Consider the following 60,948-nt stretch of genomic DNA (forward strand, 5'->3'; position numbering starts at 1 on the left):
GAGTAGCCACCTGAGTTGGCCCCACCCAAACCAAGATCCATTCTTCCCACTTTTCAAGATTGTATTTCTCTTCACTATCTTGCAGTTTCCCTTGTGAATTTTCAATTATAGTGTAGAGTTCTTCACGAAGGACACCACCACATCGTCTAGAGTCTATGCTTTAATTTTTTTCTTTGATCCCATGGAGGCAAATAGTTCTTCTGTTTGAGGAAGTGCTTCCTGAATAGTCATGGGGGGGAGAGGTAATTCTTGAAATCACACTTCTATTGGGAGATTGTGTACATAACCTCTTGGTTTTTTGAAAGCTGACAATTATACTTCGAGTCCGCCAACTCTTGTTCCACACTATAGAAATTTTTGGATATTGACTTGCAAATATCCCTAGGTGCAAAAGTATCATTCTCATAATAGAAAAAAGGTGCTCCTTGCATGAACACATTGATTTCCTCCAAGCGTGGCCCAATAGGTTTCGCAGGAACTCCAAAACCAGTTAGACCCTCCGGACATAAATTAGAGATGTCACATCAGACACTCCAGACATTGTTTGTTTGTATTGCATACTATCTATCTATTTATCACCCTTAAACACTTTCCTCTGCCATTCTCCAATTGCTCTCTTCTAGGCAGCTGATGAGCTTGTTTCCATGTCATTCAAGATAATGCCTACTTGCTTTCTTTTAGGAAATTTGCTTGCACATGACTCTTGAACTTTTATGTTCTGCTTCCGTATAGATATAAATTTTAATTCACACTGAGATAATAATTAAATAAAATAAGAATTTGTAATGAAAAGATTTAGTCATTTGATGTTACATATTATCTGATAGAAAGGTCCTAGACAATTCTTGGAGAAAGGAAACATCATTGATAATCATTTTTTGCAAATAACACTAAATCAAATAAATTAAAAATGTTTCATGTAATTTTTAAAAGTAGAACTCGTTCAATGATTTCATGCACTGACGGCAAAGCCATCTGACCCACACCATTATGCATAATAGAACAAATCAATATAATAGGCTATTATAAAGAATATATACAAAAATATGAAAGAACATTAAATTACCATTACAAACCCATAAACCATTAAATAGTGAAAATAGATATAAATTTGTAAATGTCTCCCTATAAACACCACAACCATAACCAAAACAAAAAAAATTCTTACCTGCAAAAACTTAGCTGGTGAGTTGCAAGTCTACAACATCTCTCAGATGATCAAACCGTTTCTTAATTTTGTTCTTCTGGTTAGTCAATGGATTTAGTAGGAAATTGATTCAGGAGTTACGTGTGAAGAATTTGGCAAAGTAAATGATGACAATCAAACTCAAATTTTATCTGTCTTGATTAAAGACTTTTATCCTGATGGCATTAAATTAAAGTTCTTTCTCTATTTTTTGGTGATCTCTAGAGCAAAGGTTGCTTTGCATCGACTTGGGATACATTTAACTTGTGTTGTATCTGTGGAAATATGTATCCTAGGACAATGCAATGCAACCTCTGCTCCACCAATACCAGATAGAAGAGAAAGTACTTTAATTTAAAGCCATCACAATAAAATGCTTTCAAGACATATATTAGGTATAAAAGGAAGCCTACCCTGTCATTTGAAGGGGTTTACCTACAATTCAAGTGATCTCTTAATTATAAAATCAATTCAATTCCAAGTGAACGTGCAATCAAGCATTCATCAAGAATTGAAGGAGAAATCAAGTTAATAAAGATATTTAATAAAGATATCATCTTTTAAATTAAGAAATGGGCAGGAGATTAAGAATACAAACCTTCCATATCGCACACTTCAAGGTATGTTAAAATCAGTTTAAAGTGTATTCATTTAGGGACCTTTCATAAAATATTCTCAACTTACATATCATAAAATGATCTGCTCCACCAATACCAGATAGAAGATAAAGTACTTTAATTTAAAGCCATCGGGATAAAATGTTTTCAAGACATATAAAATCAAATGATCTCTTAGTTATAAAATTAATTCAATTCCAAGTGAACAGGCAATCAAGCATTGAAGGAGAATTCAAGTTGGCACAAGTGAATTTGGAAGACAAAAGGACTCAATGAAGCCATTAAAGACTTTTGAAGGTCTTAGGAGTGAAGAGCCAATCAATTATGTACACAATGAAGCCATTAAAGACAATCACCATTAGCATAGATTGCAGGATTTGCACAAGATGTGTTTGAAATGGATTTAGAAACTTCCAACCAAATGTGATTAGTGAGTATAGATGTTGTAGTGCAACTACCTAGGTACACATGCATGCAAAATATGTAAGCTTAGATAAGGCACATGAACTGTTTGACATAATGCCTCAAAGATCACCCAATATCCAATGACAGTTGGGAGAAAGAAAACATCAATTTTTTCATAATCTTAAATATTTCTTTATTCATCACTATAAATCTATTATGAATGCAATATTTAGGGATGTAATTTTTATATTTTTTTTAATTAGGAAAAGGTCCTAATACAATCCCCAACTAATTAATCTACAGAAAGATACCACTAAAGAAAGAAATTCAATCCTCACCACTATGGTCTTGAAGGCTTTTAAGACACTTGGATTCCTATTTTGGCCCGCTTTTCCTTGACCCTATGTTAAGATAGTAAACTAGTTTGAGAGAATCCATTGGGTGGGAAATTGTGTATGGTTGCAATTATTTTCATGCATGGAAAGTGATTTAAAGTTTGGACCAATAGAGGATAAGTATTTCTTGGACCTTCAAGGACATGTGTAGAGCACTGCATGGATGTTTCTCCATTATTGAACTCTTTGAATATGTAAGTAAATTAGTTTTGGTTGATGACACAGTAAGTGTGGTATTTGTCTTTTTGATATGTTGTGGATAATATTAATCAAATATGGAATTTTTTTGATGCTATATACACTATGTTTTGGATTGAATTTAGGTAAGCGAAGAGGTAATGGAAGAATAAAAGAGGTACACAAAGGAAGAAGAGTGAAATAGGTGGTTTGGGATGGAGGTTACAAGTATATATGATAATTCGTATGGATAATTTGTTGTCTATAAAGAGGCAAATAAGCTATCACAACTTCAACATGAATGAATGCCTCATCTACAGAAGTAAAAGGTACCTCTAATGGTTTCAAAATTTGTCAAAATAGTTATGATATACCAAATAATCAAGTGGAATATCCTTTAGGTAACTAATATTATCTTCAAACTATTTATTTTGATTTTCATCATAGCCTTTCCATGTGAATTTCCCTTGGTTTTAGTCCCATTTTTTCTTTATTTTATATATATTCAAAACAAAATTTATAGATGCCTCTACTTGTCTCACCACTCATTAATTGTTTGGGATTTTCATTCCATTCACCAAGGTTGGCATCTATTCTAAGACTTTGTGTCATGGCCAAGCTAAATTATTTGCCTCTAGTTTCTCTCCAATCTAGTCACCTAGTAGCATGTGAAATCTATCTCTTCCTAATTATTATTCTCTCCATCTTGTTAATGACCATTTCATTAATGAATCCTTCCTCATAATTTTGGATAAGTGAGACAACGTTAGCTCAAGGAATCTTTTCAATCCTCTTTCAAGATTCTTTCCCAAGTAATAATCTTGCATATTGGAAAATAAATTACGCTTCTATTTTTCCAAGCTACTCTTCCTTATAATGTTTAGATTTATTCTAAAGTGCTCATTGTGACTCATGTTTACTACTCTTCCTATTAGTCTCATTCCAACATCTCCCACAAAAATATGGAATGATTACAGTTATATTTTATTTGTGTCTCCTAAATATCCACAAAATTTGGAACAATAATACAATTTTTCAATAATACTATGAGCATCACTTTGATGAAATGAGTACTAAGTGATCCATTCTTATGAGGGGTTCATGTAAACTACTCATGAGAATGGGTCAGCTTGACTCTAAAACTATGCAAGTGAATCTTGATATAAATATCTTAGTATGAAAGTCTTGTGAAAACACTCATTCTTCTAGCATTGAAAGTTGTGAGAGAGTTATTAAGGGGATTCTTGTGTGTATAGATTCAATGTATAAGTTCAAGACAGATTTTGAGGTGATATTTCTTTCCTTTTCGTACATCTATCTTTAAATTGGATGTTCTTTTGCCTTCATGGTAGGGAGTAAGTAATTTTTATGTGGGTTCCTTTTTTCATTTTTGGATTATTAAGGAAAACATAGTTTGTGAAGAGGAGGTTTTGCTTGTTATCTTATAAAAAAATTGGGTATTAGCTATTATAATAAATGATAGACAAAACAATGTCCTTTAAGGTTGTTGAAAAGAAATATCTATATGATGGATTCTCTTCCCAATTTATCTTCAAAGTTATTTAGTAAATATTTGGGAAACCAAAATAGGGTATGTTGATTTGCAAAGGAAGAACTAAATCTCCCAAGCTTGTTCCAACAACCATAAAATTTTATGATTGGGATGCAAGGGAGAATAGTGGATTTGATGGGTTGGCTTTGGCTAGATTCACCTAAGACAATTGATGATTTATTAGGCATTGTTGCGTTGATGCATTGTTAAGGTTATTATGGTTTATTATCAAAGCTAGTGGGATTCAAATATAGAGGCATGTTTAAGATAATTCTTATCATTGGTTGGTTAATAAAAATATGGTTTCAAGATTGATGCACAAACATATTAGAAGGGCACTTTTATGATGTATGTGAAATAATCACATTATTAAGCAAAATAATAGGTAATCTATAGGCAAGAATACTCCATATATAGATATTCTATATGAGGGACATGACTAATTCCACAAATTATAAGATTGACTAGGCTTTTCTCATTAGTGGAATCATATAATAGCTAGTGTGTATTGTTGGCTAGATGCATGAATTTGTAGTTTCCATACAACTAAGAAATGATAATGTTTCTAAGTACAAACCAAGTGGGAACTATGGACCCACTAATCTTATTTGTAACCACACGCCACAACTATATTATGATAACTCTCTTATTGATAATAGAGAGTATCTAATACATTTATTAAGACCCTGATTATGGTCATGGTAGACCACACAAAGAATGACTTCCATAGGAGGCTAAGAAGGTGATCCATGAATAAGAGTTTGTTTCATTCTGTAGCGTCGTAAATTGTACGCACTTGCTATGGTGGTACAATTTCACACCTAGTTTAGCACCCGCCTTGGCGCATTTTGCATTTTGCATTGCATTTCCCCTTTAGCACTTAATTAATCAAATTAATTAGGTCTAAGGTTCTATTTTATCATCTCCCATATCATAAAGTTGGGCCCTTTTCATTAAAGTGTGCCTGTTTCATTTTATTCTTCCAATACATCATTTAATCAAAAACCCTAATTAAGCCCTATTTTGAACTTGGGGGCTTGATTTCGGGGGTCAAAACATCTCAAAATCACCTGTAACTTTGGGATTCTCTTTAAAATCATCATATCCGACGGCCCTGAAAATTTGGTGAAAAGTTGTCGAGACCATGGCGCCCGGAGAGGACGATGGCGCCCGGAGTGCACATGGTCCCGGACATTTTTCCCAAAATTTTAGGAGCGCGATCCAATCATAAAATAAAGCTTAACCCCAAGAAATTGGTGGGATATTCAATCTCTAGGTCGGCCAAAAGTTGAAATTAAGACCTAGGGTTTCATACATAAGAGCTCTCTTTCTTCATTTGAAAGGATTCGAACTTTGGCTTTCGAGGACCTTCTATGCAGCGAAAGAGCAAATCTTTGAAGACTTCAACAGCATTCAACATCCTTCTATCAAGCATTTATCAATTTCATTCATCCATTTAGGGCTTGGAAGACATTGAAGAACAATAGGAGATTACCGACTGAAGATTGTCTTGTACCCCTCCCTTGGGGGTTGGGTATGATTTCATGTTGTTTTCATGTCTTTGCATAAGCTTCAATATATCACTTATTCATGCTTTAGATCATTTTGCATCTTGATTTGGAGCATTTACATTATCATTTACAAGCAATTAGGGTTTATTTTCTAGGTTGCTCTAGTTTGCTTTCTTGCATTTTAGGACCTTGCACACACACTAGGTCTGCACACACAATACATTTTACAATACAACTTGGCTATTCGTGGAGGTGGAAATCACCGAAGCGGGGGTTTGACTAAGGAAAAACCCTATATAGCCGCCCAAACACCTTTTCAGATATAAGTGCAGGTTTCAGGACTCGGACGACGCCGCAGGTTGTAGATCCGGGAGAAGCAGACTGAGACCGACCTTCCCACCAAATTTTAGAGCAAAAGACCAGGACAGGGGCGTGGAGCGCCCTGGTCCTGCCAGGACAGGGGCGCTGGGCGCCCTAGTCCTCCTGACAGACAGCATTTTCAGCATTTTTGACAGCTTTTTTCCAGAGTGCAAAACAGCAGTTTCCGGAGTAGTTTCAGGGGTAGAATCAGGACAGTGGCACCCGTGCCCCCGTCCCGAACATTTTCAGTCAGATTTTAACCCTGGGTACGCATTTGCATTCTTGTCTTGTCCTTGTGTTTACAGCTTTCCATTGTTTAAGTTCAATTTTGTAATCTCGTTATTGGTTCATACTTGCACTTTGGGGTTAGGGATTGAACTTGCATCATTTTATCTTTCAATTACAAAAAAGGAATAGAAATCCTAATAGGTATCCTGTGGCTCTCTCTTCCACAAAAAGAAGTAGCCAATTGTGTGATACCTCTAGGCTCTTTTGTATTCCGCAAGTGTGTGGTTGAAAGTGAGATTTGGGCATGTTTGCTTAGTGTCACTTTTTCTCCCACACACATTCAATCCTTAACAAGCATGACAAATAACCGAAGAGTACTCATACTCAAACTTCTGCACCCATTTTCCAAATTTAGAGATAGGTTAATATGGGTAGGGAGAGCTTGATCGCCATTGAGTGAGGATGCCAAGAATATCTTTGATATAGATTAAAAAATGGGATTAAACCAGGGCTCAAGGACCCATCTACACAATAGCAATCATATGACAAGAGTAACCACTGCCATGAGATATGAAACTTAAAACAATGTGACAAAGTTATTACTATGTATAACTTGAGAGCATTCAGAATTATACCCTTATTTGATCCAAGGGGTTATATGGAGGGGAAGATAGTGAGAAAGTATGTTTATGTAACTAATTTAGAGATTTTTTTGGAAAATTTTGCCAAAAAATCTCAATTTAGAGAAAGTGATTATTGTACTACCTTACATTGTTTTGTCTTAGCTTGAAAAAAAAAGTCTAGTTTAGATTATTTTCCTATAAAGAAAAATACTCTAACAATATTGTTATCAAATGCAAATATTTAGAAGCTATTCCATATGATATTCTTGATAAAACCATTTCTTTTATAGAATCTAGAAAGGTAAATATTTTAAGATTTGACTATGGAGATAGCCACCCAAGATCTAGAGGTCTGATGGAAAGCACAACAAAATGAGAAGATCAATAAGACACAAATAAACTATATTCCTATCAATGAATACAAGTTTACAATATGAATGAATGAGATTATAAATAGAACCCCTTGATTATATAGGTCAAGATGAGACATGTAGGATACCATAAGATTATGAAAGTATCTTAATCTTATGATATGAGACATAAAGTGATAAGTATCCTATGTATACCTTAAGTAAACTTAAATGATAAGGCATAAAAATGACCTAATAGTGGAAGTAGCTAGGTAATATCCCTAGTACACCAACAATTATTGCTACTTGTTCTTTGATTCATCTCATTGATATGGCTCAAATTGAAATAATTCATTTCATCAATCAGAACAAATATATTCAAAATTTTACTAAGAAATAAAACAAGTCTCGTGATCCTTACTTTCCTTAAACTGGCCCCTTTGGTTGCTAGCCCTTTACTCACAAGCATTACTCTCACAAAAAATACAAACTCATTTTTTTGTAAGTGATCCTTTAATCATCATCATTTTCATGCTCTGAACACACTTACGTTTGCAAGTGCAAGTATCCCAAGCCTCGATCCAAAACTATAATCTACTATATTTGCAACAAGCTTTGCCACGTGACTTCAAATTGCTCTTGTAAGAACACAATTGTTAAATTAGTCTACATGACTAATGCAATATCATGGAGGGGTGTAGTAGAAGAAGACATATATCTCTATAAACAATATGACTTTTTTGAATATGTTCTCAAAGATCAATGATGAAAATAATGAAGATGGGGTTTTTAGTATGATATATGAATTAACTGAACTACATACTATAAGAATGAATATGTCTCAAGAAGATCAAGGAAGTAGAGGACAGAGGATCTCCCTATACTAGTAACACATTTAGAGGAAGGTAAATCACAATCTTCTTTTAAAACTTTTATAGTGACTCTACAAGCTGGTACTAGACCTTTCCTAATTCTTTCAAATTAGTAAACTAATGAAGATATGACTGTTCTTTAGGGAACATCTAAGAACCAGTAGGAAACACCAACACATATATATCCATATAAATTGAGAAACAACAGCTCATCTAGGCTTTCGTAGTTATTTCTCAGTTATGGACAACAATATTATATGTACAGGTTTAAAGTTTAAACCCTTGGCCATGGAAGTATTTTGATTTAAAGTTTAAGCAGTGAGTTGTCCCATATGCATCCCATAGTTGTGGTCTAAAAGGTTGCAGTGGAATGGTAATGGGAGACACTCACGATAGTATGACCCAATTGCCAAATCCGTCCAGCAAAATAAGGTCATCTATTACTCCACTAGATATGTGATTAAGTTGTAGCATAACAATTATAGGCGACATTCAAGTGTGACTCGATTTATAAATATTCAAGAATGTGATCAAAGCATTGTTTTTACTGCATTAAAGTTGGCCTCACCAAGCAAAACCAAATAAGTGCATACAAAATTATCAGATAAACTGTGCATCACAATGACACACCATCCATGCCATGCCAATATTTTTCAGTTTATGATCACTATTTTCATACAAACTCAAAACAAGGGAACAATATGATTCGCGTGAATAAAATAATGGAAGGGATTGAAATGAGGGCAACCTTGTAATTTGACAGGGTGGTAAATCTCCAGAGCTTCCAGCAATCTTAGTTCCAGCTCTACTTGGGGCAGTTCCTTGGGAAGTGACCAATGATCTTCCCCCCACGATTAAAGCCACAAGTTCGCTACAGAGCAGTAACACCAGAAGCATATCCATAACTAGTAGCATCATAGGCGGCATCATATAGAATATATCCAGAAGCAGAAGAAGCAAGCACAGTAGCTAAGGCAGAAGCACCAGCATATATAAAAGCTCGGTCAACTTCAGTTGCTGGTGTCATCTCACTCCAGCCAAAGGAGGCAGATATAGGGCTATAGATAGCATTATAGACCATACACTCCAAACACCATACTAAAAAACCAACCAAATAGACGGGGACTTACTAGACGCAAAGCGGACGGACCAGAGCTTAGATACAGGCACGAGACTAAGGCACTTCCCCTCCACACCGACCACTAGCCCTTGACTCCACCTTTGCCTTTGCTGGCTCAGATGCTTCTTCCTTCGCGGAAAGGCACCGATCAATGATATTGGGATGAATGAGAGGCGGGATTTTGTAAAGAGGCGGGATTTATGAAATGACTTGGTCTTTTCTTTTTTTTTAAGTAATGCACGTGGTCGTCGGAATTTCGACGAATGCAGACACTTTTTCTTAAAAAACCCTAATGTCATTACCAATTCCTTCTACGTCGAAACCAAATGTTGAATTATCGTCGTAATTCCGACGAAATCGGGCATTTTTTCAAAAAAAAATCAAGTTTGATCACAATATACCTTCTCCGTCGGAAACCTCCGTCGGAATTTTAAGCTAAATGTATTAGTGACATATGATGATAGTATGATCTTGGGCATTCCATATTCCTTGAATCACGTTTGATTTCATGGCCTAAAGTTGTTTTCATATAGAACAACTATTTTGAATGCAAAGAATCCTCATACAGATATTATTGAAAGAATAAATGGAATGTCAAATAATTTGATTTTGTTTCAAGAGTTTAGCAACCAAGCCCATGTTAGAGGCACAGGTTACTAGACAGGAGGGTTTGTTTGTTGACTTTTGAGTGTCATTGCAAACTTAACTTCAGGTTGTCAAATCCAGCTCTGTTGTTATATATAATAAAGTTGTTAAACAATTTGTAACTCTAATTACAAAGAGTGGCCTAAATTTTAATGGTGGTATGTTGAGACACATGCATTTTGTTGTTGTTGTTATAGGTTTACCAGCAACAATTATCATAGTTTTTAGTTTCTTAATGACTGTTATCTTCATAGCAGATTGATGTTTCTCCTTTATTAGTGATATCACAGTTTTTTTAATGATTGTTTTGATGTGTGTTAATGACTATTATCTATCACATTTTTCAGTTTCTTAATGACTATTATCTTCATAGAAGATTGATGCTTCTCCTTTGTTAGTGATTTAAGGTGCGTGTTAAGATGTTTTGAAGTGCCTTTTAAAGTGTATGCAGTTTGTGTGGGCTTACACCTTTTCAATGTTCCTGAGCATTTCAAGCAGCTATGCAGACCTATATTGATAGTATACCAGCAAAGGTAAAGTGTATCAGACCCACTTCAACAACACTCATAATCTATTAAAGCTATTTACCCTCAGGTTCTCAAATTCAATTCTACTATGCTCTATTGTAAGGAAATTATTTGTAATCACCATTGCAAACATAGCCCCAAATTTTCCATGCAATTTCCTTACTGAAACACAATAGATGTTGCACTGAAATCCTCTAACTATAGAATCATTCAATTCATTCATACTATGTCACACAACTGAAACAACTTGCATGGGGTAGCTATTAGTTTCCAGAAATTTATCTATGTCATTGTAATCTAAATATTTGATCTAGATATTTATTTGGTTGGAGGAGCATGGTAAAATGACCTATTGAACTATTCATTTCAATGAAGTTCATGTAAATCTAACCTTGGAGTTAAAGACTAGATGTAGCTATTTGCAAAGGATTCAGAGTCTATCTTCTCTCTAGCTTTACAAAAGCAACACCTATGTCGCTATGGTCATGTTTTCAATCGAACATATGGTGAATGAAATGTACATATCATTGTTTCAATTTGACAAAGTTCCAATTGCAACCACACTTGTGTATTTGCCTGTTGTTGGTTATCTCAGTATTTTTTGCACATTACTTGTAAATTTATATATAATTTTCTTAATTTTAAAACTCTTTAGCAATTAATGGTTTTTGATTTCAGAATAAAATGCACGTTGATTCCTCTGCTACCAACCTCCCTATTTTTGAATTGAACCCAATTCACTTCATACCACTACAAATCAACATTGTCAATTCCCTGCTATTTTTTTTTGCAATAGGCAGGGACTCCAGCTCTAACAGAGCTCTTGTTTATTATTATTATTTTTATAATAATATTTTTCATTCAATTATGAGGTAGGTTAAATGTATATGAATGGAGTGATTATGTGAATCAATTGGATCTCAATCAATTTAGAATTTTCAATAAAAAAACCATGTAAATTAAAGTCATAACACATAAATCTTTGATTAATCAAAACAATCAAAAAAAATTTCATTATTTTGATTAATTAAAATAATCATGTTCAATTTGTCAACTTAAATAACTCTAAATTAAAATTATGATATAAACTTTTGATTAATCGAAACAACTAAAAGAATCTCCATCCAGTAACATGGATTTCATAACTCCAAAATTAAAATAATCATGTCCACTTGTGAACTTAAATAACTCCAAACTAAAGTCATGGTATATATCTTCAATTAATTAAAACAATCAAAGGAATTTTTATCAATTTAAATTTGTTAATAATTTCAAATTAAAATAATAATGTCCACTTGTGAATTTAAATAACTCCAAATTAAAATAATTATGTCCACTTGTGAATTTAAATAACTCCAAATTAAAATCATGACATAAACCTTTGATTAATTAAAATAATCAAAGAATCACCTCATTTACTTACCTACTGTTTAAATTTAAAATTAATGAAAATAAGAAAATATTTCATCAAATTCTACGTATCTACCATTTAGACTTTAAACTAGCAAAATAAAATATTAAAAAGGAATACACATATTTTGGTAGTTTTATTTTTTTAAACATTAATATTATATAAAATATGTTTTTAACAACAATTAATTTAAAATTTAAATTTTACACAATTAATTTTAACCAAATAAAATTATTCTAGAATTGTTTCCTTAACATAAAAAAAATGCAATATAATTAGATATTTTTCTTTTATTTTTTATATATTTCTTTTTAAATTTTATTAAAAAATGTGTCATATATATGTACATAAAAAAATATATTTGTGATTTTTAATTCCAATTCAAGTTAATACCCCTTTTTGTCTTGTGGATTTAAAAATATTTTTATAAGTAGAGCATCCTTTATTTGTGGTTTCTCTTTATTGTCTTTTGCCATGTTTGGTCATGATTCCCTCGTCATTTCTTTTATGTGTATTTTATTTTGATGAGGAACCACCACTTTTTGCTAATCATTTTTTCATCCTAGTACTAAAATTTAATATTAGATATATAATACCATCTCAATAAATTTGAATCAATTTTCACAAACATATAATTACTTGTCACAAAGTTGATAATTGAAATTATATTTACATGATGATAGAAGTATTTTTGGTTGTATTAATTGTGTATAACCATATTTAGTTTAAGTTTTTTTTTCTAGAAAATGATAAATTAAGTAGAATTATTAGACAAGAATTAAAAATAGTGTTAGGACAATGTACATACAATTCAAATTCTATCAAATCCACTCCAAAGTTTTTGGTTTGAATCTACACCTTACAACATGTTTGAAAATTTGTGCAACTTTAGTTGATCTCCAATAAACATGACTTAGACTAGTTCTTATGTAGTGTAAACCATACACACAATTTAAACACCATGTAATGAAGGTAATGGTCATTTAAATTTATGATGAATGATGGAAAAAAGATATGGAAGAAGAACTTGATCAAATTGAAAATAATCAGACATGACAAATTGTTCCCAAACCTATTGACAAAATTGTTATTGGAACCAAGTGAGTGTTCCAGAACAAATTGAATGAAGAAGGGAAAGTAATAAGGAACAAGGTCAAATTGATGAGTAAGCGATATTCTCAAATTAAATGCATTTATTTTGAGGAGATTTTTCCTCCAATGGCTTGAATGGAGGCAATAAAAATATTCTTATCTTTTGTTGCTCACAAAAACTTCAAGGTATATCAAATGGATGTCGAGTTAGCCTTTCTGAATGGAGATCTAGAAGAGGAAGTCTACATAGAACAACTTGATAGATTTTAGTTGGCAAAATATTTGGACATGGTATGCAAATTGAAAAGGGCACTATATTTTATCAAACAAGCCCTAGGGCTTGGTATGCTAGGTTGGATAGGTATCTACTATAGCAAGGCTTCAAGAAAGGTACAATTGGTAGAAATCTTTATTTCAAAATTGAGAATGAAATATTATTGATAGTAATTGTGTGTGTGTGTGATCTTTAGAGGAGAAGATAAGACATGTAAAAGATTTGCAAACAAAATGTAGAAGGAATTTGAGATGTCAATGATTGGTGAGTTATCCTTCTTTATTGGCCTTCAAGTTGCTTAATTGGATAATAAAATCCTTATTTCTCAAGAAAAGTATGCTAAGAGGTTGCTAAAGAAGTTTGGTATGAAGAATGCTAAACTAGTTAGTACCCCATGGCTACTATTTGTCACTTGAGCAAGGATGATTGATATTTGGAAGCTAATTAGACTTGGTACAAATCTACGATTGGTGGCCTGTTGCACTTGACTGCTTCTAGACCATATATTATTCATGTACTATGTATGACCTTGCTAGATATCTAACTAATCCTAATTAATCTCATGATGTGGTGGGCAAAAGGATATTTAGATATTTGAAAGGGACTTGAATGGTATATGGTATAAGAAGGATAGTGATTTCTCTCTCATGGCTTACATAACTATATTGATTGTGTTGGTTGTGTTGATGCTAAAAGTACCAATGGTAGTGCATTTTTCTTGGGAGGTAGATTAGTCTACTGACATAGCAAGAAGAAAGTTTCAATCTCCTTATCCACTCCAAAAGAATATTACATGTCTACAATTTCTTGTTGCAATCAGGTGATGTGGATGAAGTAGACTTTGAAAGATGTCAATGTGATCTATGATGAGCCTATTCCTATTATGAGTGATAATACTAGTGCAATAAAAACTTCAAAGAATCCTATGATGCATTCAGGAACCAAACACATTGCTATCAAACATCACTTTTAAGAGAAAAAGTTATAGATAAGGAAGTCAGATTGGAGTATGTTCTTGGACTAAAGATCAAATTGCAGACATATTCACTAAGGAAATCCCAAAGAATAACTTTAATTAACTCCGATAGAAGCTAGGGGTTATTTCTCCTCCTTCAGACTAAGATGCATATTATGGTGCATCCATCCAGGGGGAGAATTTCAAGATAAATCCTTAGTCCTAGATTAATTTGAAGTCTTGCTCTTAGGGGAGTAGGTGGTTGGTTTGTTTTTTATTAAGGTAAACGGGTTTTACAGGGACCCAAAACCCAAAAGTTTTACAATATCCAGAAAATAAGCATTAAAGTCCATAACTAGGAGCAAAAGCTAAACGAACTTGGGCCAAGCCCACAAAATAGCCTAAAAAAAAAATGACTAAGACCAAAAGAAACAGAGACCTACTAATAAGAATGCACCAAATCTCCATTCTTCTGAATAACTTTCATGTTGATAGCGTCCAACTCATCCATGATAGCTGGATTTGCCTTGATCCTGGTTCTTGCTCTTGGTACAGGTACACAAACCTGTAACAAAAACACTTATCCCCCTTTGATTCATTTGTTGTGCCTGAGTATAATCCATATGATTGTGTACACCTCTATGTTGCCTACATGCTAGATGAACCATTATTACAATATAAAAGAAGTACAAATGTTGCTTGATGCTCTGCAAAAAGGATTAGAAAATCTATTTGATGGCAACACACACAAGAACACAAGAAGAAAACATTAGTGTTAGAAACCAGATATTATTCTAAATAGGCATATCAAGAGAGATATTGAGCATGAAATAAAAAGCATACAAACATAGAATAGATAAACTATGCTCCTCCAAATGCTAACCAAGATGCTCATAGTTTCTCCTCCCTTGTTCCTCTCCTCTCCAAGTTCCACATGTGTGTAGCTCTCATCTGTGCACTACTATGGAAGTCTTATGGAGATTCAAGATTGTGATATGATTATGAAAGTATGCAAATGTGAACAAGCTAAAAATGAAACTATTATCTAATCTAGTATTAATTTTAGTCCAAAAGAGTAAATGTAAATGCTTATGCTAAATGTTCTCTAAATTTCACTATAGGTTAAATGCATACAAGTTTTTAGGATTTGGATTATGAAGAAATCAAGTCTATTTATAGAAAAAATGGAGCAATGGAAGGCTGAGATTGAGCAATCTCAACAAGGGTCGGGATTGAAGGGCTTATGATCCATGTGAGGACTTTCAATCCAATCCCAGGATGACAAATGTCAACAAGAGATGGGTTGAGAGAGAGGGAAGAAGCATTAAATGCTTGACATGACTTGAAGGTTAACTTGGGAGGTAAGGTTAATTTTGAGTTGAGTGAATAAAGCCATTATCCAATAAATAATATCTTTATCCAATGGATAAACTCTTGTGCAAGAGTTAGTGAGGATAACCATGGTCAAAGCAATAAATGCTTGAAGAGACCCGTGGGTTAAATGAGGGTTGAGCTAGAGGTAAAGTCTCTAACCACGGGAGCAAGTGGATTTAACCATAAATGGTTATGTAAGAGCCATTAATGGTCATGTAAGAGCCATTAGTGGTTTGGAAGACTTTAGGGGTTAGCTTGTTGAACACATAAAGCATTAAATGATTTTCAAATACTTTGGAGGCTTTGAGAAATGACTTCAAGTTGCTTAGGAATGTGACAATATTTAGGGGATGGATTAGGCTAATTAGGAATGATTAGAAAGTGGTTAGAAGGGTCTAGAAGGGGATTTAGGATTACAAGTGGATTTGGTGGGTGAGGGAAAATAGGATTTTAATTTAAAATAAAATCAATTTATTTCAAATTGTGGTTGCAACTTGCATTTGTAGGAGAATGCAAGTGGGGGGAGTTTAATGATTTAAATAAATGTTTTATTTATTTATTTAAAAGAGGAAAGGGGATTAAATTAAAAAAATAGGATTTATTCATTTAATTGATTGTGAATTTGGTGTAATGAATTAATTAAAATAAATTGAATAATTTATTTAATTAATAGGAGAATGTTTGAGAATGAATTAATTAAATGTTAATTTAATTACTTGTTGGCTAGTGGGTTTATTAATGAAATAAATAGTAAATATTCATTTAATTAAAATGGACAGATTTATGTGACTACATTTGCCCCTCTTTGAGATGGTGCAGTTTATCGCGTCGTTTCAAAGAAAGAAAAATAGGCATGAAGAAATATGTCCCATAAATGTTAATTTAATGGGTGGTATGCCCCCTCGAGAGATGGGTCAAAAAATTTCAAAAAATCGATCAATCTCTCGAAAAAGAATGAGAATTGGCAGGGAGGTAGAAGAGAAGAATTCAGCAATACTGGTGAAAGAATAGAAGAAATCGGAGATAAAACAGAGAAATGGGAGGCGCTAGAAGTTCACGGGGACCACGACGATGAGCGAGGTAAAATTAGGGTTAGGGAAAAGGGTATATATGGGGGTGAAGGGGTAAAAAAAGGGTCATTTGCATCCATCTCCACAGTGATTCAGAGCTCTGATATTGACTTTGGTGAAAGAGTAAGCAGCAGTCAGGATGCCAGTACCTATAGCAGATCATCAGCTAGAGCGGTTCTGGCGATTCTAGCGGCCAGATGACTATGGACCAGTGGTACACAAATTCAATTTTTTTCTTTTTGTGCATTTTTTGATGTTGTTTTTCAAGCGTCCAAGTTGAGTCAAGACAATAGCGGTAAGCGCGTTTGTGCTGCTATAGTGCTATTGTGTAGTGGTTTTAGCACTTTTACAAGGTTTAGCACATTCGTACAGTTATTTTAGCACGATTGTAGTTTTAGCGCAATCGAGTCAATCTTCTAGCACTATTGCTCGGAAATGGTGCTTTTGTGTAGTGGTTTTAGTGTTAGTGGTTTTGTAGCGCTAGTGTGTTGTTGTTTTAGCGCGATTGTTTGAAAAATAGATGCCCCAGTGTTTAGGAAAAATGATCTCCTAATGCCGATAGTGGATGGATGGATAGGTTAGTTGTTTTGAACCATAGCAGCCCTATTGAGACTAGGTCATTATAAGAAATGTTTGTTGTAGTCTAGGTATGCCATGATTGCTTACCTATTGAGACCCAAAGATACTTGATCAGAGTATCGGTTGATGGTCTAGGTTTAAACTTAAGAAAGATTGAAACAAAACAACTGATGATGATGTGGATGTGTGATGATGTGTAGGAGAATCTTCCCGTCTTACAAATGCGAGAGAGGTATCCAGCTACGCAATAGTTGAGAGATCGATTGATGGAGGCCGAGATTGATTGTATTGCAATGACATGCCTTTATGATGTGATGTACATGCCCATGATTTGGATGAATCACAGCCTGATGACAGCATTAGCGGAGCAGTGGCACAACGAGACTTGTACGTTCTATCTGGCTATGGGGGAGATGACTGTGACATTAGAAGATGTGTGGCAGATCTTACACATCCCTATCTGAGGGGATCTAGTGACATATGATCGAGCATGGGGGACAGTGGTTATGCAGCGGATATTTGATGAGGATGTTTTTATTCACGATGGCTCAGTAGCCTAAGAAGAGATAGCTGCATTATATGAGCCACTGCCAGCTGTATTATCAGGGATTGTTGGGGGCTTGCTATGCCCGGATCGACGATCACATGGACTGGTCGTGGGTTGGGGCCAAGTTATAGAGAAGATGATGACTGAGGGGATCCACTTTGCATGGGGACCGTATGTTCTGGCACACTTATATCGGGAGCTGCAGGAGGTGGTGTATCGAGAGACGAGTTCTGTAGGAGTTGGGATCACTCTGCTGCATATTTGGGCATGGGAGCACCTACCCGTGACATGACCTATTAGTCTAAGATTTAGGGTAGTGGATCAGCCCTATGTGTATATGTATGGAGCCATGATGAGTCAGCCCCACCTGGAGAATTTAGAGTGGTGGCGATGAGCATTAGATGATCTAGATATAGTGATATCGAGGCCCTATATTGAGTGTGAGCTTGGGGATGATGATGCAAAGGCCTTGCCGTGTGTATTTATGACACGGTACTTGATTGGTAGGACAACCTACAATGTGGAGAGACAAGTACCTGGAAGAGTGATGAGACAGTTTGGTCGGAGGTAGGGATTACCAAGTAGATCAGGGGAGTATGCATGGGCGGTATGGGAGAGATTTCAGTGGGGGCCAGTGTTACCATATGATAAGGCCTTAGTAGTGTTTCAGACTTTATAGGTGAGACCATGGCATATAAGGTTGGGGATTGTAGATGCAAGGGTGACAGATGAGTATACACAGTACATTACTGCACATCTTATTCCACATATATTGGATCCGACAGAGCTGATTCCAACTTTTTAGGATGATAGGAGATAGAGACAGAGAGGAGGTCAAGGATTTGTAGTAGATGGATGAGGTAGAGGTGACGGAGGAGGAGGGGATGGAGGAGGAGGTGATGGAGGAGGAGGAGGTGGGGGTGGTGGATTTGGAGGTAGTTGTGGGTTTGGAGGTGGAGGTGGTGGAGAAGGAGTGTTACAGCAGAGAGGGAGAGGCGGGCAGCCATTGTGACTATCACAGGGGCCTTTGATGCAAGGAGGAATCAGATTAGGTGGTAGGGATATGGGGGAGGGAGAGGCACCTATAGATACGGGAGAGGGCGCCACTGGAGGATGAGAGGGAGATACAGGTGGAGGAGAGGATCTGATGGGGATGGGAGGAGGAGATCTTTGGGATCATATGATAGTATTTTTTCACACTCAGCTCGAGGATATGGAGGTAGAGGTTGCAATTAGAGATGTTTAGTTGTTTATACGAGAGTCAAAGTTGACTGTAGTGTTGTGGGAGAGAGATGATGCAGTGGAGAGATTGATGGAGCTATAGGAGAGAGTACGAGTTGGGGTAGGAGCACAAGGTCCTACTAGGGAGGTGATGAGGCAGTTCGGACGGGCTCAGGTGAAGATAGAGTGTTGGCCGGGTTTATATTAGTAGGCAGTGCCAGCTAGTCAACGGGCACTGAGCTATTCACAAATGTGTCAGGCGAGATCAGAGCAGTCTCAGAGGATGCAGAGCAATGGTGGTGTGATGGGTCCTCCATAGCAAGATAGTGCGGGTGGTGCAGAGGGTAGTGGTGGAGCAGGTGGTGATGGTGGTGCAGCATCGGGCCAGAGTGCCATTTGAGAGAGCTGTATGTATTTTATTACATTGTCGTTTTGGACTGTGACTTGGATGGCTCTTGGTAGCCAATATTTTTGACATCATTGTACTTTGATATATGTATGTTTTTCCGAGATGATATATGATGTGATATATGAGGAGATCCCATATTTTGTGATGATATGCATGTTGATGATATGTATGGATTTACGTAGGATGATGATTTATGATTTATGCTTAGATGGATGTGTTTACTTGTTAGATGTAAATGATGATGAGATGATTTCTATATGTATGTGGTGATGATGATTTTATGATGTTTATGAATGTGATGCTAACGTGTGGATGCAGGTTATATATGTATGATGCGTTGGTTGTAATGCTTTATGTATGTAATGCCATGATGATGATGTATGGATAATGAAATGATGCTAACTATGAAAGAGATAGCACTTGTGTTTATTTTGATGAAATGATGATATGCAGTTGTGTTTGATATGATGAAATGCAATGAATCGAATAGTTTGTGTAAATATGTATAGATGGTTAAAAATAAATGTAAGATAGATAAACAAATGTAAAGTACAAATGTTCATGTGATGATTTCTAAATGAATGCACATATAAAATGTATAAACAAATGTTATGATTCTAAATGATTTAAAATATGACTAAGTGAAATGATAATGCAACTAAGGGATAATGAATAACTACACCTCAATGCAATTAAAAGGATAATGAATGTATCTTAATGAATCCTAAAGGAAATCTGTTTAAGATGAAATGAATGAGTATAAGAATATACTGGATGGATAGATGAATGCACTTAACTAATGGATAGATAAATAAATGCATGCAAATAAAGGAATCTAGACAAATGTATTGTAGACAAACTTAAATGATGATGAATGATTTAGAATGATTTAAGGATACTAATCTAAGTACATGATAATGAATGCAACTAAATGATATTAAATGCACTTTAAGGAATATTTGAAAATGAATGTAATGAATCTACATGTAAGTAAATGATAATGAACTAGATGCATTTAAATGCAACTAAATGTAATGAAATGATGATGCCATGTGTTCATGATAGATGAATGCAAGGTTGGTGAGAATTTGCATGATGCACTGATGATGTATCAGAGAACTCTGTCATGATTATATCCAAGATCAATTTGTTTTAAAATAATTTCTCATATTTAAACTTGTTCACACTTCCATAAAAAACCATAAATATGAATAATGAATGATTAAATGGATGGGTGATATGCAATGGAATGCAATATAAATAGATGAGATGGAATGACAATCCATAGTGCTTTTGTTTTTCATCATTGAGCATGGTAGTATCCATCTTGGACGAGGCAGTAGGAACCAAGTTTGGAGCATTGTACCTGCAAGTAAATAGCATAAATAAAAAAAGAATATGGACCCTCCATAATGGTTCATGCTCATATGGCCAAGGTATACGCTGTAGTCAGCAAGCCATAGTGATCCATGACTGTATTTTGCATAAGATCACATAGCTTAGTGAACTTCCCACGTGGACACCATTAGTACATGCCCCAGAATTTCATTGGAATAATTCGCAAAAGATAAACAAACAATGCTAAGGAACCATCCCGGCTACTCTAATCACTTGTGGATATCCCGGAGTAGCGTAGGAACTTGATATAAATGAATAGATAAATTTATCAAATTGACCAAGTACTTGATAGCTTAAACATAATTTTCTTGTCAAAGAAAATGTTATCATGTCTTTATTTTGGTAAGGAAGGATGCATCCTTGTTAAGACAGTTTGTGTGTCGATGTTGATTGTTTGGTCGATGTGATAAGTGGTCATCGTTTGAGTTTTTCAAAATGTGTTTTTGGTATCTGCTTGGATGTGTATGTACAAAGGATTTTTATTCGTTGTCATGTTTTTTATCGAGTTTTGATGTTTTATGATGTTTTTGGATTTTTGAGTTGTTTTCGAATGTTTTGGATTTTGTGAGACATTTTTGAATGTTTTGGATTTTGTGAGATAGTTTTGAATGTTTTGGATTTTGTGAGACAATTTTGAATTAAGAACTCAATGAATCACAAGCAATGCAGAATCCACTTCCATCAATAGGTTAAGAGCATTGCCCCTAGTTTAGACATGACTATGAAAAAGTGGGATGCAAGATGCATGAAGTACTATCCTTGATTGTAGGTCAATAACAAGCCATGGTTTGAATGATGGATGAGTGAATGCAATGAATGTGATTGCAACAAGTCTGAAAGACAATGGAGCCATAGCCTTTACGAGTGGCACCTGTTTGCCAGTTTTTCACCATCGTACTTACCCAAGGTGCCACCAGAGTGTTTGTTCACCGTTTGGATGCATGATTTTCCTTACTATTCTGATTTTTTTGCATTTTCTTCAGGACATTTATCTTAATATTTTTTTTGTTCTTTCTGATATGTATTGGAGCTTGATTCTCTGTACATCTTATGTATAAAACCGTTTGAGGTGCATGTTGTTGATCAGATATGCATCTTTTGTAAGTCTTGCACAAGCATAACAAATATATGATCCCTATGATGGGGGAGTCACCACTTTTATCAAGCTACAAGTAGCCTTTCAAAAAGCTATGTTTCTACTCAAGGAAATATGTATGGTGAGTATCTTGGGAGAAAAACCATCTATTCTCTTGCACTAAATTTATCACAAATATTCTTGATCAATAGAACGGGTGGGTTTCTATATTAAAAGGTGTCTAGTAATTTTTGATGTTTTTGGACATAAGTTCACTCTACAGTGACTCACTTAAGAGCCTTGTAACTTGTGGTGGGGCCCATTTTTCCTTTCGACAAGTTACACTGTAGGAACAACTATACCCAAGGCTACAATTTTTGCTCACACTTGATTTCTATAGTGGCTGGAAGGATTTACCGTGCAAGGTTGTTACCAAGAGTGATGTGTCTCTTGGCAGGCCTCTCTTAAAAAGATAAAATTTTGAGTCTTACTAACACTTTTCTCTTGCACCTAGGACCACAAAAGCCAAGGGAGAGGATAGTGTGTGATAGAAGTAGAACCACTCGACAAACTTTTTGCACAAGTGTGCCAATCACCAAAAACACTTGTTCTTTTTAACTGAAACTGATTTTCATTGCAATGTGATCTAACTATTTGGAGATGTTGCTCCAACAAATATGGTGTTCTTTTTAACTTCAATGGAAAAATGTTTTGTAATCTAGTAATTGGAAATCCTGGTCAACTGAATTAAGAACACGTTTTTCTTAAAGTAAATCGATTTGAGAACAACTTTGACAAATTGGGGATTCTTTTTAACTTGCACAAAATGAAGTGTTGATTGTGAATTTTAGTTTGATGCAAGAAAAAAAATTTGCCTTTCTAATTTTAAGCACCAAAAGAATTTATTCCTAACTTTGCAAAAAAGAATTGTGTGTTTATTTTTGTGATTCTTTTTAACTTTGAACAAGTGTGATTCTTTTTTAGAGCTCCAAACGAAAGATGTGGTTCTTTTAAAAACTCCAAATGAAAGTGTAGTTGATTTTAACCCAAAAGAAAAATTTATTTATTTTATTGTAACTTGAAAGACAAAGTTAGCAATATGAACAAATTTATATCCTAAGCTAAAATTGCTAAATAAATCTTATTGTAGGGGTTAGTCAAAACTAGCAAAAAAGATAATTAGTTAGAAAAATCTGCATGTTTTGGTGGGCTTTTACAAGCCTAAAAATTTTGATTTTCAGTTACAAGGAATTTTTTTACAACTCTTTGTTACAATAGCGCTACAATGTGTGAAAATAAAAGCGCTATTTAACACGAAAGCCCAACAGTATAGAAAATAGTGCTAAAAGAAATGCGAGTGCGTTGAACAAAGAGACAATAGTGCTAAAAGAACTATTATCAAACAAAGTTAGCTCTATCAAACATCGAGTCAAACGCGCTAATACTAGGAATGATAGCGCTATTTTAGGGTCAATAGCGCTAGAAGATAAACGATAGCGCTATTAGTGGGAACAATAGTGCTAGAAGATAAACGATAGCGCTATTAGTGGGAAGAATAGAGCTAAAGTATGAATTTATGAAGGCACTAAAGTGAGAACAAAAGCGCAAGAGTGTGACCTATGTGTCAATTAAAACATTCAAAAAGTTAGTAGTTTTCAAAATGGTTGCTCTTGGATTCACGTCAGGTTCACCAAATGATGCTCTGCAAAAAGGATTAAAAAAACCATTTGATGGCAACACACACAAGAACACAAGAAGCAAACTTAGTGTTAGCAACCAAAGATTATTCTAAACAGGCATATCAAGAGAGATATTGAGCATGAAATAAAAAGCATACAAACATAGAATAGATAAACTATGCTCTTCCAAATGCTAACCAAGATGATCATAGTTGCTCCTCCCTTGTTCCTCTCCTCTCCAAGTTCCACATGAGAGTAGCTCTCAGTTGTGCACTACTATGGAAGTCTTATGGAGATTCAAGATTATGATATGATTATGAAAGTACGCAAATGTGAACAAGCTAAAAATGAAACTATTACTTAATCTAGTATTAATTTTAGTCCAAAAGAGAATGTAAATGCTTATGCTAAATGTTCTCTAAATTTCACTATAGATTAAATGCATACAAGTTTTCAAGATCTGGATTATGAAGAAATGAGCTCTATTTATAGAAAAAATGGACTAATAGATGGCAGAGATTGAGTAATCTCAACAAGGGTCAGGATTGAAGGGCTTATGATCCATGTGAGGACTTTTAATCCAATCCCAGGATGACAAATGTCAACAAGAGATTGGTTGAGAGGAGAGGGAAGAAGCATTAAATGCTTGACATGACTTGAAGGTTAACTTGGGAGGTAGGGTTAATGTTGAGTTGAATGAACAAAGCCATTATCCAATAAATAATATCTTTATCCAATGGATAAACTCTTGTTCAAGAGTTAGTGAGGATAACCATGGTCAAAGCAATAAATGCTTGAAGAGACCCATGGGTTAAATGAGGGTTGAGTTAGAGGTAAAGTCTCTAACCATGGGTGCAAGTGGATTTAACCATAAATGGTTATGTAAGAGCCATTAATGGTCATGTAATAGCCATTAGTGGTTTGGAAGACTTTAGGGGTTAGCTTGTTGAACACATAAAACATTAAATGCTTTTCAAAGACTTTGGAGGCTTTGAGAAGTGACTTCAAGTTGCTTAGGAATGTGACAATATTTAGGGGATGGATTAGGCTAATTAGGAATGATTAGAAAGTGGTTAGAAGGGTCTAGAAGGGGATTTAGGATTACAAGTGGATTTGGTGGGTTAGGTAAAATAGGATTTTAATTTAAAATAAAATTATTTTATTTCAACTTGTGGTTGCAACTTGCATTTGTAGGAGAATGCAAGTTGGGGAGTTTAATGATTTAAATAAATGTTTTATTTATTTATTTAAAAGAGGAAAGGGGATTAAATTAAATAAATAGGATTTATTCATTTAATTGATTGTGAATTTGGTGTAGTGAATTAATTAAAATAAATTGAATAATTTATTTAATAATAGGAGAATGTTTGAGAATGAATTAATTAAATGTTAATTTAATTAAATGTTGGCTAGTGGGTTTATTAATCAAATAAATAGTTAATTTTCATTTAATTAAAATGGACAGATTTATGTGACTACATTGCTTATAATAATTTCTTATCTCCCCCCGAGAACTACAAATAGCATGTTGGATGATCCTAAGAGAGTGACATGTATGTCCTTTAGCTTCTCCTAAATCAGAGAGCACCAAATTCTTACCAGTGCATACATATACCACTTAAAATTCCTCATTAGTACTGCCATTGAACCAAATACTCACTCATATATCCACTCTCCCTCCACTTCATCATCTTCAACTATAAAAACTACCATCTCATCTTCTTCCCCTGTGCCTGTGCATCTACAACACCTACTATCAATGTGCTAACCCCTTGTGACTGGATCATCTCCCCTTATTATTTTCTCATTTTCTGCACATGCAATTCTTTTTGTTGTCCACTTGAGCAATGGTCAGCCCCTAAGACCAATAACCTCTATGGTCCATCACCCTAGGAGCACACACCGATATGTTCCATTTGCCCATCTATTTAATTTCGTCTCCAATCTTAGCAGGCAAACATATATCTTCTACAAACTACATATCAAGTTATATACATATAAACAATCACCATCCTCATCAGAGTCCTCTCTGTCACTTGATGTCCTTATTCTTTTCAAAAATTTGGGGGTAAAAGATATGATCATAGTTAGCTCCCCCTAAGGTCATGTATCTACTTAATCTTGAAGAGATATCACATGTGCATGGAATATATCATGCTGGCTCATAGAAACATTTTGGCCTTTCTCACCTCCTTGGCTGCATTTTCTCCTCCACATTTGCTTGATCTTTCTCTGTCTCGGGGTAAAAGTACAAACCCGTGTCACACTTTTACAAAGGAAAAGGTTAACACAACAATAAGTGTTCAATTTCATCGCCATAAAAGTGGCATTTGTATTTTGAATTTGAAGATGATGTAAACTGATGAAATGTGTAAAATTTGATGAAGTTTTTAAGTCTACTATTTTTTGAAATTTTTTTGTCAATAATTGATATGTTTTTTCTATCTTTAAAGTCAAATTTTTATTGTTAAAAAATGCTGAAAAATTAGGAGGTTTAGTTCCCACCAAATAATAAAATGTAAACTTTTTCTTTTTCCGATTTTGATATCCCTTATAAATGACATCCATATACAATGTATCAAAAGAAAAAATTAATTTTCGATGTATATTTTTTTTGTTATAGCATCTGGAAGTTGAATATACTAGAATTTGATAGTTTTTTTCTCCCACCATAATTTATCTATTCAATTTATTATAATCAAAAAGCAAAAAAATACCCTTTTGGAAAAGACTCTCCTCTAGTGAACCATATTTTTTTCAATTTTTTTTGAGGTTATTCAAATTTTATTTTATTTTGAAACCAGCCTCTTACCGAACATTAGAATACCTACTTGTAGTATTTTTTATTTTATAAATACTAAATGTAATCAAAACATTATAAAAATTATGAGTAGATTTTTGACTTTGATCTCTATAAAAGGCTATTTTTTGTTTTTTTTAATAATTTGAATATATCTATTGAATTTTGTTGCAAAAGTCAGAAGTTTCAGAAAGTGACCAAATTTGGTGATGTGCCTGCCACTTAGACAGTTCCGGTCAGAACCCTGAAGGCCAACATGCCCAATCATTTGCATGACCAGTCTCTTGAATTTCATATAAGTAAAACATAATTTTTCATTTTAAACAATCAATTTCAACTCAGTGCAAATTAATAAAAGTGATCTTACAAAAAAATACATATTTTTTCAAACAAGGTGGTATTTTGGTATTTTATATGTCTAATTTACATACATTTTCATCATTTTAAACATATAAATAAACATATATAAATAGATATAAAAATAAATTTACACATAAACATACATTTTCATCATTTTAAGTTCATATGAATGTATAAAGATATAAAAAGATATTTAATCATAAAAAGAAATATAAGCATGTGTGACCCCTTAGGGCCACATATGATCCCTTAGGACACTATTGGGTCCTATGGGGTCAAATTGGGTCTGAAGGGGTACATTATATATACTAGGATTCTATAAGGGGTCATATGTCATCATAAGGGGTCACGCATGCATTAGAACACATGTGACCCCTTAGCACCACATATGAACCCTTATAGCATACTAGTGTGTACATTATGCATATTATTGGGTCCTCTGAGATCAATTGGGTCCTAAAGGGTACATTATACACACTAGGATGCTATAAGGAGTCATATGTTCTCCAAAGGAGTCACACATGTGTTCTAACACATGTGTGACCCCTTAGGACACTATTGGGTCCTATGGGGTCAAATTGGGTCCTAAGAGGTACATTATACACACTATGATGTTATAAGAGTCATGTGTGGTCCTAAGGGATCAGGAATGTGTTAGAACACATGTGTGACCCCTTAGGACCACATATGACCCCTTATAGCATTCTAGTGTGTACATTACATTATATTGGGTCATAAGGGGTATGTTATATAAATTAGGATGTTACAAGGAGTCATATGTGGTCCTAAGGGGTCACACATGTGTTAGAAGACATGTGTGATCCCTTAGGACCCTATATGACCCCTTAGGACACTATTGGGTCCTATGGGATTAAATTGGGTCTTAAGGGGTAAATTATACACACTAGGATGCTTTAAGGGGTCATATGTGGTCCTAAGGTGTCACACATGTGTCTAGGATGCTATAAGGGGTCATATGTGGTCCTAAGGGGTCACGCATGTGTTAAAACACATGTGTGACCCCTTAGCACAACATATGACCGCTTATAGCATCCTAGTGTGTATGGTGTGCATGCTATTGGTTCATAAGGGGTATGTTATAAAAACTAGGATGCTATAAGGGATCATATGTGCTCATAAGGGAGAACACATGTGTGACCCCTTAGGACCACATATGAGCCCTTAGGACACTATTGGATCCTATGGGGTCAAAGTGGGTCCAAAGGGCTACATTATACACACTATGATGCTATAAGGGGTCATATGTGGTCCTAAGGGGTCACACATGTGTTAGAACATATGCATGACCCCTTAGGTCCACATATGACCCATTAGGACACTATTGGGTCCTACAGGGTCAAATTGGGTCCTAAGGGGTACATTTACACACTAGGATGCTATAAGGGGTCATATAAGGTCCTAAGGGGTCACAGATGTGTTCTAACACACATGTGACCCCTTTGGAGCACATATGACCCATTGTAGCATCCGAGTTTATATGACATACCCCTTAGGACCCAATAACATGCACAACCTACATAGTAGGATGCTATAAGAGGTCATATGTGGTCCTAAGTGGTCACGCATGTGTTATAACACATGTGTGACCTCTTAGCACCACAAATGACCCCTTATAGCATCCGAGTGTGTATAATGTACCCCTTAGGACCCAATTTGACTCCTTAGGACCCAATAGTGTCCTAAGGGCTCATATGTGGTCCTAAGTGGTCACGCATCTGTTCTTACACATGCATGACCCCTTAGTACCGCATATGACCCCTTATAGCATCCTAGTGTGTATAATGTAACCCTCAGGACCCAATTTGACCCCATAGGACCAAATAGTGTCCTAAGGGGTCATATGTGGTCCTAAGTGGTCACGCATGTTCTGACATATGCGTGACCCCTTAGGACCACATATGACCCCTTATATCATCCTAGTGTGTATAATGTACCCCTTAGGACCCAATTTGACCCTGTAGAACCCAATAGCGTCCTAAGGGGTCACGCATGTGTTCTAACACATGCATGATCCCTTAGGAGCACATATGACCCCTTATAGCATCCTAGTTTATATAACATACCACTTATGACCCAATAGCATGCACAACATACACATTAGGATGCTATAAGGGGTCATATGTGGTGCTAAGGGGTTGAACAAATGTGTTCTAACACATGTGTGACCCCTTAGGACCACATATGACCCCTTATAGCATCCTAGTGTGTATAATGTACCCCTTAAAACCCAATTTGACCCCATAGGACCCAATAGTATCTTAAGGGGTAATGTAGAACACATGCGTGACCCCTTAGGACCACATATGACCCCTTGTAACATCCTAATTTATATAACATACCCCTTATGACCCAATAGAATGTAATGTACACACTAAGATTCTATAAGGGGTCATATGTGGTCCTAAGGGATCATGGATGTGTTCTAAAACATGCGTGACCCCTTAGCACCAAATATGATCCCTTATAGCATTGTAGTGTGTATAAGGTACCCCTTAGAACCCAGTTTGACCCCATATGATCCAATAGTGTCCTAAGGGGTCATATCTGGTCCTAAGGGGTCACACATTTGTTCTAACACATGTGTGACCCCTTAGGACCACATATGACCCTTATAGAATCCTAGTGTGTATAATGTACCCCTTAGGACCCAATTTGACGCCGTAAGACCCAATAGTGTCATAAGGGGTCATGCATGTATTAGAACACATGTCTGACCCCTTAGGAGTACATATGACCCCTTATAGCATCCTAGTGTGTATATTGTACCCCTTAGGACCCAATTTCACAGCAAAGGACCCAATAGTATGCATAATATGCATTCTATTGGGTCATATGTGGTCCTAAGGGGTAACACGTGTATATGTGGTCCTAAGAGGTCACACATGTGTTAGAACACATGCATGACCCCTTAACACCACATGTGACTCCTTATAACATCCTAGTGTGTACGTTGTGCATGCTATTGGGTCATAAGGGGTATGTTATATAAACTAGGATGCTACAATGGGTCATATGTGCTCCTTAGGAGCACATATGACTCCTTCGGACACTACTGGGTCCTACGGGGTCAAATTGGGTCTTAAGGGGTACATTATACACACTAGTATGCTATAAGGGGTCATATGTGCTCCTAAGGGGTCAGGCATGTGTTCTATCATGTGTGACCCCTTAGGACACTATTGGGTCCTATGGTGTCAAATTGGGTCCTAAGGGGTACAATATACACACTAGGATGTTATAAGGGGTCATATGTGGTGCTAAGGAGTCACGCATGTGTTAGAACACATGTGTGACTACTTAGGACCACATATGACCCCTTATACCATGCTAGTGTGCATGTTGTGCATGTGATTGTGTTATAAGGGGTATGTTATATAAACTAGGATGTTACAAGGGGTCATATGTGCCCCTAAGGGGTCACACATGTGTGGACCCTAAGAATCCCATATGAACCCTAACAACACCATATGATCCTTTCTGACACTATATGATCCTATGGGGTCAATGGGGTTAGTAGGGGTCATTAGCAGTCATAAGTGGTCTTAAGGGGTCATTAGAGGTCATAAGGGGTCATTACAGTTGTAAGGGGTCTTATGGTTTTGTTAGGGGTCATAAGGGGTCATTACAATCCTAAGGGGTCATTACACTATATGACCCTATGGGGTCATATGGTCTCCTAAGAGGTATGTTGTACCTACTAGGACTTTAAAAGTGGTCACATGGGGTCCTAAGGGGTCACACATGTGTTAGAACACATGTGTGTACCCTTAGGACCCCATATGACCCCTTAGGACACCATGTGACCCTATGGTGTCCTAACGGGTCATATGGGGTCCTAAGGGGTCACACGTGTTAAAACACATGTGTGGCCCCTTAGGACCCCATATGACCCCTTAGGACACTATATGAATGTATGGGGTCATATGGTGTCCTAAGAGGTATGTTGTACCTACTATGACTTTAAAAGAGGTCATATGGGGTCCTAAGGGGTCCCCTTAGTACCCCATATGACCCCTTAGGACACTATATGACCCTATGAGGACATGTGGTTTCCTAAGGGGTATGTTGTACCTACTAGGACTTTAAAAGGGGTCATATGGGGTCCTACGGGGTCACACATGTTGTAGATCACATGCGTGGCCCCTTAGGGCCCCATTTGGCCCCTTAGGACCCCATATGACCCCTTATGCCACTATATGATCCTATGGGGTCATATGGTGTCCTAAGGGGTATGTTGTACTTTCTATGAAGACGTGCTATGAAGAAGGTTCAAAGGGTGGGAAGGTGGATGCTCCCTAAGGATGAGTTTATCAAGATTAACATCGATGGCTCCTCTAGGGGTAATCTGGGCCTTGCTGGGGTTGGTGGTGTTGGTAGGATTCATATGGGGGAGGTGGTTTTCTTCTTTTTGGTGCATAAAGGGTGGCAGTCTAATAAATTTATGGAAGGATTAGCAATTTTCTATGCCCTGGAGCGTTCCTTGGAGTTGGGATGGCGAAAGATTATCTGTGAATCGGATTCGCAAATTATTGTTAACCTATTGATTGAGAAGAAAGTGAGTGGGATTCATTGGCAGTTGGCAGGGATTGTTCACCAGATTCTTCAAATTAGTACTATGATGGAGCAGGTTGCTTTCATCCACATTCCTCGTGAATGGAATAGAGTAGCTGATTGTTTTGGCTAAGTGAGCCTTGGAACATGGTAATGATTGGAAAGTTGAAGGTTGGGAGCATCCCTCACCAGATTACTATTAGTACTTGCAGAAGATATTTGCTGAGGACATGGATAGTTATGAAGCTGGCTGATCTTTGGTTGGGCTTGTGGTTCCTTTTTGGGGCTTTGGGGCTTTGGTTCTGTTTGTAATTCTTGATTCTGATTTTCAATAAAGTTTTTACCCCTTTATTCAAAAAAAATAAAAAAAATGATCCACCTAAAAGAAAAATGGCAAATAATATATTGTTCCCTAAATTATATGAGGTAAAAATTCTTTTTGCTTATGAAATCTCTAAAATAAGTTGGATTAGCTTGGAGAGCCTCATAGGGACATTTATTCCATTAAAGCTCGTTGCTCTGATTTAAAAAATAATAATGAGTTGTTTACACGTGTCGATTCATTGCACGGGCTATAAGTGTTGCCATAACGCTCGTGGTTTGAAAAAATAAAAAAATGTGTCATTCATTGAATGTGTTATGGACCATTTGAACCTTCTAGTTTATGCATACATTAAGGAGTAATATAACATATAATTATATTGTGAAATTTATTAACTCTCTGGCCATTGAATTTTTCAAAAGCATGGGGTGAAGATTAATTGTGATAGCTTTAAATGACTAACAATTTTGACAGCGTTAAATTGTACATAAAAATTGTGCATTTTTTGTTTCCAAAAAATAAATTTTATGCCTACAGAAATTCATATAGACCAATCACAGCACAAAAAAATCACTTTTAAAGTAGTTTTTGTTAAAAAAGCAAGTTAACTTTTGAAAAAAGCGAAATTTATTTTAGTTTGGAAATTTCTAAAAATTGATTGGCTGAAAGGACAATGCTTAATCACAATTTAAGCTATTTACAAACATAGTGAAAGCATAAATATTCCTTGGACAAGAACTAATAAAATATAGATCGTAATTGCAAATGGGGGCAAACTATTTTTAAATTAAAATTTTATAAATATCTTATTATTTTAATTTAAAGACAACTGTCAACCGTGGTGGCACGGCTTTTCAGAGAAGTCGACAAAATTTCGCTCTCACACCCATGTGGCACACCATTTATTTAATAAAAATGTGCAATCATTCATTTTATGTTTCCAGAGATTCGATAATAATTAAGCATCTATTCAACGCCTATATATGACAAATTTTGTGGTAGAGCTTTCCACAGCAGTTTATATAGATGTATTATCTATTCCAAATCAGTGGACCCACTTTTAAGTGTGAAAATGATTTTATTAGTCCTTGCAGGGAACTAATGTTTTCATGTAACTCAATTAGTTTGTCAAATGAAATCAAAAATATTTAATTCTAAAGTTTTCTAAAGTTTTAAGTATGATTCTTTTGATTTTTTTTATTTTTCAAATTATTTTAATTTTTTCCTAAAAACATTATTGGCTGATAGAATTTTCCTGGGGGCTTAAATAAATTTTCAATAACAAAAAATATAGAAATTAGTTGGCACTGTGTACAATTTCATTAATGCTATTTACTTATTTCTTAAATGCGTTGTACATTTCATTAATTTTTTAGATTAAAAACAAAGTAAATTTCATTAAAGGCTATTGAATGCAAAATTTAGTTGACGAAAATACTCTGGCTGCCTTCGCATCGAATAGTTATTGAGGTTCATTGCTTCTACAATTTTGTTGCATTCTCATTTGGCAGGGGTGAAAGATTTAAGGAAGCAGAACATTTTATTTGCGAAAAGTTTCCTAAGAAGACTGCATAAATCCAGGTATGATTTGTCAGCAATTCTTAGTTGCAGAAAGCTACCATTATTTCTCTGTTTTTGTTAGTAAAAAATTTCATTATTTGTTTTTTAATTAAAACCCCTATTTTTTTATTGCTCAACTTCATTGTTATTACTAATGTGGGTATTTTCCAGAATCGCTGATTATTGCCTGAGACTTTCATTCATTTATTTGTTCACTGACAGGGGTTTTAGAGAACAGTATCCAGACTTTTTTGCAGGAGCTTTGTTTACTGTGACTTAATTTGAAGAATTTTCATTTAGCTTCATTTTCATTTTCAAGAATTTTGGCTCTATGGCCAATGCATAGGCTAAGGCTACTGATATCCTTCTGCACAGACACTTTGTCCTGCATGTCGTCCTTGTGTTGAGAAAAATTCTCCTTACAAAATCATAGATTTATCGCTGGAAACGAAGCAGAAGAGGGGAAATGTTTTTCTTTTTATATTCCGTTGTCCACAAAATTCGCCACAACAATGGCAGGAATTTGAGTCGTTTCTGTAATGCATATGATTTTTTTAATCCAGCAAATCAACATCAGATTGGTTATAAAATTTTGCTGCAGTTTTATTAATTTTTAGTAGAAAAAAATATAGAAATTAACCTGGGTTAGTTGGCACACGTCGTCACCATTCATTCCCTCTCCATAAATATTTTAATGTTCTCCGTGCATATTTGTTGTGTCAAGGACAGGGTTGAGTTGGCTTATACAGTAAATGCCTGTAAATGTCATTTATACATATTTCTATGTATTGCTCTGCAGCTTTACTTCTCCATGCTTCGAAAAAACGCTTTCGTTTTCTTGCAGTGCTCAGGCGCCTACCGTGAAAACTGAGGTTAGTAATTTCTCTTTAACAACCCCTTTTATCCCTATTTTCCGATACCCATTTCTACGTTATACCATCTGCAAATTCAAGGGCCCTTGTTTTTAGGGATGGTTAAATAACAAGTTGCGATTCGCAGGTAAAAAAAAATTAAATATTACTTGGGAACTATTTTTTTTTTACACTTTTAAAGTGTTTGTCCAATGTAAACACACAACTGTTGTGCAAAATTAGACTAATATATAATTCTTCATGACAAATATTTCTTTTATAGAATGCTGATTAGATAAATCGAGGGTGCTGAATTTTATTCCGAGGAACTGCTTTTAAGATCTTAGTTAAATTTGTACAACCTGTAAGTGCAATTTTGGATCTACACCAACAATTGTTTTGCAGGTGCTGCTAGATAACATCGACAGTGCTGAATTTTATCCTAAAGAACTGCTTTCCATGGGAAGGGTTGTAGCTCCTATTTCTATTTCTTAGTGGTCTCATGGAATTCATTTATATAAAACGACAAAGTTTAGAATATATACCTGAAAATGCATGCAATTTGTCTAAGAATAAAGAAGGCACATTTTAGTGCCCTACAAACAGACACATCCCCTATCCTGTGCTGTAAATATGTAATTAGCTTCAATTTTAGCATTGAGAAAATATAGGGGGAAAAAATATTGGAGAAAAAGTTTAGTAATGAATTGAATTGGAGTAATAATATAGAATTGCTCACCATATAGATAGAGAATTGGAGAGTGAAAATCGCATTGAAACCCTTTATCCCCCAACTATCAAAGAAATCCCCCTTTTCAAAATATAATCAACCATTCGTTTAAGTTTTTTCATTCGTCTTTGTGCATTCATCAAAAAGACTACTAAGCATTACCAAAAAAATATTTCATAGCTATTTGGAGAGTTTTCATCCATAATTGCTGCTATTTTTCCATCATTAATTACATATTTTCTTGGCTGGGACAAGTCGCCACTGGTATAGAGGGGGTCCACACGTTTGGAGGCATTTACATGCCATATTTTTTCGCAATTTTCAATTTGCAGCTAGTTTTGGAGATGGCACCAACATTATATGTGGTTCTATATTCATTCCTAACTGCTCTAACTACTAGCCATGACCATATAATAGCCCTTGTAGCCAACCACCAACCATACCAACGATGTAAAGGTCATTTTTAGGTTCGTACAACCATATAATTCAGGGTTTCATTATCACTTTCTCAAATCTGTAGTTCATGAGAGGATTGTATTTATTCTAATTTTGAATATGCCGTTTCCAGAATTTATAATCAAGCCTAAGTTTTTATTTTATTGATTATTCTTATGTTAAAGGTAATTGGGAACATCACTGGCCCAGATGTAACTCATATTTATATGTACAACGTTATTAGGTTGCGTTCTCACTCATTCTTAATGACTTCAGGCACTAACATGCCTGTTCAAACTGAGATGTGTGTGACATGTGCAAATGGCTCGCATGGAAGGCTGATGCCTTGCTGAGAACAATTTCTCTTGCAATAATCTTGCAGACGAATTTAGATGCAGTGTAGAAAGCATTCAGTTTCGTTCTTTCACCAATATCCTTGCTATTTGAACCTCATGCACCTGCCTGCTTTTGCATAGCTTTTTTAGAGAAGTACATAAATTGCAGCATTTTTAGGATCCAACTAAAAAACCAGTGTTGGAAATGCTCAGCTTATATTCATATATGATCTACAGGCATCCAGAAAACACATCCACACAACCACTACGGGTCTAACTGGCATCTCAATCTTATTTATTAAATGCTCTGTACAATTTCATTAGAAAAAAAAAGCATTTGTTCATTACGGTGCATTCTACTATTCTGTTGTTGCACAGAGCTTGATTGAAAGCATTAATCAATACACTCACATGGCCAGCACTCTGAAGACAAGAAGGCATTGTAGAAAGCTATCAAATCCCTCAATATTTATGAACAACTCCACATTAGGCTTCTTTCCTGATACCCATAAGAAAAATTTGGCAATTTCTATGGTATTTCCTATCAGAAGTTGAGGATACGGGCTCTCTTAGTTTCTTCAGATTTTCAGTTAACCTAGGTTTGATTTCCTTGGTCTAGGTTCTAGATTTGGGCTTAGATGGCTGTTCAATCTCCTGTATTCGGCCGAAATGCATAACGGGTTTGCGTTTAATATTCTTTTATAAGGTGGGTTAATTTTATTCAATCCTATTTTTCCTTCCTGATTCTGCTTTATAGCGATGGTCTGTTTACAATTATGCAATTGTTTGGTTCTGTAAACCTTGCTAAAAAATATCCATGGGTTGTTAGGTTTTGGTTATAAAAACATTGGTTTTTATGCCATGGGTTGTTAGGTTTTGAATTGTTCCAGTTCGTATTGCGCTATTTTTTTTTCTTCCTCCAGTGAACACTGCAAATGACACCCCCTCCAATAATGTCACTAGTCCAAAACCCCGTTGATCCACCCAGCTCCCAGTTCAATTCCCTAGCAAATATCCTAGGGCAATTGGAAACCCCAATTTTAGATATCAATGTCAACTAGTGGCCAGGAATGGCAATTGGAACTAAAGAAATCACATAGTCCAAAAACTATAGAACATTAGTAGTGTCTCGTGCATCTCCAATACAGTAAAAAAAACCAAAACAGAAGAAAAACATAAAACAACAATGTTCTACAAAAGCAAAAACAGACAGCGCCACCATATCTCGAAGCTGCAATGCCAAAATCATAAAGCTAAGTCAAGACAGAAGAAAAACATAAAACAACAATGTTCTACAGAAGCAAAAACAGACAGCGCCAACATATCTCGAAGCTGCAATGCCAAAATCATAAAGCTAAGTCAACAAGTCATCCTCCTGGCATTCAAAGTAACGAATAAATTGGTAATAGGTTCAAATTTAACATAATTGATCACATTTTTCTCATAAACAAGAGAAGAAGATAACAATGATATCAAAAATATCATTAAAATTGATTTTGAAACTTGAATATTATTTTCCCATGCAACTTCTGAACTTTTGTCCTTCTTGAGATAGGTTTTACTATGAGAAAGTAAGAAATAAAATTGTGTTCTTAAACCTCGAATTAAAAGAATATAAGATACTGTACAACTTGTTTATCATGTTCTTTTGTATTTCGAAGCTAATATTAACATTGCACATATAGCAGACTAAATTTGAGACTAAAGACTATTCCATCAATTGAAGATCCATAGAAAGAGTTGGTTAATAACTGCTGAATAATTTAAACTATTAACGAGTTATCAAGGGAATTATCTTCAGTAGCATAACAAATCAAAGTGAGGTAAAATCTTCTGCTGTTTTACCAAGACAAATATTCTGCAATTGATATTTTTCATGCACTAATGAACTCATACTTCTCTGCGTCTAATTTTGCAGGAATTTGAATACAGAAGCTGACAACAATCGGCCATCAATAGGCTACAACAGTTGCATAGTTTACAATGCTATTTGCATACTTACAGTGTTTTAATCGAGAATGTGACCTATTCATCTTGTCTAATTAATCCCATTATCCTGCATTTTATATGTTGTATTCACTACTATTGAAATCCTCTTCACTATGCTACAATTTTAAATATTCACAATATATCTCTACAACAAACGGTCCTAACAACCTGTTTTGGCAAAGAACTATAGTTCACAAGTTTTTAGCTAGTGGCAGGGACTCATGCTGTACACAGCTCTTGTTTTATTTTATTTTTTAAATAAACGGAACTGGGTACAAGTGAGAAGTGTTTTCTTCTTACCCACTTTAATTACAAATTATTTATGTGAATTCAATCTACGTCGATCTGGGCAACTTTAATATATAATTAATGTGCTTCCCTATCACCTTCGCTCCACTAGTAACTTTTAATATTATAATTTTTTATTTTTTAATGTATATTTAGTAATTAATTTCACATTAATAATATATTTATTATTATTATTTGAATATTATTTTTAGTTCAATTATCAGGTAGGTTAAATGTATATGAATGGAATGATTTTATTAATCAATGGAATCTCTATCAATTAAGAGATTTTCAATTAAATAATCATGTCTAGCTGTGAATCTCAATAAGTGTAAAATAAAGTCATGGCACATGAACCTTTGATTAATAAAAAGACTCAAAACAATGGTTTTAAATTAAAATAATCATACATTCCAAATTGTGAACTTAAATAATTCTAAATTAAAGTAACAACATAAACTTTTGATTAATTAAAACAACCAAAAGAATCTCCATCAAATTTAGAGATTTCAATAACTCCAAATGAAAATAATCATGTCCACTTGTGAACTTAAATAAATTTAAACTAAAGTTATATTATAAATCTTTACTTAATTTAAACAATCAAAGAAATCTCCATCATTTTAATTTCAAATAAAAATAATCATGTCTTATTCTAAACTTAGATAACTATAAATCAAATTCATGGGATAAACTTTTGATGATTTAAAACAATAAAAAATCTCCATCAAATTCAGGGATTTCAATAACTCCAAATTAAAATAATCATATCCACTTGTGAAGTTTAAAAATAGCTATATTATAAATCTTCAATTAATTAAAACAATCAAAGGAATCTCCATCAATTAAAAAATTTAACAATTACAAATTAATATAACCATTTCTGCTTGTGTACTTAGATAACTATGCATAATCCTTTGAACAATAAAAAAATTAAAGAACTCTCCATCAGTTTAAGAATTTTGATAACTCCAAATTAAAATAATCATGTCTAGTTGTGAAGTTAAATAACTCCAAATTAAAGTCGTGAAATAATTTTTTTATTAATTAAAATAATTGAAGGAATCTCCATCAATTTATAATTTCTAGTAATTCTAAATTAAATAATTATTTCACTTATAAATTTAGATAACTTAACCAAATTTGTGACATGAAGCTTTGATTAATTAAAACAATCAAAAGAATTTCCATCAAATAATTTGTAGATTTCAATAAGTACATATTAAAATAATCATGTCTACTTGTGAACTTAAATAATTCTTAAGTGATGAAAAAAAATTCAATTAATTAAAACAATCAAAAAAATTTCAATCAATTTTTATTTTTTAAAATTATAAATTAAAATAACCATAACTATATTCATTTATGAACTTAAATAATTCCAAATTAAAATAATCATATCTAATTATAAATTAAAATCATGACATAAACCTTTTATTAATTAAAAGAATCAAAAGATCACCTCGTTGGCTTACCTACCATCTAGATTTTAAATTAGCAAAATGATTTTTTGCTAATTTAAAAGATCCAGTCTCAGAAGCCAATTACAAACAGCAGATTATAATCTGCTAACCAGACCAAAAAAGCATATGATATGATTTTTGGGCTGTTGTAAAGCTACAATATCGATTTGTTTCTTGATTGATTGCTAGAATAGTATCTTTTGTTGTTACTTCTCTCTGGTGTGTAGGAAGCTATTCGCTAATCTCGATTGTCTACTTCAAGATTGCTCTGATTGTTATATGAATATGGCCTTGAGAAAGAATCCAAGGAGATTGCCAACCATGAAGGAAGCGAAACACAATCTACGCGAGGCTTCGCGAATGTGCAATGAGGATCTCGTTGAAAAGCTGCTGAATGAAGGAGCCGATCCTTTTGAGCCAGACTATGAAGGAAAGACTGCCCTACACTACGCTGCCGAGGGTGCAGAGGAAGATGTGGCATGCAGGATTATTGAAAGATTATTGTTTGATGAAAGGCAAGGAAGAACCAGCTGGGAGAACGCATCAGCGCGTGATAAGTACGGAAGAAACGTGCTTCATGTTGCAGCTTTGCTTGGACGGAAAGAGCTTTGTAGATTGATCTTGGAGAATAACACAAATATAGACACCGAGGATCGTGATGGACAGAGTGCTATATATTATGCAGTTTCTGGGCCTCATGACGATCCCGATGTTTTGGACACTATTTTAGGAGAGCAAGCTACAAATCAAGTTCTTTTCGAAGATTTCAGCAAAACAACCCCTTTGCACGTGGCTGCTGGTATAGGCAACTTAAAAATGGTGGAAAAGCTTCTTTCAGTGATTCCAGAGCAAAAGCGTAAGAAGGACTATGTTGTGGCAGCAGACGTGCTGGGTCAAACAGCACTGCACAAAGCAGCAAGTGGAGGCCATTGTAAAGTTGTTGAAATGCTTCTCGAAAGTGGAGCCCATCCGTTAAAAGAACGCGACTATGACGGCAAAAGAGCTCTGCGTTTTGCGGCTGAAGCAGATGGCGAAGATGCCGTGAAAATAGCTAAATTACTTCTGGACAAGTGTGAATCGAGCGAACATAGAAAACTGCTTTTGTTTGTTTCTGCAGATGGAATAGGTTTACGCTCCAATTCTTCGCTTGACGAATATCTTAAGCAGGAAATGGATGAAATAAAAAAAAGATCAACGTACTACCACGGCCTAACATTGGCGGAGAATATGCTTATGGTAGCGGCAACATTAGGCGATATTGATATGACACTGGAGTGTCTCACCAGGGGCGCAAGTATTGCTCTCATTCGCGAGAAGAAATTGATGGACTATTTATTTACAGAAGAAGAAAAAAGAAATGTCCAAGATGGTATATTTGCATACACCTTTTCCTTTTGCTTCTTTTCCCAAATATTAAACAAAGGAGCGCGTAACTGTGAATAATTTTTTTTATTATTTTATTTTTTTTCACAGTTCTTCGGCGTATTGCCTTATCTGTTGGTGTTGAAGTAGAGGCGGACATACCGGCTGGGCAGGATACTCTTGGTAGGTGTATTTATCTCGATTTCAGTAATTATCAGAAGACAAACACGAATTCATAGGTAATATTTCTTAACATTTTCCGTTATAACATTGGGCAGGACGAATGCCCTTTGCCATTGGTTTGGCTGCATTATTTTCGAATCCTTTAGTGCAATCTCCAATTAATGTGGGAATCTTGGGAGAATGGGGAATGGGAAAGTCTAGTGTAATGCTTCAGGTATTCATCCTTCCTAAAGATTAATTTAGCACGTTTGCCTCACATTATTAGATCTCACATTAATCTGAATAGCTGTGTTTTCAGACAGAGATCATTCTTCTAAAGACAGCGGCACAGTTAGCATTCAGAGGTTCATTTCAAAAAGAAGGCATTTCCAGTTTTTCCCCGACTGGGAAAGCCAGGCGTAGGAAAATAGCAAATGCAATAGAGAGGTTAGAAGCTAAAAGATGGATTGGCCTCAATATTATTCACAATATCTTTTACTCTATCAAACGAGTAAAGAACTTCATAGCAAAGGTAGACACGCATATCCTTCCTTCACATATTACATGTCCTTATTTACAGTTACATAATCGATCTGTAGATAATGTTTACGGTATGTGCTCACTTAAAATTTTAAATTGAGACATATATTTAGATTAAATGTTTTCTTTTATAACCAGTTTATGAGTTTTGAGATTTTAAAGAAAATTAGGTTGTTTCAAAATTTATTGATTAAATAATATATTTTTAAAATTATGTGATCTATAATTTGGGGTATATATATAAAATGAGTAAGATGAAATAAAAAAATGAGATTTAATAGAAATTTGCTATTTTTTATATAAAACAATAAAATCAATCTTTTGCTATCTAATATTGTATCTCAATCTTTAATAGTTCAGTCAATTTTTTATTCAATGTTCATAATGCATCTTACATATGCAAAGATGCCCTTTGGACATAACTGTACCCATGACCTTGTCCCCTTAATTCAAGCAACTTTCGAATAATTAGACTATCATTTACTAGCTTGTATGCCACATATTTGGAATTGAATAACCAAGGTCTTTTATTTAAGGACAACCCTTAGTACAGTGGATAAAAATATCGTTAAAACATATAGAAAATATATATTATAAAAAAATTATCTACACTTATGCATCCACACAAAAATTCATAAATGCTACACTAAACAATTACATTTTCTATTTAGATGTCTTCAATATTATCACTTCAATATATAGGTCTCAAGACTACCATTAAAAAGGTCCAACACCTTTCTCTTTTATCATCTTTGGCTCCCAAAGTACTTCATCACTACTATGTTTAAGAAGCAAGTACAAGTACAAGTGAACACATGTCAAAGAGAATATTAGTAAAGGACAAGATCATGTAATGACAAAGCACCCCAAGACTAAATCATAGGCTTGTGAAGGTTTTGAAAGTTAGACCTTGTAGCAAGAAGAGAAATAACATTGATAGTAGGCGAGTGAGAAATAAATCTTTAATTCTCAGCTACATAAAAATTTAGTGTCCAACACATAATAAAAACTTTGTATTATTTTAAAATCAAAGTGGTTACAAAGCACTCAGAACATTGTTTGAATAGGATAGAAATATGTATAGAGTTCACAATATCCAAAGTCAAAACATTCATCACATGAAAAATAATAAAAAACCAATAAATTTTATTTTCTTTACATGCATTCTCTTTTTTAATTTATATAGCTTGAAACCAATAAATTTTATTTTCTTTACATGCATTCTCTTTTTTAATTTATATAGCTTGACATCCTTGAATAGATCACTACATTGGTAATATTCTTGTAGATCTTCTAGGGATCCTCTTGAGCATTCTTTTCTTAGCATCCTTAACCTCTCTATCATTGGATTTAAGATTATTTCAATTAGTTATCTCTACATAACCTATTTTTACAATATCTCGTGCTAATTTTTTCTATCAAAAATGTTGTAACAAGTGTAAATTTGGAAACAAGGGTTTCAAATGATAAAACCACAATCAATCTCAGATTGACCAAAACATTGAAATAAGGAAGTAAATCCAATAGATCTAGCCTCAACTTGATTAGAAAGATGGCTGAGAATGCTGATCAGATTTACCCAATTCTGGGTTGATGTGATTTTCCTTCTTTCTAAGTTGAATTGTGATGGTTATAAAATTAGGACAAAATAGGTGATTTTTGAAGTGATTTGATGGAAACAGTAAGCTACTAATGTCCCATGGAGCCGCCAACCTAGATCTAGGTAGAATAAGAGGTGTTGGATCTATTCCCAAAAATTCAGCCTAATTTTTTAGGACTGGGAAGTATCAATTGCCAGGATCCTCTGAATTTTTCCTCATTGAAAGCTGAACTTGTTCATCTTTGTGAATCGTGTCGATCCTCCTGAGTGCAAATCTGTACCTATTTCATGCACACAGAAAGAAAGGGAAAGATGTTGGGATTAGGGGTTTACCTAAGTCAAAACCCGATTCAGGAATTAACCTTGGATGAATTAATTCAAATACTAAAAAAATGCCATATAGGTATACCTCCTATCTGCAATTGTTGATGATGATGCAATGCTCTTTGAATGTAATCACAAACGTTGAATGTAATGGTATTACAAACACATGAACATGAAAAACCCTAATCACACACACATTCTTTTATAGGATTAATGTAACTTTGCTCCACAATGCTTGAATGACGAATATACAACCTTGAAGATCTACAAAAATTATTGATTATGAATGCTTCACGGATGAACGAATAATATGGATGGAGTCTTAGATCTATTAGATTTATTGATGAAAATAGGTTGATAAAATGTCTCTATATAGGGTTCCCTAGGTAATTTATCGGTTAGGCTAACTTCCAACGATCATGTGTAGCCACGAGGATCAATTCCTAGTGGGGAGATACAACACCTACCCCAATTGAAATTTAGGCCCCATTGAGAGGGAGATGCCATGGTCTAGATCAAGGAGCTCCACGCCCTGGTCCCTCTACAAATAGGACCAAGATAAGTTGCTAGGTGGAAGGGTACCTCACCTTTGGACCCACCAATGGGCGTTCATGGCTTCAAAGCTAGAGGATTGGGTCAAATCGGACCTAGAGATGGGATGGAGATAGCACGTGCTAAACTGGGAGCACAAACATGAGGTATAAATTGGACCAATGATAATTTATGATGCTACATTTAACCCCCACTTTAATGGGAGCATGATCCAATACAAACACTCATGGTAAAGCAGATGAAAGATGAGAGAGGAATAATTAGGAGTGAAAACACATAGAGTATAATACATCACTAATTTTGAGGAACCCGACCCCCAATCTTAGGATCTTAAGTCACACAATCTTATGCAAGGACACATAAAACAAGAAAAAGTAAAAAAGGAAAACAAATTCAAACAAAGGCAAAAGACAAAAGACACACAACACAAAAGCTAAAAAACAAAATAAGACCTCAAGTCAACTAGCCAAAGAGACTTTAATAATGAAAATGTCTCAACCACTAATATCATTCTTGAAATTCCATCACAAGAACACAATCGATCACATAAAAAGAGCAAGAGGATGCATCAACCCATGAACCACAAATAGGAAAGTTGTGAGCTCATGGAGAGAAGAAAGGAGGAAACATCAATGACACGAGCTAACTATGTTTTGCTAGGTGAAATATGAGAGGAAGAGAAAGAGAGTAGATAGATACCATGGGCTAATTATGATTTTCTAGGTGATCCATGTCGGGGAGCAGAGTTGGAATAGTCTAGTTGTGTTTTGCTAGTTCCACTCATCTTTCTATGTATGCAACTATTTGGTTTTAGGAGTTGAGCACCTCATATACGATTTTTTCCTCTGGTTTCGAGTATGCAATAAGCTATATATGACATGAAATGAAAGTGCAAATGTGTCTAGTTTTAGGCATGAAGCATCTCATATATTAGTTTTTTTTCTTTGGTTTCTATTTTGAACACCCAATGTAAGACAAATATATGCCTGGTTTCAAGAACATCTCGTGTAAGACTTTCTTTTGTCTAGTTTTGAGAATTTGTAACCCCGCATAAGACATATATGAATGTTGCATTTGGTATCAGGAATGAAGCATCTTGTATAAGACTCTGTTTTGTCTTGTTTCTAGAATGAACTCCCCGTTTAAGACATGCAAAAAATATATAGTATAATATAGGATAAAGAGGGTGATATGTATGCCTCCCTTAAGATATCAACATAGTCCTATGTTGATGTCTTACGGAAGCTAGAAACAAGTATACATACCTTTAACACCAAAGAGATATCCTTTTAGGAAACAATTTTCATAAATCCAAGCTAAAGAGGCCATAGTCTTACAAGAAAGGACAAGATAGTTGAAAAAGAGATATCTTGCAACAAGTATAAAGGGAATCCTTGAAGGGTAAGAGATCTTTGCTCAAAAGACATCTACCTTCAAGAGGATTTCTTGCACAAAAATATCATCATCAACCAAAAGAGAGGAAAGAAAGAAAGAATGCATACCTTCCCCCTATTGGTAAGTGAAAGGGATTCTTGATGAAGGATTACACTCTTTTGACCCAAATTGAAGGGTTCATTTATAATAGATATACATTGCCAAGTGTAAAGAGGTTGTAGTCAAGGATACACACCTCTTGCATAAGAGAGAATCCTTAAGAAAACAATGCCTTCACACAATGAATGACATCACATTGTAAGCAAACACCACTTAGAAAAGGAAAAGTGGATCCTTCGAAAGAATACTAAGAAAAAGATCAATTTTCCCCAAGCATAGGGAAAATGAGAAGGATTACACAACCTCTATAGAGAGAATTGTAGATAGTAAAATTCACTATTCCAAGCAAAGAAAGGTCCTAAAAAAGGAATGCACATGTACTTGTATGAAGGAATATCCAATGCAAGAAAACACATCAAGATTATGCAAAATGTTACTCTAAAGAAGTGGTAATCTTCAAAGAGAAAGAGAGAACTAGATATGCATTGTCCTTGCCCCTCAATAAACAAAACAAGGAAGGATCATGTTGCTGCCCTGAGATGTTTGTTATAGAAATAGCATCACCACTCGTGAGAAAGAGCCCCCAATGAAGTTAAATACTAGTGGCATAGGGTGAGGAGCAACATCGAGGGCGAATGGAGTGCTAAGGTGCTACCTCTCCACCAAGAAAAAGTGAAAGATCAATTGTAAGAGTTATGTGAGCTCTATCATATTGGTCTTGAACAAATACTTTAAAGGTTTTATAATTTCCAAGAGAATGAGAAGAACTACGATCAAAAAGACAATGTTCATATCCTTCCCTATGCTTATAATTGTAAATAAATTTAATAAAAGGAAAGACAATATTCTTATCATACTTCAACCTCCAAAAGATTCTAGTAGCTAATTTTTGTTGATCATCAATAGGAGTAGGTCTTGTCTCTTGAGAAGTAGTGCAATAGTAGAAGGAGATGGATTGTTTTCTATTATTTTAACTATACTATTATTAATGAGTCCCTTAATTCTGTTTTTAAAATATGGACAATCATTGCTATCATGATCATTAGTTGGATAATGTGAACAAAAAGGAGTATTTGAGGAAGAAACACATTGAAATGGACAATATAGTTCATGTCTTGAAAAGTACTCTTTAATCTTTTGTACATGTAATATCCACCCTATACTAACCAAATTTTTTAAAACACCAAGATGTTGCAATTTGACATGTTTGGGTGCATGGCATTTCATCTAATAATTGGTATGCAATTCTATTTGATGAATTTTCTGATAGCAAATGTTCATTACAGATTTGTCTACAGTGTTTGGAACACATTTGCATTGCAAGGGAATCACTTCAACATTCACCAATATTGAAGGCATCATATCAAACATTTAGCATTCAAACATTTTGACAGAAATTAACCAACAAGCTACTGTAGTAATCAATTATAAATTGAAATTTCATCAACAAAATGCTTTAAAGCTGATAATAATTTAAATTTACTAACCCTTAGAACTGCTGCATACTTCACTAGATGATAACCTAGATCCAAATTGAATGTGTTGAAGTTAGACCTGCAAAGCATTGGAATGAGTTTGTTCCTTCCCAGCAATATAGTCTTATTATTTTAGTTTTTTCTTTGACTGCCTATTAATTTGAAGGCATTGTAATTTGTTGGTAAAATAGTCTTTATTAAAAACCGATAATAAACCTGTGTTTTCCTGAGGCAGCCTTTGGGTTCCACCAGAGTTATAACATGTATTTCTTTACAACAAACAAGGCTTTAGCATGTCAAAAATTGTTCCCAAATAAAATATTTTATGAGAATCTTTAAACAAATATCCTTAGAGGCTGCGATTCACATATAATATTTTGTAGCCTTTGAACTCCATGTTTTCAGTAGACAACAAGTATAAGATGTCATAAATATTGTCAGGTTTGGTTCCCCAGTATATTGTTTTCCAGCCATACGATGGCAGTCGTCTTTATATGTTTGAAAATACATCAATTTGTAGATCCCAAATCTTGAATCGATTCTTTTCTCTTTGTTTTTTTTTTAAAACCTTTGTTGACCCCCTTTGACTTTATTGTCAGCTGCATCAGACTTTCTTTGAGGCCCTTATGAATTCAAAACACCCAATAATATCTTAGTGATCTAAAACTATGCTTACCGCAACTACCTGAGAAGATGGCAATATACCTGACTATTCACTGTATCTTCTGTTGTGACTCGCTTAGCAAATCTTTATCAATTCACATTTCATCAAAGGAAAAAGTGAATTTAAAATTTCGATGACACATGATAAGATAAACCCATTAGCAAAGCAATGCCAAATAATAGTCAAAACCCTTTCACCACGTGAGCCAAAACGGGGTCATAAATTAGTTTCTTAAATGCCTGGAAATCTGATCGATTTGTCTTTGGCACAAAACTAATTTTAAAAACCACACCTTCTCATGAAATCTTATATTTGTAAAAAGGGCTCAATGTGAGTTCAAAACTCAAAGCATACATGCAAATATTTGAATATTTTTCAATGAAGCACACAAGAACGTAGCTTCACTAAAAAACTTCCAAGAATCTAAACTGACAAACCTGGAAAAACTAAACATGAAATAAAATTTGTATCATAAATGAGGGTTTATGTCCTCGCTTTCAACTTACAGCACTTTGACTATTCTTGTGTAGAACCGTACTGTGAAGCAAAAGGGTTTCCATCCTCAGCTCCAAAATCCTTTTAGGTTTTCATCCCATAGACAAGGTTTAGCTTCATGGGAAAACCTAAGATCTTCTCTCCCCCTCAAAATGAGAACCCAACTCCTTTTTATAACTCTCTTGGGAAACTTCCAAAGGGAAGAATTAAAAAACACTTTTTATTTTATGCATCCTTATAACTCCCAAAAGTGACTTTATTTTGAAATATTAAATATATTATCACTTAAGTCACTTAATAAATAATTAATTTAAAGTTGTCTTTTTTTTCTTAATAACTCATTAGGACAACTTAAAAATTAATTAATTAATTATTTCTTCCTCCCAAAAATGGGGACATTAGAGTACGCTAGGGAGATCATCCATAGGTGAATGATGATGATGTCCTAGACCTTCGGTACCAACTTGTGTAAGAAGATTTTAAAAAGACTTTTATTCCTTGTTCATATTTTCCAAGTCCTTGTCCTCTAAAAGCTTGTTTTGATATTATGTTCTAGCCACTCTTATAAGAATGTTGTAATTGAGAAGGAGTATTATAATGAATTTCTTTGAAAAAATTAGTGTAAGTACATCTAGATGGAACAAAGGGAAAATTAGATGAAGAAGGAATATCTTTGGTAGGGAGATTCTCATTTCTATCATCATGCATATCCTCTTTGATAGGTTGAGAAGGAAGATCCTTATCATATAAGGCCTCATTTTTACTTAATGTTATGTGGGTAGCTAGATCATGAATAAAATGTATAACATCATCTTCACTACAAATATTTTGATGAGTAAGATAAGCTCTAGGATAATAAGGGGGATCTAGAGAGATTGAAACACCTTGATATTTGGAAGTTGCCCTCTTTGCGCTGGTGTATGTGCATGCGAAGAAGATGGTGTCATGGTGTTCTTCAATGCTTTCTTTCCATTAAAGAGATCATTGATAGCGGTATTGACTCTTTCTTCATTGACATGAGGTACCCTAGGAGAAATACAAGTGTTAGGTTTTTCACTAGAATCTCTAGGATTATCATTATCTACAAAATCTTTTTAAGTGATCTACATAGTTAATGCATTTTCCTAAAATTATCGCCATAAAACAACGTGCATCATGGATAAAAGCTTTGAAATTTAATTAATTAATAGGAGATATTTTTGAAATTTAAAAACTGTAATATGCCAAAGTGATATGAATGAAAAGAAGCAATGTAAAGTGAAAGAAACCATTATCCAACCCATGGTTTTGATAAATATAAGCAAAAAATAATGTAATCATATGTGAAATGGAAAACAAATCAGATATATTAAGTGTTATTAAATGAATGCCTAAGGTTAGATCTTAAAGAAAAAGCTACTAATCATGCAACCCACAAATCAAATTAACAAAAATAAATTAGGGTTTTTATGAATTTAACCTCTAAATTTATGAATTTTTTATTCAAAATATAAAGTATGAGTGCAAAATTGAAAATTAAAATATCCACAAATAAGATTTGAGAACAAAAATAAGAAATAATGGTGTAAGAAGTCAAGCTCACCAAAATGTAATGGTGTAAATTTGGAAATTAGGGTTTTAAATGATAAAACCACTAGCAATCCAAAATTGACCAAAACATTGCAAGAAGGGGGTAAATTCAATAGATTTAGCCTCGACTTGATTAGAAAGAGGGCCAAGAATGCTGATTAGATTTATCCAATTGTGGGTTGGTGTGAATTTCCTTCTTTCTAAGTTGATTTGTGATGATTACAGAATTAGGGAAAAATAGGTGATTATTGAAGTGATCTGATGGAAACAGTAAGTTGTGGATGTCCCACGGAGCCACCAACCTAGATCTGGGCAGAATAAGAGGTGTTGAATCTACTCATAGAAACTTGGCTAATTTTTTTGAGACTAGGTAATATCAATTCGCCATGGTACTCTGGATTTTCTGTCATCAAAAGTTGAACTCGTTTGTCTCTGTAAACATTGTCAATCCTCCTGAGTGCAACTATGTACATTTATCCTGCGCATAGGAAGAAAGGGAAAGATGTAGGGAATAGGGGTTTGCCTAAGTCATATCTTAGTTTAGGAATTAACCTTTGATTTACAATTTTTGATAATGATGCAATGTTGTTTGAAAGTAATCATAAATATTGAATGTAATGGTATGAAAAACACATGAACATGAAAAACCTTAATCACACACACACATGCTTGCACAAAATTGATGTAACATTGCTCCACAATGATTGTATGATGAATATGAAACCTTGAAGACCTTTGAAAATGTTTGATTATGAATGCTTAATAGGTACACAAATGATATGGATGGAGTCTTAGATTGCTTAGCTTCTTTGATGAAAATAGGTTGATAAAATGTCTTTATATAGGGTTACCTAGGTAATTTACCGATTAGGTCAACCTCTAACGGTCATGTGTAGCCATGGGGATCGATTCCTAGGGGAGAGATACAACGCCTACCCCAATTCAAATTTCGGCCCCATTGAGAGGGTCCTTGGTGTTTTGTACCCCATGTTTTGGTCCCTCTGCAAATAGGACTAAGATAAGGTGTCAGTGGAAAGGCTACCTCAGCATGGGACCCACCAATGGTTGTTCATGGCCTCAAATCTAGAAAATGGGGCCAAATCGGACCTAGAAATGGGATGGGGATAGGACACACTAAAGTGGGAGCACAAATATGAGGTGTAAATTGAACTTATGACAATTTACAATGCTAAAAATGTCATCATCTTGATGCACCAACAATTATAATCACTTCCATTAAATTCTGGAATGGGTAGATAGTTAGAACTTGACATGTGGTGAATTTTTTTGGAGATCTCAACCACTAAATCTTTAACAAAAAATCAAACATCGATTCTAATATCAAATGAATATTTTGAAAACTAAACCTACTTATAATAGATATAAAATAATTACTAACTATGAAAAAGTGAAAAATAAATTACATTCTCAGCTACACAACTTTTAAAACTATGTATTATTTTAAGATTAAAGTGGTTATATAACATTGCTCAAAATATTGTTTAAATAGCATAGAAATGTATACAAAATTCATAGTCTCTAAAGAAAAAATGTTTGTTGTATCAAAATAAGAAAAATGAATGATACTTTATTCTTTTTACAATGTCTATGTTCAAACTACATCTTTCTAAAAATTTATAAACTATGCATGAGTGAAGGCATGCAACATGACAAATTCCAAATCATTTATCAACAACTTGACCTAGTTTTAAATTCATCACAATTTGATAAGAGCAAATAAAACTCTAAACCTAATTTTTTATTGTCAAAAGTACAAAATACAACATAACACACATCATAAAAACATTAAATTTACATAGAGCTAACCATAATTGAATATTTTCTTTCATTTTCCCTTTTGCTTATTTGATTTAGGTCTAACTGGTTGTGTTTGACTCATCATAAATTAGATTTTACTATAGTGTACAATGTGAATTTATTTTTTCTAGACACTTCAATGCATAAAATACCCCCCTTGTTCAATTAGAGTCTCTGCTGCTACACTCTAGCCTTCATTTTCACTCATTTCCGATCACTTTTCTTCAACTTTCATGCAACTTTCATGGTGTACACCTGCACTCTTCACTCCTTCCTGTCAATCATGGGTTAGTAAACCATTTTACATGTTATTTGGCATCCATCCTATGAGAATCAGACCTGTACATTCATAGGATGGATCCTTACATGCTTGGAAATTCACAAATTAGTGAAAAAAATCACTATCTTTTCTGGGACAGTCAGCAATAAATAAAAATATGATACTTCCAAGACTTCAAAAATGCACTCAATACATCAAAGGAATAACCAATAAACCCCAAATGTACAGCAATGATGATCCCTTAGCCTTTCAATGCAAAGAAAGCATGAAAAAACAAGGATTTGACAGCAAATAAAGAGTTTTTTAATTAATTTTCTGAGACAGTCCATACAAGTCCGTACCAGCATCATCCAACCACACAAAAATTAATTTAGAGACTTTATAAGACCTTACCCAACCAACTCCAACCAATCTCCAATTAATCCAAGTGATTAAAATGTCAAAACAACTCTAAAACTTATTTCCCACCAAAACTGGAACTAGTTGTTGAAATTCAAAATTTGAATTTTCAACTTTATTTCTAATAATTTTAATCAACTAAAACCTATCCCATTCAACTTATTTTGACATAATAAGATCATTAAATCACAATAAACTCCTATCCAACCTATCTAGACTCCATCATCCTATTACATTGCATTTTGGTCCTTAGGCCTTTATCAGGACCTTTAGGATTTTTACATAATTTATTGAATTCAACATTACAATAGGCCATTATAGGCTTCAAAACATTCCAATTGACCTCTAGTGATGTCATATCACTCTCCTTAGTCCTTGGTGTCCTCCTTTGTTCATTTGCCCTCCTGGATGCTCCTGCATCATACTCCCCACCAATAAGAAAATTCTTGTCCCAAGAATTGCTCCAATGATCAGTCTGATTTCTTTTTGCTATCCTCCTTTGAGTAGGGATCAGATAGTCCCAAAATGTGACCTGCTTCCTTCCTTTCCAACCTGTACTCACATCACAAAATGGATTAGAAACCAAAACATGCTTTGGTGTGTCCTTGTCTAGGACATGGCTGCTCATAACTAGTCTGTACATCTGCTCTTCTCTGATCCACTTGTTGTACCTGCAACTTCTCTTTCACACCCATATATCCCTGCTCAACAATAGGACATTTTACTAAACCAATTTGTACAAAAGACAAATCCCATAAATCATCATGAAGAGGACTGTTTTTTCTCATAGTCTGCTGCAAATTAACGTCTTCCTTCCAACCAGTATCTTCGTGTTTTGTACCCTGTTGTATCATTGGTAAATGCTCACCAAAACATATTATAGGATGCTCTTTCAAGACCCCCAAAGGTAAAGGATTCAATTTATACTTCTGACCATCTTTATGAACCATATATGTGTTATCAAAACCATCATGGAGTGTCCTTCTACTATGCTGCCAAGGTCTTCCTAAGATCAAATGTGCACAAGTCATAGGGACCACATCACATAACACCTTATCCTGATATGGACCAATAGAAAAATTCACATAAGCCTTCAAACTAACCTCTACATGCTGTTGTTGGGTGACCCAAGTGGCCTTGTAGGGATTAGGATGGTCAAATGGTCAAATTCCTAACTTGGTTATCATATCAAGAGACACAAGATTACTATGTGATCCTGAATCAATGATTACCTTACATATCTTTCCTTTGCATAAACAAGTAGTTCTAAAGATTGTTACCTTTGGTTCTTGCTGAAGTTTCTCACCTTGCCTTACCATCAAGAAGTCACCTTCAAGAACTGGGTCTACTCTCTTTGATTCTTCTTTCTTCTCATCTTCTTGTACCATATACACTCTTCTATCTCTGCCTTGTTCTGATTCATTCCACTTAGGGCATCTGAATGATTGGTGCCCAATCTCATTGCAATGAAAACACTTACCTGTAAAGATTCCACTTCCTCTTCCTCCTCCAAATCTACCACCTCTAGGGTTGTATCCTCCTCTTGGTTCTGAAAAACTTTCTTTGCCTTTCTCATTGTTGCCTTGCCCTTGATCTCTATTACCTCTTCCTCTATTAGAAATGCCTCCTCTTCCACCATTACTTGATCTTTCTTGTTTTCTCTTCAACTTCTCCTCAGCCCTAATGGCCAACTGATAGCATTCACCCAAGGTTCTAGGTACTTGTAGACCAATCTCATCTTGTAAGTTGTATCTCAAGCCATTTATATACCTGGCTATTTTCTCCTCTTCTTCCTCATATCCTCCTCTAATGATAAGCTTGTGAAATTGCTCAGTATAAGCCATTACATCCATTTCTTTTTGCTTCAGATTTTGCCTCATCCTCTTCACATGAATGGTATAATCAGAAGGTAGGAACTGCTCCTTCATCAAACTTCTCATCCTTGACCATGTAGACACTTTTGTTAATCCTCTTGCCATCCTATCATTTTGAAAACTAGTCCACCATGTCAATGTTGTACCTCTCAACTTTGTCTTTGCAAATTTCACTTTCTTCTCCTCTTCCATTTCTTCAAACTCAAAATAGTTATCCAAGGCATCAAGCCATCCCAACACCTCTTCACTATCCATCTTCCCCTAATAGATAGGCAAATCAATATGACTCTTACCTCTACTACCTTGTACTGCCTTCAAAAATCTAACCAACCTTCTTTCTTCAGGGTCATCTATGTCATTTGTTGGCTGCTCTTGGTCTGCTACCTCATTCACTTCTTCTTCATCATTGTTCCCTATGTTGTCTTGCTCCATTCTTCTTCTTCTATCCCTCTCAAGGTTTTCTATCCTTGCTTGCATATTCTCTCTTTCTCTTCTCCATTGTCTTTCTTCTCTTGCTTTAGCCTGTTCTCTTGCTGCATCTTGTTCCCTTCTTTCCCTTCTTTCCCTTTCTAGGATTTCCTTCAATTCTTCTAGTTCTCTTGCCAATTGATTCTTAGGTGCCATAACTACCCTTACCAAACCTTCACCAGATCTTTTACTGATGCTCTGATACCACTTGATGCAGAGAGATCAACTCCGGAACTCTCCCTAAGGATTAAATCAACTCAAGGAGACACATCAAAGGATCCTGTACATGCTAGGTGATTCAAAACCAAACTCAACTCAACACACCCAACCAAGGATAACATCAAAATGGTTTGTTCCAACACCTCTATTGGTCTTAACACATCCCAAACACCATAAGACAAGGTTCTACACACCCCCAAACTCAGACTCAAACTCATAAACCAAACTTGCTCTTCTAGGCTCTATTCCTTGTAGCCTCCAAATCGGGTATTTTCAACTTTTCTCCAAATCATCCCAAAACACTTGACAAAAAAAATTACATATTTAGACACCCATTTGGATGTTACACAACATATCTGAAAATCAATATAGTTTGTTTTGGACGGACCCTTTTCTGTTCTCAAATGTGCCCCTTTTTAGCCTTAAAAACCACCCACTTTACAAAGGAAGTACCAGCAAAACTTAACATCAGGTTGCAAAACTTTGTACAGTATTCAATTAGGTTCCCAAACCAATGATTTTTCAGGTCTTAGGTCTTGGTTGCACTCCTAGATACCCAAACACCAAAAACCTCACTAAATCACCCTTTTCCCTAGGGCTTTCTAGAAATATCACTTCCAATCACTTCCAAGGCTCAACCAAAGTTCAAACACCTTTAAAATGGTGTTTCTAGACACTTAAATGCATAAAATACCCCCCTTGTTCAATTAGATTCTCTGCTGCTACACTCTAGCCTTCATTTTCACTCATTTCCGATCACTTTTCTTCAACTTTCATGCAACTTTCATGGTGTACACCTGCACTCTTCACTCCTTCCTGTCAATCATGGGTTAGTAAACCATTTTACATGTTATTTGGCATCCATCCTATGAGAATCAGACCTGTACATTCATAGGATGGATCCTTACATGCTTGGAAATTCACAAATTAGTGAAAAAAATCACTATCTTTTCTGGGACAGTCAGCAATAAATAAAAATATGATACTTCCAAGACTTCAAAAATGCACTCAATACATCAAAGGAATAACCAATAAACCCCAAATGTACAGCAATGATGATCCCTTAGCCTTTCAATGCAAAGAAAGCATGAAAAAACAAGGATTTGACAGCAAATAAAGAGTTTTTTAATTAATTTTCTGAGACAGTCCGTACAAGTCCGTACCAGCATCATCCAACCACACAAAAATTACTTTATAGACTTTATAAGACCTTCCCCAACCAACTCCAACCAATCTCCAACTAATCCAAGTGATTAAAATGTCAAAACAACTCTAAAACTTATTTCCCACCAAAACTGGAACTAGTTGTTGAAATTCAAAATTTGAATTTTCAACTTTATTTCTAATACTTTTAATCAACTAAAACCTATCCCATTCAACTTATTTTGACATAATAAGATCATTAAATCACAATAAACTCCTATCCAACCTATCTAGACTCCATCATCCTATTACATTGCATTTTGGTCCTTAGGCCTTTATCAGGACCTTTAGGATTTTTACATAATTTATTGAATTCAACATTACAATAGGCCATTATAGGCTTCAAAACATTCCAATTGACCTCTAGTGATGTCATATCACTCTCCTTAGTCCTTGGTGTCCTCCTTTGTTCATTTGCCCTCCTGGATGCTCCTGCATCATTGATGGAGAAGGCTAGGAGTATGCTAAGTGGTGTTGGTCTAGAACAAAAGTTCTAGGCTGAAGTTGTAGCCACTGCCTACTACCTGATAAACAGGTCTCCTATATCAGCTCTTGTTGATAAAACGCCAATGGAAGCGTGGTCGGGCCACAAGCCTTCACTTAGTCATCTGAGAGTTTTTGGTTGTGAGGCATATGCTCATGTGCCAAAGGAGAAGCGGACAAAATTGGATAACAAAGATGTTAAATGTATAGTCATTGGATACAGTTATAGTGCGAAAGGATACAAGCTTTGGGATCCTGTTGCACAAAAGGTATTTTATTCTAGAAGTGTTATTTTTAGAGAAACTAAGTCTTCTTCTATTACAGTACAGCCAGAACAAAAGGAAGAAAAGAAACATGTGATTCAACTGCTTGTTACACTTGAAAAAGTTGAATCAAGGCCCTTAGAAAGACAAGAAGTTGATGAGATCTCTACGAGTTCTGAATCATCAGATGAAGAAGAGGAACCTGAACTTGAACTTGTTCGAAGGTCTACTAGACAAAGAAAACCACCTGAAAGGTATGTATATTCTCCTGATGATTGGAGATGCATATTTGCTTTGAATGCTAATATTGATGAACCGAAATCTGTAGAAGAGGCTCTTGGTATGAATGATTCAAAGTCCTCAAAAATTTTCGTGGATGAAGAGATGGTAGCTCTTAAGAAGAATGACACATGGGACCTTGTACCATTGCTTGAAGGACGGACGCCTGTTGGTTGCAAATGGATGTGAAAACTGCTTTCCTTCATGGAGATTTGGAGGAAGAAATTTATATGACACAACCAGAGCACTATGTGGTAAAAGGTAAAAGTAATTTGGTTTGTAAGTTGAAGAAATCCTTGTATGGTTTAAAACAGAGTCCTAGGATGTGGTACCAGAAGTTTGATACATATGTATTGAGTTTGGGGTTTGTGCAACCTAAATTTGATCACTGTATATATTTCAAATCTGATGGTGATCATTTCCCGGTTGTTGCCTTGTGTGTTGATGACATGTTGTTTATTGGGAAAGGAAAAGGTTTGATTGCAGAATTAAAATCTCAACTCTCAACAAAATTTGATATGAAAGATCTTGGTGCAACAAGACACATTTTGGGAATGAAGATTGTAAGGGATAGACAAAACAAAAAGCTTTGGCTAGGCCAAAGTAAGTATGTTGGTACTATTCTGAGAAGATTTAATATGCAAGGTTCTAGACCATTGAGTGTTCTTGTGATAATCGGAACAAAGCTTTCTAGTTGACAGTGTCCTACATCCCCATTGGAGATGGAAGAGATGAGTCGAGTACCATACCAAAGTGTTGTTGGAAGTTTGATGTATGCTATGGTTTGTACAAGACCAGATATTGCCCAAGCAGTCAGAGTACTTTCCCGTTGCATGTCTAATCCAAGAAGAGCACATTGGGATGCAGTAAAAAGAGTTTTTAGATGCTTGCGGGGTACCTCAGAGTACTCTATATGTTTTTATGGAACAGGAAATGAGCATTCCTTGGATATTGGAGGCTATGTGGATTCAGATTGGGCTGGTGGTGTTGATAGAAGAAGATCCAATAGTGCATATGTGTTTACATTATTTGGTGGTGCAATCAGTTGGATGAGCAAGCGACAGGCTATGGTCGCTTTGTCCACTACAGAGGCAGAGTATATGGTAGCTACTCATGCCTGCAAGGAAACCATTTGACTCAAGAGATTGTGTTCAAATATAGAGTTTAAATAGGATGCAATGACAATTTATAGTGACAGTTAGAGTGCAATCTGCCTAGCAAAGAACCCGACTTTTCATGCCAGGACCAAACACATTAATGTACATTATCATTTTGTGAGAGATATGGTTAAGGACGGCAGGGTGAAGCTGGAGAAGGTAGAAACTTTGGTGAATGTTGTTGATTCATTAACTAAGCCCGTGAGCACAGAGAAGTTCAAATGGTGTTCGGAGTCTATGGGCCTCTTGGCCCCTGACTGTTGAGTCCATGGTAATATGGATCCCCTGACTCTTGCAAGGTATTCGACAAGTGGGAGAATGTTGAGATACATGTGTCTCAACCTTGCAATTTTTAGTAAATAGTTCCAAATATAGTTGGGAGGTTTCTCATGTGTCAGTGCCTTGGAAAAATGTATATGAGTTGTCAAAAGATGCCTTGTCCATAGTATAATATAGGAGGGCCATTTTTAGAGATTATATGACACATTTCATGTTAGTTATGAGGGTCAAAAATAGGGGATAAGAGTTTGGACGTGAGTAACTATTTTTAACCTAGTTTTCTTATCTTGGAAAAAAAAATGTCAAGGGTGGGCAACACGTGTCATGGAGGTTTTACCCATGGTATTGTAAAACCACAAATGGTTTCTAGGTTGTAAAATTCCTATATAATGAGGGCTTGGGGAGGAGTTTGTATGATGGAGTTTGGTTTGCAAGGCTAGGTGCTAGAAGGATGCTAGTGAAGTCTCTCTGAGCTTGAGTTGAGGTGATGCCTTTGGAAGAACTTGCATTGCAAGTGTATTGTAATCTCTTGTTGATTTGTTAATATATTATGCAAGTTTTAGAGTGTGGGTTTTTTCACCTGTATGGGATTTCCCCACGATAACCACTATGTTATGTGTTTATTGTCTTATTTCTATTCTATGTGCTTCTTGTGATCTCTTTGATAGTTAAGTTGAAATTTGCATAATCATCCTCTCAAGATTAGCGTAGGAAGCATTTCCTCACACCTTTGCTTCCTTACACAACTTAAGCACATTCACATCATATCAGCACTGTCCTTAATTGAAGACAAATCACAAAATAGGTGTGTATTTGCTGAAGATACAATCAAAGAATAGAAACAGAGACCATGATAAAACAAAACAAGGAACAAACTTATGCTAAGCCATATTAAACATATGTATAATGATGCCAACACAAATGCAATTATAACTGCAGATACATCTGCCAGTGACTGAGCTACTCTACAAGCTGAGTGATGAGATTAGAGCCTCGTGCATTTGATTTATAGGAGATGCACAATAAATGTGATTTATAGAGAGAAACAATACCCTACTTTTATTTAAGTTGTATATAAACATATTCTTATGAAAACGTATGAACCCCAATAAAAGTACATGACTTATCCTAAAGGTTACGAGGTCCCCACAAGTATTTGAACCATGTAAATCAGATATAAATATATATGCAGTCATGTTGATTTCAAGACAAGTGGGTATTGAAAATTTGCATAGTTTCTCTTTCATCCTAACCTAATTTAGTGATTGCATTTGAATAACATGGAGGAATTGAAGTGCCTCAAGTGTGAAGCAAATGTGACTCCCTTGGTGAATGTGGATGCATGGAAGCTCTGTCAATTGAATTTAGTGACTATTTTAGAGTATACAGAGATGAACTCAAACAAGTCATGAAATTGTGCATTGGAACAGGAGTTCACAACCCATCAGAGCTGCTTCAACAAAATGTGTTTGTAAGTGTTCTTAGAAACAGAGCTTTTGAGGCTTACAGAAAAGACCTACACAGAAGGATTTCAATTATAGAGTTTCACTAATGATGTTGCTATCTATGTTACTTGTTTGTTTGTGGGCAGATATCTATCCCAGTTCTCAAATTCCAATTCTGAACAGAGTAGAAACAGAAGGACAATTCCTGCAGAGGATTCAATAACTTCAGTAAGGAATTTGAAAACCAAAGTTTTAATTAAGGGTAGAGAATACTTGTGTTCTGTATGCCAGGAGAAAATGTTGGAAGGGGAATTAATAAAGAAGATGCCATGCAAACGTGAATACCATGAGGAGTCTACTGATAAGTGGTTGGCTTCCTCAAACTTCAGCCCACTAAGAAAACATGAATTGCCCAGTGATGATTCAGATTATGAGCAGAAAAGGGAGTAGAGAAAGAAGTAGAGAAGAGAATGAGATTGTATCTTCTAAATTTGGGATAACAATTTGCTTGTATTAGTATGATAAACTTAATTTGTTTTAGAGAAAATGGGCACCAAAAAAGCTATACTTGAGTTTGATAATGTGGATGAACAAGTCTAAATAAATATTAAAATATTTTTTATAATTTTTTATGGGAATAAGAGTAGTTATAGCACTTTCCTTCTGATTAAAATTGTTACAAATATTAAGACAAATATCTTTATTCTACTAAAAAACATTGAGTGTTTATAATCACAAATTAATATTTTAATGTATTTAAAGATCAATGAAATTGTTGTAAAAGGAAGGACTTTCTAATTAATGTATAGAAATGCATTATACTTATAAATATTTCGAAGTAAATAATTAAATAATAAGCATTTAAACATGATTGTCTTGTTTGGAATTTTTTTAAAATTAAAATATTTGTTATAATTAATACATTAATTTTAAAATAATTTATTTTGATAATTTAAATAAAAATTAAAAAATGTAATTAGAATATTATCTTGATTGAGTTTATATAATATCATGATTATGAATTAAATTAATTTTATTTGTTAAATTATCAATATTTATTATAGTTAATACATTGATTTGAAAATAATTTAATTTGATAATTTTAAAAATTATTAAAAACAATTAGAGTATTATATTGATTGATATCATAATTATGAGTTAAATTGATTTTATTATTTTTAATAATT

At 34.8% G+C, this 60,948-nt stretch overlaps 1 protein-coding gene and 1 long non-coding RNA gene across 2 annotated transcripts; both read left to right on the forward strand.

Annotated features, from left to right (window-relative positions):
* Positions 1–33,933: 33,933 nt before the first annotated feature.
* Positions 33,934–37,772, forward strand: LOC131055885 (uncharacterized). The gene is made up of 2 exons (XR_009372405.1): positions 33,934–34,138; positions 34,523–37,772. It is a non-coding gene; the product is annotated as an uncharacterized LOC131055885 (long non-coding RNA).
* Positions 37,773–39,642: 1,870 nt separating this feature from the next.
* On the forward strand, positions 39,643–60,342 carry LOC131033435 (uncharacterized). Its single transcript, XM_057964663.2, has 6 exons — positions 39,643–40,726; positions 40,831–40,902; positions 40,998–41,116; positions 41,201–41,413; positions 59,747–59,787; positions 59,908–60,342. Exons 1-6 carry the CDS (start codon positions 39,643–39,645, stop codon positions 60,209–60,211), a joined length of 1,833 nt encoding a protein of 610 aa, XP_057820646.2. The 3' UTR covers positions 60,212–60,342.
* The last annotated feature ends 606 nt before the right edge of the window (positions 60,343–60,948 follow it).

This window comes from Cryptomeria japonica, chromosome 4, assembly GCF_030272615.1.
Source record: "Cryptomeria japonica chromosome 4, Sugi_1.0, whole genome shotgun sequence".
NCBI classification, from domain to species: Eukaryota; Viridiplantae; Streptophyta; class Pinopsida; order Cupressales; family Cupressaceae; genus Cryptomeria; species Cryptomeria japonica.

Excerpts from the sequence above, each read along its gene's own strand:
- LOC131033435 (XM_057964663.2), top strand. The coding sequence starts at position 39,643 with ATGGCCTTGAGAAAGAATCCAAGGAGATTGCCAACCATGAAGGAAGCG. Across the intron at positions 40,727-40,830 it reads AAAAAGAAATGTCCAAGATG|TTCTTCGGCGTATTGCCTTA; the intron begins GTATATTTGCAT and ends TTTTTTTCACAG. Across the intron at positions 41,414-59,746 it reads TAAAGAACTTCATAGCAAAG|GAGTTCACAACCCATCAGAG; the intron begins GTAGACACGCAT and ends GCATTGGAACAG.